The sequence below is a fragment of the Dendrobium catenatum genome, unplaced genomic scaffold (assembly GCF_001605985.2).
Source record: "Dendrobium catenatum unplaced genomic scaffold, ASM160598v2 original_scaffold_274930, whole genome shotgun sequence".
Classification (NCBI taxonomy): Eukaryota; Viridiplantae; Streptophyta; class Magnoliopsida; order Asparagales; family Orchidaceae; genus Dendrobium; species Dendrobium catenatum.
In genome coordinates, this window is record NW_021593325.1 from 298,347 (window position 1) to 368,276 (window position 69,930).

The following is a 69,930-nucleotide window of genomic DNA, read 5'->3' on the forward strand; positions in this document are numbered from 1 at the left end:
CCTTTAAACTAGGGGTGCAAACGAGTCAAGCCAACTCGCGAGCTTGTTTGAGCTCGACTCGATGATGAGATCATGAGCCGAGCTTAACGAGTTTCGAGGACGAGCTCGAGCAGATTTACTAGCTCATCGAGCAATCCAGCTTAATTTCGATTGAGTGGTTGCTCGACTTGTTGACTTGTCAAGCAGCTTGAGTGCAGAAGACAAAACCACAAAGGCACGGAAGGAAAAAGACAGGATCGCAAGCATGGAAGGCGGATAGCAGACATGAAAGCGAAAGCGAAGGTACAAAAGTGGAAGTGCATGAGCGGAAGCGTAAGGGGAAGTGCGGGTGCCGAAGCGAAAGCTCGAACACGGAAGCTGAAATCAAAATCAGAAGCGGAATGGAATGTCAGCCTTATGCCTAGCGAGCTCACATCCTTCACCACGACTTGTGTTCGAGCAGGCCATTTGAGCTCGAGTCAAGTTGGAGCTTGAGTTTGAGCCAACGATTTAGCCGACGTGCCATGCTCGAGTAGGCCATTTGAGCTATAGTCGGGATGAAGCTCGAGTTCGAGCCAATGTTTTGGTTAACGAGCCAAGCTCGAGTTAAGTATGACTCAAGCTCGACTCGACTCATTTACACACCTAAACGCCATTCTTATCCAAAAATACTCTTTTATATTGGCAGAATTTAATGTGGAACCATAGTTTAAAATTAGAAAGATATTGGTCCTTAAGTACTAATATATCATTAAAAAAATTGATCGATCACGAATCTCGAGGTAAATTCGCATTAGAAATTTGTAAGATTCAATTCAGAACCATCAAAACTCTGATTTCAACAAACTTATAGTCGAAGTAAATGTTCGACGACACCAAATTCAATCCAATCTAAGTCCAAATGTGACCAAATCGAGTACCCAAAGCGCGTTCTGAAGCTACAAAGCATAAATTGGACAACCAGATAAATTCCAACTATAGCATGCTTATAGCCGAATCGAGCAGCTCAACGAGAAGAATACAAAGAGCCTAAGAACACCGAATTATGACATCATAAAGGCACTCAAATGCTCGATAACAGTGTATGTTCAAGGGAATCAATATCGGTTGTCCATTCTAACCACTCCAAACATGCCCTTGATATTCTTCATATTTACTGGTCATTCCACTATCAGAAACTATAAATAGACCCCTCATTTTTTGATTGAGGGAGTGAGAAAGAGGGAGGAGGGGAAGAAGAGAGGATAGGAAGATAAAAATGAGATTTCTCTTACCACCAAGTTCCTCCTTGACCACCATCTGACTACCTACTGTCGTCAGACTTCCTACCAACCACCGACTATCATCGGACTTCGGCCCGGCCACCAACTATCATTGGACTCCGCCCGGCCACTAACTGTCACCAGACTTTCGCCGGACTTCCTCCCAATCACTAACTTTCATCGGACTTCTGCTCGGCTAGCAACTATTGCCAAATGTATGCCCTGCCACTGACCTTCGCCTGATTTTCACCTGACCACCAATTGTCGCCTGACTTTGCTGGACTCCTGCCCAGCCATCGATCATCACCAACTATAGCCTCTTAGACCAACATCACTGACTACGGTCCTTACAACCTCCATTGTCAGACAACGATCTTTCTAACCACCGTACATCTCCCTCCTACTACGGTCCTTCTGATCACTGCCATTAGATTGCGATCTTTTTGACCTACGTCGTCGTCCGACTATGGCCCTTTCAACCACCATTGTCAACTAAGTTCTTTCTAACCTACGTTACTCACCAACTATGGTCTTTCCAACCTTCTTCGTCACCCGATTATGATCTTTTTGACCTCCGTCGCCCGTTGACTATGGTCTTTCCGACCTCCATCGTCTGCAGACTATGATCCTTCTGACCACCGTCGCCCGACTACGATCATTTTTCAACCTCCTTCATTCGACTACTACGATCCTTCCAACCACTGTTGCCTGATTATGATCTTTATGACCTCCATCGTCCACCAACTACAATCCTTTCATGCTATGTCATTCACATATTATGATCTTGCCAACCAAACAAACATGTCAGCACTTATTCTTCTAACTCCCACCATGTAATGCATTATATATGATATATATTTACTACATTGAGCTTTCCCCCAATGAAGGGCCTCATTTGTAATCAACTGCAAATAGTAGTGGATTCATTTAAAGTTGGCAAGGGCCCATGGTTTTTTTCTTCTTTTTAGGGGTTTTTGCATAAAAACTCTGATATGTTTTGTTTGTATGCATGGCTAAGACGCTAAATTTTATATTTCTCTATCATCGCAAATTAGGGGTGTCAATTCGGGTCGACGGGTCTGGTTCAAGTTGAACCCGAGTTGACCCGGTTCTAAAAAGGTCAACCCGAACCTGACCCATTTTTGTAAATGGGTTGGCTATCTCAACCCGGACCCGAACCAGCCGTGCAATCGACGCATGCAGCCTGGCAAAGACCATTTCCGGGTCATTTTCGGGTTCCTGGGTCAACCTGAACCCGACCTAATTTTTGAAACGGGTCAGTTTATTGAACCCGAATCCAACCCGTTTCACAAACAGGTTAACCCGAACCCAGATTTTTCGGGGTCGGGTCAACAATTGACACCCCTACCGCGAATATTCCGGGATGCAGCAAATATAATTTGTTTAAAGTTTAATGTAATGGAATTTTACTATTATAAAGCGCCATGGGAAAAATATTTGGGGAAAAGTTAAATTTTTTTTTTAAATGGAAGCAAAATTTAATTTTTTTTAAATATATTATTCAACATATTTAATCGAACAATTATTCATCTAAGTGTCTCATATACAGTTGACACTTCATAATATTTATTACATAGAATGTCCACTTAACTATTATTGTAATAATGTTAGCATCAAAGTAAGCTTAACAAATACACCAAAGCATAAATATATCATTCTTTTTGGTCTCCTCTAATATTTATAAAATAAGTCTAATCGCCATAAACTTAACAAATACAATCCTAGATTTTATGTCAATAATAAATTTCTCATAGTGACTATCTAATATAATAAGATCTATATTTGAAAAATATGATGGACAAACTTTGGTCAAACATAATTATTGTTCTTTATCAAAAGCTAAAAATGAATCATATGGATTCAAACGTGCCACACATTGAAACAGCGTAATATTTATCTCATTAAATCTATTATTGAGTTTTTTGAAATTGCATATCAATCATGAAGTAAAATAACTCAACTTTGTAATTGATACATCATCAAAAATCAACTTGTTTGGCATAAATCTAGATGCACATTTATATTAAAAACATTCAAAATCATACTAAAAAATCATTCAAACTTTAATATCAACAATTTTATAATTAAACCAAAAGTCTCAACGAGATGAAGCCATCAGCACCAGAAGTGATATGATTCAAGTCCAAATGGTCCAAATGAAGCACTTAAAATATAAGTGAAATCATTAGGACATTAATTGGAGAATAAATTGAACTCCAAATCTTGCATGCTTATAGTCAAATTGAGTATCTCAAGAGATGAATCAATAACCCAAAATCATATTATTCTAACATTATTAAAGTATCTAAATGCAAAAAAATGGCACATAATCAATGGAATCATAACAAGCCATTTGATAAAGTGTTCTAAATTTTGGCTATGTTTATGGAATATGCCACTCTCAATAAAGGGAATAACTTCAGGGCTTGGATCTTAGCTGGAGACTTAAAAAGGCTCTGAGGTTTAAAGAATCTCAAAGCTCTACCTAAGCTATGTTTATGGGGCATGCCACTCTCAATGTTAACACTAAGGTTTATGTTGAACTTATTAGTTTCTACTCTACACTTATCAATGGAGAATGAGAAAAATAAACAACAAATGATCTCTAAAAAAATAGCTCCTATCATAAAGCTCTTTTAACTTTTACCACAAAATACATTCTAAATATTGTATGTCTATTATATTTTATCAATACCTTCCCCTATCATAAAAAAATAGCATCATATATAATTGATGACAAACATTAATAAATTCATTTCAATTAGATTAGGCCCATTATTTTTTTTTTATTTCATGAGATTTATATATATATAAACTCATATGTCTCTTATAACTTATTTATTATATGTGTGTGTGTTGAATCTTCATGCAATGTTAAGATGCTAAACTCACTCACTCTACCACCATAAATATTTTGATACTTCAACAAAAAGCGACTTGATCATGCATGAATCTCAAAGTATATTTGGATTGAAAACTTTCGTAATTAAATATAGGAACATCTAAACTTCAATTCCAGTAAGTACATAGTTAAACCAAATGTTTCGACCACCAATCAGCACTAAAAGTGATTTGATCTGAGTCCAAGTGAGCCTAAATCAACCATTTGAAGTATAATTGGAAATTTTAGGATGATAATTCGAGGACCAAATGATCTTCAAATTTTGCATGCTTATAGTAATTGAGCATCTCAATGAGTTGAATTCAATGAGCCTAAAATCATTTAATGTTGACAACATTAAGGCATCTAAATGTTAAAATAATAGTCTATAATTAGTAAAATTTATATGGGTCAATCCAATGGAGTGTTTTTAATTTTAGCTATATTTAACAGGTATGTCACTCTCAAATTTATAAATAGGCCCCTACTCTCTACATGAAGGGAGAAAGCTTAGGCTTAGACCTTGGCTAGAGAGTAAAGAGAGTTAAGATACTTAAATAATCTTACAGCTAGACTTGAGCGCCATTATTAGACCATCGTCGTTGGACCACCACTTGACTTATCTTAAGACCATCGATTGATCGTAGTTGTCAAGCCTTCATCCACTATCTCCAAATTTAGTCCTATGTATTATTGACTAAACATAGCACTTTAACCAATGTCACTCGCCTGTGGTCATCCAACCACCATTGCCTAAATATTCAAATCATTATCTTCAGCCTGTGAACCCTCAACCACCATCACTTCACTACAAATCTCTAATCACCATCACAAAACTATGGTCCTTTCATGACCATCGCTCGATTATGATCCATTAACCATTATTGCCTAACTACATCAATGCTAATTACCTTCATCACCTGTTGTCACTAATAACATCAACGCAACCATCATCATAAGATCGACGAACATCATAGATATCAACTTTAGCTCCTATAATTAGTGCCAAGATTTATGTTGGACTTCTTATTCCCTATTCCCCCCTCCTCCAAAGAGAATGACTAAAATAAATAACAAATAATCACTTGAAACTAGCTCTCATGCCATAGGGCTTCTCCAACTTCCACCATGAAATATGTTATATTATTATATATATAATATATTTTGTCAACATTTTCTCCAATAATAAGAAAGGACATCATTTACAATTGATGATAAACACTAATGGAATGAATCATTTCAACTAGGCTTGGCACCATTAATTTTTTTCTATTATGGGTTTTTCACGTAAAAAATTTATCTTTTGTGATCTTCTCTTATACGTTTGTGTGTTATATTTTCGTGCAATACTAAGATGGTTAACTCTCTTACTCTATAACCACAAATATTTTGGCACAAAATAAAAAAGAAATAAAATTGTTATTCATTAAGCATGCCACCTCAACTTCCCATGCATTATAAATATCTCAATCATATTCAAGGCAAATATATTATTTACATACAAATAATAAAACTTCTTTAATTAAAATATCATCTCCCATGTTTTAAAGCCATTTCTTAGAAAATTTAGATAAATTTATGCCATTTATGATATCATAATCATTCTTTTATATAATTTTAGATAATTTATTTGTATACCCTATTATAGAACTAATCAAATGTGAGTTAAAAACAAATTCAATATATTATGTAGAAGCAAGTAGGGTATATATTTCACCTCTTTGCTCCACGTTTGATCCATATTTTACTATTATCTCATTAATATTAACAAAAGATTTAAATAGGTGTTAAATTAATAAGTCGTTCTTAAAAGAGAATAAAATAGTTGCCGTAGTCATTTCATAACATTTTAAATTATTTTATATGTTTCTCTTGTTGGATTTGATCAATTATCATAGTCATATCTTGAGTGCCTTGATTTTAGTACCATTTATAACAATCTCTTTGAAGACCCAACCAAAACTATAAATGATTGTTAGCTTTAAGAGGAGTGCATTTATGTATCTCAAAGACCTCACTTAGAGATATTCTAATTTGGGAATTATATGAAAATAGTTTAGCTAGTCACTTTGATAGTGTCGCTAGAATTATCATTAGTTGTAGGACTTATGCTAAGCTAAGCAATGCACTTAGTATGCTGGCTTATACACCCCATTTCCTATATGTAATTACTCTAGGAGGATATCAGCATGGATTTTACTCTAAGATTTCCTAAAACTACAAATAAGCATAATTCTATTTTGGTAGTAGAAGTCTAGTTTACCTAAATGTTTTTGTTTACCCCTTATCTTAAAATGTTAATTCTTCTCACATAACTTATTTTAAATTTTTTTATGTAGTTAAATTACATGGTCTGTCAAAGAGTATTATTTAAGATCATGATATTTATAATTTTATACCATATCTTTTCAAAAATTCAATGGCACATAATGGGTACAAAATTAAAAAAAAAAATTGTCTTCCACATACAAATCGATGGGCAAACTGAAGTGATTAATTTGTCCTTGAGAAACTTGATTTGATTCATTATAAGAAAATATACAAAATGATGGGTTTGCTTCTGTTGATAATCGAGTATGCATATAATGATTCAATAAATAAGTCTATGAGCAAGTCCATTTAAAGTATATCATGTATATAAGTCTCATATGATATTAGATTTAATATCATGTTCTGTGCATATACATATTTCTAATTTTGCTCAAACATTTGCATAATATATCCATGACGATCCTGGAGCATATTTTGATATTACACTATGTCCCTTTCAACCACCATTGTCAACTACGTTCTTTCTGACCTACATTACTCACCAACTATGATCTTTCCAACCTTCTTCGTCAGCCGACTATGATCTTTTTGACCTCCGTCACCCGATGACTATGGTTTTTCCGACCTCCATCGCCTACCGGCTACAGTCCTTCTGACCACCGTCGCCCGACTACAGTCATTTTTCAACCACCTTCACTCTACTACTGCGATCCTTCCAACCACTGTCGCCCGATTATGATATTTATGACCTCCATCTCCCGTCAACTACAGTCATTTCATTCTATATCATTCACCTATTATGGTCTTGCCAGCTAAACGAACATGTCAGCACTGATTCTTCCAACTCCCACCATGTAATGCATTATATATGATATATATTTACTACATCGAGCTTCCCCCCAATGAAGGGCCTCATTTGTAATCAACTGCAAACAGTAGTGGATTCATTTAAACTGGGCAAGGCCCCATAATTTTTTCTCCTTTTTAGGGGTTTTCGCATAAAAACTCTGATCTCTTTTATTTGTATGCAAGGATAAGACACTAAATTTTATATTTCTCTATCACAGCGAATTAGGGGTGTCAATTCAGGTCGACGGGTCAGGTTCGGGTCAAACCCGAGTTGACCCGGTTCAAAACAGGTCAACCCGAACCCGACCTATTTTTGTAAACGGGTCAGCTATCTCAACCCAAACCCAACCCGCACAGGTTGCCGAGTTGACATGACCCGATTATTTAAAATGGAAGAGGTAGCCAGTAGCGGAAGCAGGCGCGACGGCAGCTGGAGCGCAGCGGTAAACCAGACGGCACCGTGGCCAGCGACCAATCCGCACGCGTTGCGATTGAACCCAAACCCAAAGCGGGCGCGGGGCGCTAGTACTTGAGCGACGAAGCTGAAGCGGGCTCTACCCCGCTGGCACGCGAACCGTGAAGCTGAAGCGGGCAACGGGACGCTGGCAGCCTAGCACGCATTGCGACTTGATGCGAACTGCGAAGCGATGCCGCCTGGTCCAAATAGCTCTGCCGCAACGGGTTGACCCGCGAACTGCAAAGCGACTCAACGGGACGCGACTTGACGCGTCGGGCAAACGGGCAGTCGACGCGTGCAACGGGGCAGAGACCATTTCTGGGTCATTTTTGGTTCCCGGGTTAACCTGAACCCTTGAAACAGGTCAGTTTATTGAACCCGAACCAGACCTGTTTCATAAACGGGTTGACCAAAACCCTGATTTTTCCACGTCGGGTTTCGGGTCGTGTCAAAAATTGACACCCCTACCGCGATTATTTTGAGACGCAACAAATATAATTTGATTAAAGTTTAACGTAATAAAATTTTACTAGTATTATAGAGCGCCGTGGGAAAAATTTTGGGGAAAAGTTAAGAATTTTTTTTTTAATGGAAGCAAAAATTATTATTTTTAAATATATTATTCAACATATTTAATGGAACAATTATTCATCTAAGTGTCTCATATACAGTTGACACTTCATAATATTTATTGCAGAGAATGTGCACTTAACTATTGTTATAATAATGTTTATGGGGCATGCCACTCTCAATGTTAACACTAAGGCTTATGTTCGACTTATTAGTCTCTAATCCACCCCTATCAATGGAGAATGAGAAAAATAAATAACAAATGATCTCTCAAAAAATAGCTCCTATTTGATCTGAGTTCAAGTGACCCTAAATCAACCATTTGAAGTATAATTGGAAATTTTAGGATGATAATTCGGGGACCAAATGATCTTCAAATTTTGCATACTTATAGTAATTGAGCATCTCAATGAGTTGAATTCAATGAGCCTAAAATCATTTAATATTGACAGCATAAAGGCATCTAATTGTTAAAATAATACTCTACAATTAGTAAAATTTATATGGGTCAATTTAATGGAGTGTTTTTAGTTTTAGCTATATTTAATAGGTATGTCACTCTCAAAATTTATAAATAGGCCCCTACTCTCTACATGAAGGGAGAAAGCTTAGGCTTAGACCTTGTCTATAGAGTAAAAAGAGTTAAGATACTTAAATAATCTTACAGCTAGACCTGAGCGCCATTATTAGACCATCGTCGTTGGACCACCACTTGACTTACCTTCAGACCATCGATTGATCGTAGTTGTCAAGCCTTCGTCCACTATCACCCAAATTTAGTCCTATGTATTATTGACTAAACATAGCACTTTGACCAATGTCACTCGCCTGTGGTCATCCAACCACCATTACCTAAATATTCAAATCATTATCTTTAGATTGTGAACCCTTAACCACCATCACTTCACTACAAATCTCTAATCACCATCACAAAACTTTGGTCCTTTCATCACCATCACTCGATTATGATCCATTGACCATTATTGCCTAACTACATCAATGCCAATTACCTTCATCACCTGTTGTCGCTAATAACATCAACGCAACCATCATCATAAGATCGACTCACATCAATGATATCAACTCTAGCTCCTATAATCAGTGCCAAGATTTATGTTGGACTTCTTATTCCCTATTCCCCCCTCCTCCAAAGAGGATGACTAAAATAAATAATAAATAATCACTTGAAACTAGCTCTCATGCCATAGGGCTTCTCCAACTTACACCATGAAATATGTTATATTGTTATATGTATAATATATTTTGTCAACATTTTCACCAATTATAAGAAAGGACATCATTTATAATTGATGATAAACACTGATGGAATGAATTATTTCAACTAGGTTTGACTCCATGATTTTTTTTTCTATTATGGGTTTTTCACTTAAAAATTTTATCTTTTGTGATATTCTCTTATACATTTGTGTGTTATATTTTCGTGCAATACTAAGATGGTTAACTCTCTTACTCTATGACCACAAATATTTTGGCACAAAATAAAAAAGAAATAAATTTGTTATTCATTAAGCATGCCATCTCAACTTCCCATGCATTATAAATATCTCAATCATATTCAAGGCAAATATATTATTTTACATACAAATAATAAAACTTCTTTAATTAAAATATCATCTCCCATGTTTTAAAGTCATTTCTTAGAAAATTTAGATAAATTTATGCCTTTATGATATCAAATGTGAGTTAAAAACAAATTCAATATATTATATAGAAGCAAGTAGGGTATACATTTCACCTCTTTGCTTCACATTTGATCCATATTTTACTATTATCTCATTAATATTAACAAAAGATTTAAATAGGTGTTAAATTAATAAAAGGTCCTTAAAAGAGAATAAAATTGTTGACACCCGTAATCATTTCATAACATTTTAAATTATTTTATATGTTTCTCTTGTTTGATTTGATCAATTTTCATAGCCATATCTTGAGTGCCTTGATTTTAGTACCATTTATAGCAATCTCTTTGAAGACCCGACCAAAACTATAAATGATTGTTACCTTTAAGAGGAGTGCATTTATGTATCCCAAAGACCTCACTTAGAGATACTCTAATTTGGGAATTATATGAAAATAGTTTTGCTAGTCACTTTGTTAGTGTCACTAGAATTATCATTAGTTGTAGGACTTATGCTAAGCTAAGCAATGCACTTAGTATACTGGCTTATACACCCCATTTCCTATGTGTAATTACTCTAGGGAGGATATCAGCATGGATTTTACTCTAAGATTGCATAAAACTACAAATAAGCATAATGCTATTTTGGTAGTAGAAGTCTAGTTTACCTAAATGTTTTTGTTTACCCCTTATCTTAAAATGTTAATTCTTCTCACATAACATTTTTAATTTTTTTATGTATTTAAATTACATGGTCTATCAAAGAGTATTATTTAAGATCATGATATTTATTTTATAACATATTTTTTCAAAAATCCAATGGCACATAATGGGTACAAAATTTTTTAAAAAAAAATTGTCTACCACATACAAATCGATGGGCAAACTGAAGTGATTAATTTGTCCTTGAGAAACTTGATTTGATTCATTATAAGAAAATATACAAAATGATGGGTTTGCTTCTGTTGATAATCGAGTATGCATATAATGATTCAATAAATAAGTCTATGAGCAAGTCCATTTAAAGTATATCATGTATATAAGTCTCATATGATATTAGATTTAATATCATGTTCTGTGCATATACATATTTCTAATTTTGCTCAAACATTTGCATAATATATCCATGACATACAAAAGAATATTAAGGAGAAAATAAACTAAAGCTACAAAAAATTTAAACGTTATCTAATGCTCATAGACTATATAAAAAAGTTTTAAAAGAGTTTATTTCATGATCCATGTGAGGTATGAAAGGTTTTCAACTAGAACCATTCAGAAGTTACATACTAGGGGTGCCAACCCATTTTGGACCTTGAAAAAGAATACACTAAATGTATATATAGTGGATTCACCTGGTGAATATAATATCAAAAATATTTTCAACATCATAGACTTACTACCATATAAGGAACAAATTATGATACCTAATGAGCCATTTGATCCTTTGTCCACACCCCTAAATAATGAGGCATCCCTTAAGCATCAATTAACCCAACATCATCAGTAGGGTGAGCATATTGACTAGATCTTATATAACCAAACAATAGTCACTATAGGTTGTAATTATCAATGGTACCATATATAGTGGAAAGATCAACTAGATACATAAGGCGCATGGATGATCAGAGAGAAACTTCAAAGAATCAATTCAGGGTTGCGCGAGTAATATCATGGTGGATCAAACTTATACACATTAGAGATGTGTTCTCTTGATATTGGGAGAGTTGTTACAAACATCTTTAAAGTTAAAGATTTTTATCTAATTAGCCTGATTTGTTCTCATAGTCATTCTCACTAAAATTTTACTCAACATAAGTGACAACTCATATTACTCCTATCTTAGGGAATAATTATTATATTATTTAATCTTTATGATTTAATGGCAACTCTTTAGTCTTCATAAAGACTCAATTCAATAGGTTTTCTAAGTTTATACTCATTTGGACAGCTTTAGTGTTTTGACCATATTGATTAGCTCAATAATTCATTTTATGTGATCTTAGAATTGTTAAAAAGATAAGAAAAAAGTTCTATAAATCTCTAGTTCACACATTAGGCCATATCAAATGTATCTTAATTACAAATTCTAATCTTTTGAGATGGACATACAGATCGATTTTGTACTTTTATAAGAAAACATTAGTCAAACATCATGCATTCTATTTCTTGTGAAAGTTCAAAATAAATTCTTTTTCATTGTCGTAATGAATTGGCCAGACTCCGGGAGGAGGGGTGGTAATGTCCAAGTAATGAGATTTAATCGCTAAATGTCTACTAACTTTTCAATATTTCATTGCTTTTCTTTGGTTGGCCTTTTTTTGTACACATCTTACTTCTAGTTTATGTGATGGATGATTATCTAATGTTTGATTTCTAGATCTAGTAATTTTATGCCAAGGTACACTTTGATTTGTTACTTTTTGAATCCTTATTATGTTTAAATATTTTCACGTACTTTTTTTTTCTATTTTGTTGAAATTTTTTGTGCCTAATCAAAGGAGATAGCTTATGTGCTATCTCAGTCCTTTTCATTGATAACCATTGCAAATAGACACACCTCTTGTATTTCTTGCAAAAATATTTTATATCCCTTATATCTATATAGTATTCTTGTGAACAAAGTTACCGATCAAATAATTCAACATCTTCATGAGTCATGTAATGTATCAAAGTTTCACAATCCTATGATCATACAAATCTCACAAGCCACACTCCATACTTCTTAGGATATTCTAAATATCATACAAAGTGCATATAATTGTCATAATATGATCACATACAAAATCTAAATATCTTACAATATTTTGTTTATGAACTCCATTATTTATTTAAAATAACATCAAACTAAAAGTGCTCATCCTACATCTGTGTTGACTATCTTTGACTGCTCACAATCCAATTGTGTTATGCATCTATATGTTGATGATACCCCCTTCACCATCACACATGTGTGAATCCTCTTATATTTCCTTCTCAACCAAACCCAACATAATGGAAGTCAACACTTCTACAACCCATTGATCGACCAAATCTACTAAATAGATCATTCATACTCAAATCCATTAACTCAACCTATTGACCACCACTCACCAACAGACAGAACCCCTCCATCAGTTTAAGGTTCATACCAACTTAGGCCTATTCACTCATGTTCTTTTATTAGTCATCACATTCATAATGTTCCGACTAGTTTGGCCCCTCACAATAGTTGCTTATACCATCAATCCTAAGTCTACCTTCTTCCACTCCCTCTAATAACTAAATGATATAAAAAATGAGCTTAAAATAAGATTTCAATTTCCTTAATAAAATATCTGATGTGATACATGCTTGGAGTTACACAAGATTGTCAAGAGAATTTAATAGAAGTTTAACCTTTATAAAATTAGGCGTCAATTCAAAGTAGGTTACAAGAATTATCAGTCTTCCACTTGCTTAGGCAAAGAATTGTGTGAAGATTAACCAAGACACTCTCAATCAAATACAAAGGTGAAGTAATGTAAAAGCTTATAACACAAATCCAAAAATTAATAATGAAATGTTCACCTTTGAGGATCTACTCTCTTCCCTACGAATCTAGGTTGAGCGGAGAAAGATCTTCCACACTAGAAATGAAGTAACCACTAGGACGGACGAGCAGAGGAACGTCGTTCTTGGGAAGGTAGTCGGAGGTGGAGGTGACACGTATCTTCTGGTGAGGGACCACGGGGTCCTTGGTCGTTGAAGCTCAATGGTGTGGGAAAGGCAATACATGATCCGGTTGACGTAGCATTCAACAGTGATGTCGTATTCCCAATCTGGTTCGTAGAAGGGGGAGAGAAAGATGTCGATCTCCCCTTGCTTGTTGTACGCGAAGCCATGATCAACTTCGGGATCCACCATGCATCCTTACCGGGAATTGAAGGAGAAACAAGGGAAGAAGGGGCGGCTTGGAGGGGGAGGGTTGGGTCAGCGTGAGAGCTAGAAAGGGGCAGCTAGAGTTGAAGGCCAGGAAATAAAATCAGGAAATCTGATATTATTTTAGGTTTAGGTGAGTAGGAGGGAATTATTTTGAAAATTTTAAATTAATTCCAAGTAGAGAAGGGGGGGGGGACAATGGGAAGTGAATGGGGGCTGATTTGGTGGGATTAGGGAGCTAATTTGGGAGAGGGAGAAATCCCATGAAGGGGGCCGGCCATATATAGAGAGGGAAGAGAATAATTGTCATTAGTGATGGGGGGGACTAAGGGAGAGGGTCATGGACCTTGGGAGGAGGGAAAGGAAATTCAAAACACAAAAACCTCAACTCTTCATTCACTATAACTCAAAAAGAGATCCACAATATCATTTCCTCAAGAACTCACAAAGAGATCTAGAGAAATGTAACGAACTCACAAAGAGATCAACAAGAGAAATTTTCATTCATTCATCAATAATCTCATACATAAGAAGATGGCCATATATATAGGCCTCAAAATGACAAAGAAAATAAAAGACTAGAATGCCCCTTGGGCTATAATAGCTACCAACTACCCATAAGGGCAAAAACGAAAAAACTGAAATAAAATGATTAATACATAAAATGCTAATACATAAAATGCATCAAAAGTAAAGACTCTCCATTATGGCCATCGATCTCTTATTTTGCCTCTGATAAACGCGTCGAAACCTCTTGTCGATGTCCCCATCAATATCTCTCCATGCTCATAATCAAACAGCAGGGGACCTTGATCCCACCTTGGTGACCAAAGCCATATAAGATTCGAACATCACACCATGTCCAAATAGTTTGATGTTGTTATTAGCAATAAAAAAATGAGACCTAATTCCAATGGACCCATAGCAAAATCTTGTTGGGTGCAAATGAATATTTTGTACTATATACCATTATGATGGCTTTATTCACATATGCAAATCATGCCTCTTTGCTAAGGGTTTCCATCAACACAGTAGTATAGACTACTATGACAAACTAATCACTATCATGAAACATGTTATAGTTAGACTTACTCTCAACATTATTGTTAGTCAAAACCAACCCATTCACCAACAAGATGTCACAATACTTTCCTCTAAGGCACATTCAACAATGAAGTCTTTATGGCCCAACCTCTCGAGTTTTTTGATAAAAACAACCCACATCTTGTCAAAAACTCAAGAAGGCTTTTTATGAACTTAAACAATCATCAAGGGTGTGGTACGATGAACTTCATCAATTTCTGCTTGCAACTAGCTTCACAAACTCTCTTGTCGGCACCTATGTCTGTATCCTCATCACCAATGATCACACTACCTACTTTTTTGTGCATGTTGACGATATTATTATCAAAGACGATAATCCATAATTTATCTAATAATTCATTAACATCTTATCAAAATGATTTACCCTCAAGGATCTTAGACAATTGTACTTCTTCCTTTGAGTCCAAGGTGATTCCTACTTTCAATATATTTTTTCCATACTTATAATGATACATCTTTGACCTACTTTCAAATTGTTGCTCGATTGTCTACTAAATCTGAGTACTACTTTGTTTCATTTGACACGTCTCTATTTTCCAAGCTGGCCTTAATGCTCATTATATACAGCAATAATTTATTAGCACATTGATTTCACCTGAACGCCAACATGATGAATGAAACATTTAACATTAAGACTTCGTTTGAGACGGCTTTCTTTCTGCTTAAAAGTAATTTTTTTAATACAAAATTTTAAAAAACTACTTTAAGAAGCAGAAAGAAAACCGTCCGAAGCAAAAAACTTAAGCTTCATCTGGAATAGCTTTCTTACTACTTTCTAAAACAGCTTTATAGTACAAAAAAATTTTGTACTAGAAAATTGCTTTATAAATCAATAAGAAGGTTGTTCCAAACGAAATCTTAATATTCATTTTATTCATAAGAAAATTTAATAATGATGATCTCTATATCACTCATATCCCTTCTATAAATCTACTTACAGATGCATTCACCAACTAATTCTCTTCTATTACAGTCTAAGAATAACATCTCCAAAGGTAAGCCAACTGACAAGCTCTCCCTCGCCATCTCCATCCCCTCTATGGGTGAAATGCACCAACACACCTACTGAAATACAATAACTTTAAAAAGAAATATAAGAAAAGATCTCTCTGTTAATCAATGAAGGGTCATAATTGTGTCCTTATTAAGAAAGCTACATTATCACTCCACCAAACAAATCAATCTTCCTTGTCATTTTCTGACCATGACAACAGTAGTTTTCATAACTAAGCAGAATTATTAGTTTCTGCACTTTCATTTTCAAACTGTTCACACTTCTTCACCAATTCCTTCTATGTGAAGGCATTCAATTGGTAGTTAAATATCCACAGTATACTAAATAACTAAATCATTTTAGAAATCGCTAAGAAATACAGAAAATCAAACACAGAAACTATTCACAAGTACTCAACTGAACTTTGCACCTATTTACAACAAATCAAACAGCTCTAACAGATCTCGAGTTTCAGTAAGTTCTCCTGAATGATTGATTCTATGCAAAAATATGCAGATTTTTCATCGAAAACTGCTTCCAGCATAACAATTCAGACTAAAAAAGCATAAATGATCATATAATACATCATGAACTAAGCTCCCCTGCTAATTTCTGAGTTCTAAACATGTTCAGAAGCTCCAAAATAAGCCAGCTGCAAGCTCTCAAGAAGTCTGAGACAAAGAAAACAAGAGTAAATAGCTATGAGTCCAACACCCAGACTCCTATTCAGCTTCATCTGTTTCCTCGACAAAAACACCAAAGCCCACACCAAGCCACCAATAAGAAATCCAATAATCACAAACTGAGAAGGGTCTTTGGGAATCTGAAAAGGTTTAGGAAGAGAAGCCCAAGAAGAGAAAAGAAGAGACGTTCCTAACCCAATCAATATGTTGAAGATTGGACCAGCATAGCAACCGGAAATAGCAATCTGAGCTCCATTCTCTCCTCCATTGACAGCCATGGCGACATTAGCTATAAGGTCTCCAAGTGAATTTCCCCAAGCTAAAACAGTCACTCCTAGCACTGAAGGACGTATTCCAAGTATATGACCTATGGATACCAGAATAGAAACAAGTTCTCCTGCTATTAAGTAAGTCCATACTACACTCATCAGAAAGCCAGCTGCAAGCCATGGGAGAATAAACTTTGGTGGTTGGGAGGATTCAGTGCGTTCGATGGCAATGATTCCAAGAGCTATTCCGATTAAGGCTGCAAAGAGGAAGACTGTGATGCTTTCTTGTGAGTCCATCTCTCCTTTGCGAGAGTTCCATAAGATTGCAAGAAGATTTGGTGATAGAATCATGGAAGCTACTGCAAATGGTTTTGACCAATTTTCTTCTGTCACGACTGGGATTGTTAATCTTCTTGGTAGATAGAGTGGAAGCTCCAATAAGAAAAGTACCCAATCTAATAAAGGAGAGAACTTTACAATTTGTTTGCTCTCTTGAGATTGAACAGCGGGTTGCTCCACCTCAATGGACTCCAACAATGGGGATCCCAGCTCTGCATGCTCCTTCCTGTAACAATGGCTAGTGGAGACGACGATGACATAGAGAATGTACAGCGAAACGAAGATCATCGATAACAAGATGTGAACTTTCCCGACAGAAAGAATTAGGAGAAGGAAGAAGAGGGTGAAGAGGAAGAAACAGAGGTCTCTGATGAATCCGACGCGGTCGATGGCGACCACACGGCAGTGCGAGGAGCAGCAGATGCTGATTACGCCAACAACAACGGTGGAGACGAAAAAGGCTCCGCCAAGAACGCTGCTAAGGCCCACGGAGGCCGCGCCGTCAAAGGAGACGATGGTGGAGAAGACATCTGGCGCGCCGTTGCCTAGGGAGAGCAGGGTGACGCCGGCGATGGTCGGGGAAAGTTTAAGCACACGGGATAGGCCCTCAAGGGAAGGGCAGAAGTACTGCGAGGCAGTGTTTCCAAGCAAGTAGAGGAGTATCAGAAGCCATAGAACAAGGACGATGTGGCCGAGAAGAGGGGAGAAGCCGAAGCCGCAGTAGAACAAATTGAGGTAATCGATGTAGCCGCTAGTGTCACATGGATGGTGTGTTTCGATGTAAAAGCATTTTGTTTTGGCGTCGTTGAGCGACTCTACTGATCTGCAACCGTCTGGGTTTGTAGAAAGCGGAGGGAAGGAAAGAAAACTGGATTGTTTCGGAGAGGAGAACGAGAGGAAGACGAAAAAGAACCCGAGCAAGAAGATGAAAGACAGGTTTATGAAGAAATAATGGGCTTTGTAAAGGAAAGCAAGAGCCATTCAAGGAAGATGGGTTTCCGAGCTAATGGAGAACAAGAGATTCCAATAAAAAGTAGGGATTTGGGGGCATGGGTTTTGTAGAAAAAAAGGAGAGGATTCGTTGATGGAAGAAAGGTAAAACCTTTGGTTTTGACGACGCGTTCTCCGCTGCTCTCGAGCTCGCTGTCCCCTTTCTCTGTCTTGGAGTGGTTTCTGCTTCTGGAAAAAGTAAATGGAGGAAGAGGACAGCGAGTGGATTTCGATTTATTGGAAGGATGTGGTGGAAGGGACAGATGTTGGCATAATATGGCCTAATTTTTAATTTTAATGAGAATTCCGATCAGGGCATCAGGCCATTTCCAAAGGAGGAATGGAATGCCAGCTGATCGCGCTTAATCCAAAATCAGTGGAAGAATCAGTGGAAGGCCAGATTCTTCAGCGTGAGATACAAGGTTTCCTCTGAATATAATATATAGAGGGATTACTATTTGAGTTAAGAAAAGTCAAATTAATTATATTTTTTCTTCAAATAAAGAAATAAAAGATTGCGAGATCCTACTAATCCAAAATAGATTAATTCAAATTTGGAGTAAATAATTGCAATAAAGAGGGGTGTGAAATGTGAAAATTAGCTGTCAACATGATGAGAGGAATTTTGATTTTTTGAGATTCAAAGGATTTGTAAGATGAGAAATGAATATATACGCAATATTTTGGATGAGGGTAGAGAGGTAGAGTGACATTAAACCTGAAAATGAGATAACATAAATAACATAAATATTAAAATAATTTGATCAGGAGACCTACGTTAGCTATAGAGTCGAGAGAAGAATAAGAGTGCATAAATTCTATCTCTCTTTTTTATTTCAAGAGTAGAATCTGGCAAGATTGACTAGTTAACGAGTATCTAGTATAATGATCTTATGAAAGCTCTAACATCATCTTCGAAAGTCCTGATTGATGTTCTTTATACTAATGTTCATTGTGAAAAATGGATGAAAGATTGATTAAAAATAGACATAGATCTAAAATGAATAATCATCCTACATGAATAATTGGATTTCAAGCAACATTTGTAGCATCTGTCATCTTCTTCTAAGTGTAATATCTTCCTTCAATGAATTTTCAATGTGCTTGTGTATTCAAATATGTTTATAACTGACATTTCATATTACCTTGAGAGAACTTATATTTATTGAGGTTTAAATATCATGATCATTAATGTTTGAATGATCGTCTTGTTCCATCATATATATTGTACACTCATATATACCTTTTCTAATATCTAGCAAGTAGCCAGCAAGCATAATAGGCAAACTCGTACCTTGTGAACATCAATAATGAAGATTTCTCTAACAATCATCGATCCCCATCATGGCAAAATATGCAGAGAGGAGTTATATCCCAAAAGAGCCAAGGGTACACATGGATCGCTTAGATCAGGAATCACACCAGCGAGAGAACCATTCAAAGCCACTAGCAGCTATCTAGGGTGGAATTTCATCATCTATGATCATCATCCAAGCTGTAAGAAAGGATCTTTCTAATAGGATTCTTGCTCGCCTCATCACAATCAGCTGATCATTGAGTCTACGATCATGGTGACTTGGACACACTCAATTCTCACATTGAAGCAATTCATGGCTCCATCAAAAGATTGCCAATGACTTTGAAGCACTCGTCAACCTTAGCCCTCTTAGTTCTACTATCACAATCAAACCTAATATGACCCACAAATAGAACATGTCATATCATATTGAATGGTGATAAAGCAAACCCAAGTTCTAGTTCTTGAGACTTCTCAAATTTTTCTTAAATTTAAAACAGACTACAAAGCTACTAATTAACTTCCAACTCGTTAAAAAGTAAACTCATCCATAAATTTCTTCTCCTTCATCATCAAAATAAATATACAACAAAATATATACACTAAAGTATATGGCTACAAACCAAAACATGGAAAAAAAATAAATAGTCATGATTGTATGAAATCTATAAACTAGAACATACCTATACCAACTCATACAGATCAAAACATGTAACTTCAACTACTCAACAAGCTCTTTACCTTTCCCCTAACCTAAAACAAAATGCAAAAAAGGAGAGAGAAAACACAGCCCAATAGTTCACATCTATCAATCTTAATTTTCAATAATTAATGCATGATATAATTAATTAAAATTAAAAGTAGTTATTAATGATTCACTATTCTAGGCAGAATAGTACTTGTATGTATCAAAAATTTAATAAACCATGCTGAGAAAATAAATAAACAAGAACACTAAATCATAGTAGAGAATAACATATTTTTCTTAGGCCCTTATATCTTTCATAAAAAATAGAAGTTAGAATTCATACCCTTATAACTCTCTATGCTATCATATTAGAAAATAGTTTCTTATAACTCTCAAATACTTAGCACATATCAAATATTTAGAATGGGCCCTTAAGACTCCTAATACATTCATCATAATAGAACTTCCTTTAATATCAGATCTCCACATAATTTCATAATTCAAGCATATAAACACATATATCATTGTATTGCAATCAAAGTAATATAAATAAACTAATTTTAGAAAATCACAAAATGCTTTATCTGTAGGAAATAAATTCAACAACAGAGTAAAATTTTATAATTTTATCAAATTCAACAATAGAGTAAAATTTCATAATTCAATATATAGAAAGTTACATGATAAAAGTTTAGCAGGTAAAAAGTTATCCTCATTTTTATGCTATAAATTTATAATTTTAATAAAAAATTCCCAAATTTTTTGAATTTTTGAAAACTTAGATATGCATATTGTAACCTAACTTGATCCGGATAACTTTCTGAACTAAGCTTATAGCAGAAAATAGATTGGAGTCCCCTAAAATTTTTTTCTCTCTAAGATTTCTCCTTTTCTCTCTCTAATTGGTTGCCAAAGTAGGGTTTTTGTTATAATTAAGTGAAAAATAATAGTTTTTATAAAAATTTTGATCTTGCATCAGAGTGCCACAGCTTTTAATTTATTTTTCCCAAAGACAGAGAGCTCAATGCCACAGAGCTCCAACCTAGTGTCGCAACGCTCCTAGATAATTTTTTTCATATTTTTCATTCATACATACAAATCCTTGGGACCTACTTCAAATTAGGTTTAAACACTCACATACACACAAAATACTCACAGACATACGCAAGAGATGATAATACAAAATTTTCATTACATTATATTTACTAGATTGGGTTTGAACAAGAGTTATTGTACATGGCTTAAGTGAGTATTACATCTACCCTCATCAACGAACTCACTCACACCTAATTTTCAATATGCACTTGATACAAGGGTTTTATTGTTATCTTATTTGTTGTTTTTCTTTCATATTAATTTGAATATGATCATATCAAGAAATTTTCAAGTTACGTCAATCCTTACGCAAAAAATAAATAAATATCATAATTTCTTTCTTGAGAGTATTGCCCATTACAAATTATCATCACCAAAGTTATTCAAAATCTTACAAAAACTTCATATCATAAAATCTTATCAATTCTTCATATTTTAGCGTACACAACTTAATGACTTTCACCCATTTAGAGAAATAATTCATCAAGTGCAAACATCTTTTGCTGAGAAATTATCAATATTTGAATTTTCACATTTTTAACCCCAAACCTTTGTCGCTTCTACCTCATTCATATTCTAAGACTCGTAATTACTAATTATCTTATAATTAATGATTAGTAATAGAGAATTACCCGCACGGCTTTAACGACAAATATTAGATATTATCTATCTTATCTACCATATATACTCTATCTTATATGTCATTTATCATCTATCTTATGTATTATCTATCACCTATTTTATTTGTCACATGTATATCTATCATCCATCTTATCAATCACATCATGTTTTTAATACATCAAAAAAAAAGTCATCACCCTCTACCCGACGATATTTTTTTCAATCAATTACATACCAACATCAAGGATTACATAAAAAAACCTTTTATTTTAAGGAAAGCATGTTGACCCACCTCCTATACTAGGTAACATGTCTTTAGCCCATCACTCAATCACTTATAACTAGTCTTTCTTACTATTACATACATTTCATATCATATTAATCATAATAACAAACATTATATTCACTTGATGCAATTATCAGTAAACTCATTGATATGCATGCAGTATGTCAAAAATATAGGTTATGTCAAATGAATAATAACCATATGCTTGTCATATTTCATATCCGAATTTAGTACATTTGCTCCTGATTATTTTACACTTGATATTTATCTACTTATTTCATTTAAGAGGTTATATAAGTCAAACAACCTAGTAAAATTTTAATATAAATCAATCAAAATGTTCATAATATATATATATATATATATTTATATTTATACACACACCAAAAGTTAAATAATGAAAGTTCACTAAAATGGGAGATATCATATTTTTATTAATTACAGGAGAGAGAAAATGAATTAAACTTAAAATAATTGAAAATAGAAGTCACTTACAATGATTAGAATAATTTTTGTAGTAGAAGCGGCGGACGAAAATGCCCTGAAAGATCTTCTACCTCTTCTTTCTCTCCTCTCCTGCCCTCTCTTTCTATCTTCTTCTCCTTTTGTTTCCTTCTTCGGCAAGGCAACAAATGATGGAGAGATGGCTAAGGTGATGAGTGATATTTATTTTAAATATATTAAAATTCATATTTTAATGCCCATCACTGCAGCACCATGAACTACATTATCGTTGTACCGCATGTTGAATACAGGGTTACTATATAATAGTGGCTTCAACGCCGCACCGGTGCTTTCCTAGCACCGCTACACTCATGAATACAGCGTTGCAGTGCTAATGCCCAGAATTTTCATATTTTCAAATAAATGTATTTCATGATATTTTAGATTATCACAACTTGGCACTATCGTAAATAGAGTTGAACCTAAGTTATACCATTTGGAATTAAGAGACCCTATCCTAATTAGGACGCATCTAAAGCCAACAAACCTTTGGAGTTAGTTTTAAACAAACCTATACATCCTAGTTCACATATCTAATCGACCTAGCCCATTTTAGTTAGCCTACTAAATCAATCAAGCCAACTCGTCCAAAAATATATGTTTGTTGAGCTGCCTATTGTCTCAATTAAGCTTGGTTGGATTTGACTTGAGCTTATTAAATGTGTCATGATCCATACATGACTTCTTACATCAACTAGTGAAAACCAATCATTTGCCTTTAAAATGCTCACAACCCTATATACATCTACCACAATTTCGGATTTGTTTGGGACGGCTTTCTTCTTGCTTCCTAAAACAGCTTTCTAATACAACAATTTTTTGACTTTAAATTTTTTTACAAAATAAACTGCTAAAAAAAGTACAAAAACTACCCAAAACAAAACCTTCATCACAAAGCTATTGCGGATTCTACTAAAGCAATCAATCGTCATAAATCCCTCACAAAATCTTCAGAAACAAACCGACAATAAAAAGTACTAAATATTAAAGTTTGCACACCTACAGCTAAAGCACATTGCAGCCTATCATTCACAACCGCTCAACAAACACAGTTAAAAAACAATAAATTACACTATTAGTACTGTCATAAAAACTTATCTCCACCGACTCCACAACCTCGCTTCACTTATGTAGTAGAAAAAAAAAACAAAAAATAAAATAATTGTAGGATGTTACGTATGGTACGGCCTGCATAAATATGTCAAATGAGAGTCTGGACATAGAGAACCGTTCAATTTTATGACTGTAAATAGTAAAAAATGCATGGGTAAAAAGTAAAAGTACAGTGATGAACGGTAATAGCGCTTTTACTATTCACAGTCACAGAACGGAACGGTTCTCTGTCTCCAGACTCTTCACGCGATTTGAACACCTTTTTTACTGTATAAAAAGCATAATCAAAGACAATATGGAAAAACTCTTTAAGAAAATAAGATAAATTCTTAAAACATTGAGAAGTTTTTTTTTAATATAATGGCTGAATTTTATTAGAAACTTTAAAGTTAATTGTGCTCGTATAAGAGCACTCTTAGCATATGTGACTTATTGAGAAGTTACACGAATGGGATAAAATTATGAGGCTATTAAGCTAAGCGGATAATAACTCGTTGGTTGAGAGTTTGAATTTTTACCATTAAGCTCGTAAAACTTTGTTCTACTAAGAAAGAAATTCTTTTTCAATTTCATATATTAGATCATGTATTTTATAATTTTATTTTGTTCATGCTCAAAAGAAAGTGGTTACGCCTGGGAGTCATTAATAGAGATTAAGGCTTCGTTTGGGACGGTTTTTTATTGTTTTTTAAAATAGAGTTTAAGTAAAAAATTAAAGTTTTTTAACTAAAACTCTGTTTTAATAAGCAATAAAAAAGCCACCTCAAATGAAGCCTAATTATGCTCATTTTTAGACGTGGAAGAACAATTGGGAAGAACTTCAGTAAAATTTAAAGGTAATTTACGGTATAATCATCTAAGTTAAAACTAGTTTTGAAATTGGATTAGGATTACTGGTTTTTTAATTACTTTCTGTCTTGTAGTAAGAATGATTAGTTTTTGTTTGACATTGTAACGGACATCTAAGCTTTTTCTTAGGTAAAAGGCTTCGATCAAAAGTGGATTATACAGGTAGAAATTTTGGTTCTGACTCTTGGGTAGGGTGTCAATTAATGGCACGATACGAAAATTAGAACCGAGCCCGACAGAAAAAATTCACGTTCGGGTTGACCCGTTTAAGTAATGGGGTCTTAATTCTAGCCCCCTTTGAGAAATCTAATCATGTTCGGGCTAACTTGCTAACCTAAAATGACCTGAATTTAACCTGCGCTCCGACTCGCCTGCCTTGCCCCGCCCAGCCCCACCCCTGCATCTGCATCCCTGTTCCGCAATCCTGCAATACAACCCGTGCTCGAGCTGGCATCCTCACAAGCTCGCACCCGTGCTCGTGTTGTGCTTGGAAGTCGCACATGTGCTCCCGCAGTCACACCGCTCGCTTCCTCATGCACATTACTTGTCCCGCACCGCATGGTCCTACCCTCACCCATAGTCTCATAGTCCCGCCTTCACTCAACGCTCACCTGTTACTCGCACCTGCAAATTAGCAGGTAGGATCAGGTCAACCCAATAATCTGGTGGGGGTTGACTTCGAGTCTGAGTTTCTAATCCATTTTTTTTTAATCGAGCCGTGTTAGAGTTGGATTAATAGAAAGCGGGTCAATTCAGGTTGGACTAGAATGTTTATTATAAAAAATTATGATTAGAAGAACTTGAAGTTCATGATTTCAAACTATATATTTTACTTAGGTTATCCAAGTTTGTTTGGACTCAATTTTTTAAAAAAAATATTTTAACATGATAATTATATTTTTATTTCACTATAATGTTTATTATAAAAAATTATGATTAGAAGAACTAGAAAATTATGATTAGAAGAACTTGAAGTTCATGATTTCAAACTATATATTTTACTATTTCTATTTAACTGTCACTTTATATTGTCTTAAATTTCATGCTGTGAAAAATATTTTTTTATAAAAAAATATATTAAATTATGATATAACAAATCAACAACAACATCAAATCTTAATCCCATTATATGGGATCAGCTACATAAATCTTTTTAAGAGTCAAAAACTCTTATAAATCTAATAAAAAAAAAAGAAATTTGCCACATAATAATCCCAAAATGTATTATTCAATATTAATAAATAAAGATACTGTATTGATTTTGATAAATTTATTTATTAATTGATGCGTTTTTTTATTTATTATGAAATTTAAAGATTTTCTGACTCGCATATTTTTTTTTTAACTGATAACTAATTTATCTATTTTCATTTATCAAATAAATATTTTTGTAAGTGTTTAATCTTTCAGCAAAATTAATCTAAAATTATAATAATAATTTCGTATAATTATTTGACAATGCTATTAGTAATGCATTCTGCATGATAAAGTTTTTTTTATTAACTGGTCAATTAAAAAATCTTTTTATTGCAAATTATAATATTTCAGCGTGGGGCTGTGGGCTATTCCATCTGAAGTTAATAGGATAAAAAGTATTTCAAATATAGAGATTTAAAAAAAAAAAAAATTAGTCAAAAGTTTAAAAAATAGAGTGTATTTGAAATTTGCTCTTTAGTTCATTTTTTATTTTTTGTGTATTTGAAAATCGTTTTATTTGATCAATTTTCAAATAAGCTGTAAATTCTCTATCATTGAAAACAATTCTGAGCAATATGAAACTTTAATTCTTGTATTATTATTTTATTTATTTATCTATTTTTGACTTAAAAAATAAGAAATCGAATTAGAGAAAACTATCATATTATACGATCCTAATCATATAGTATGAACAAATAAATACAACTATTGAATAGATTGTATTGTACGTTCTAGATATCGTATTGTATGATCAACCTCAGAAAATTATTTAATCAATTTTGTAGGATTTCTTTTAAATCCCTAAAATAAATACTCAACTAAACAACAAATAACAAATCTGAGAGTGTCTGAGAGATTCAAAGAGGGATTCTTGCCCAAAGAGAGACCATAGATTCTTGAAGAAAGTTCTAGAATGCTTCATGCAATAATATTTTGAGGGAGAGGGTGAGAGAGAGTAAAGAGAATATGAGGGATTTTTTGGAAGGGTGTCCAAGAGATCGTTGTGTGAGAGAAGTGCAGGAGGCTGTTCATCTTCATATATATCCTTATTCATTAGGCTGTTGTAAGTAAGAGCTCTTTGGTGAAAGAGAATTGGAGAGTCGCTTGGGAGATCCTTTGTCTAGTCATGAGGCTAGGAATCTTGGTCGTGCTAAGTGCAGGAGGGTGGCTTCTTAGGAAAGAAATGGTTTTAGTTCTTTAGTTTTTATTTATTACAAAATTATTTACATTACCTCAAGTTTCATTATTGTTGATCATTTAAAAAGAAAATAATTATTTTGAAAATCATTGATTATTTGTTTTTAGATTATATATATATATATATTTTACTATTCTTTTTTTTTTAGCTTTTCCATTGATTATTTGTCATAAAAAATTTATCTTGATAAGGCACGAATCTCAATGCAAAATCAAGTTGGAAACTTCCAAAATTAAAATTGGGACTATCTGAACTCCGATTTCAGCAAACTTATAGGCGAACCGAACGTTTCGGAAATACAAACCCAATGACACCAAATTTGACTCAATCCGAGCCCAAATGGTCCAAATCAAGGACCCGAAGCGCTGCTGGAAGGTTCAAACCACAAATTGGATTACCAAACGGTTTCCAAACATAACAAGCTTATGAATACTTTCACCAATCTCCTCTCCAACTTCCAAGAAAGCTCCAATAGTTGAAAGAAAATAATGAAGATGATTTACAATTAAGGGTCTCCTCCATTAAATAATTTCATTGTCATTTATTGAATCAAATCATGAAGCTTTTAATTTAGCATGATGTGCTAGCCCTCCTCTTCCCTCCATAGAATTATATAATTAATTATTAATGTAATATGCATTTGAATTCATTCTAAAATCATATTAGTGTTATTCAATATATTAGTGTTGTTAATGGCAATATATGGTGAAGCTTAGTGGCCTTGCTCCTTCATGGAGGTTTTGGTGAATCTTTTATATAAATAATATTAATATCTCATTTATCTTATTATTCTTCTTTAAATAAAAATATCTCTTTTATTATTATTATTTTTGTTGTTATAGGTAAGATCCATCATTTTTATTAATTGGTATTAAAGTGAGTTCATTAGGATATCAAAGAGGCAAGATCATATGGTCACTTTCCATATTAGAGGAGGGCATAATATGAACTATTTGATACCGAATTAGATTAAAAAAAAATTGTTTGAAATTCCTTTCTTAGAATCTATATATAAGCCATATTTCTTCACATTATGAATAGTTAACGCAAAGTCAAAATACCGCTTTGATCTCCATTTGAATATACCAATTCATCATATTTTATGTTCTTGAATTCATCATAAGCTTCTCATAGGTTGCTTAGCCCCCTACTCTGTTAAGAGGATTTTCCCTTGAACACCGTTAGCCATCAAAATATATTGGGTTACACAACTCCTCCAAAAAGGCGTCGGTTTCCTATAATGTTTTCGCCTGAATTGCACCGGAAACATCGCCATGGCGCAGGAAAATCACGTATTACTGGCCAGTAACATTTCCGGCGGAAAAATTTCACCAATTTAGAGTTTCCAAAGCGCGAATTACCATCGGATCATTTTTCGCCGGAATTTTGCCGGAAAGCTCATATCTCTGGCGGATTTTGATTGTTACCCGCGGATTTAGTCTGTTTGTAATAAGTCATTTTTCTGTAGTACTTGTATTAAAAGAATTACCTTGATTACGCATGTTGTCTATCAACCTTAAATCATATGGTTCATCTTCCGTACCTTGCCTCTAGCCTTCCATTGACTCCAAGTAGCCCCACTCCCCCTCCTAAGAGATAGACTACCAGGGATTCTTGGTTTACTTCAAACCCACTAACTCTGAAACATTTGGCCTTCTCCTTTATATTAAGTTAAGGGATCATCATGCATTAAATAAATAAAACATATTTAGCGTACAAATCCAACAAAAAATATTTTTAGCTTAAGGAAAATATTTTCCAAGTAATTTTGTATGTGTTGGTAAAAGTGTTGTTGAAGACGCTTTTCGAAAGCCCAAAATTCATCAATAAATTTTTCACGAGGTAATCCATTGATAATGGTTGCTGAAAAAATTAAAAATTTGACAAAATGGTTGTCAATATGAGAACTCCATATTAAATTGTTGAATTTTTTATGAACTTTCAATCACAAATCTAATCTCTAAAAAATATTATTGATGGATGTTTTATGAATAATCCATCGAAAACTCAATTAGCCACTCATAAAATATTTTTTATGACCTTATCACACTATACTAAATGAAATTTTACCAAAAACTTAAACGAAATTAAAATAAATAATAAAGCACCACCTTTAAATAATTATCATCTAAAGCATTTATATGTGTTAATACAAGTAGTTCTGGCATCACAAATAAATTATGAAAATAAATTGTTTTATCCCTCACTATAACTCCCCCTAAATCTCACTATTCTTCTTTTATTGTTTTTTTCTCTTATTCTTTTAATGCTTTTGTAGAATCCAATGTTTTGGTGTTGGCGATGCATTGTTTACATATTTATTTGCATTACCCTAATGCAAATATTCAAGTCTTGTGTCGTTGCAGCTACTCTGTCTCACTAACTCCTCTATCATATGTCCTATCTAGTGATGAAAAGATGTATGGGAGGATTGAACACAAGTCATAAATCCTTCATTTCTTCTTTCCTCCAATTTCCTATCTCCATATTCCAAAATTAGATTATTGGTATGACATGGAAGGGTTTGACCTGCACGGTCATGTCGCTGGGTCAAGGAGCCGTGCTAACTTGGCGGGGTTCAACCTGCCCGATCAGATCGTGGGGTCAAGGGACAGCGCCTTTACAGGATTTCTGGGAGCAATGCCCTCGGAACAAATTTTAAATGTACAAATAGTTATAAGCAATGTAAGGGGAAGCAACAAATTGTCAAGATCAAATAGTTGGATGAAGCGAACAAATTTTAATTGTAAGGGAGGAACTCATATTTGGTCGTGAATGTATTTTAAATGTATAGACTTATCAATATCAAAACAGGGGAAGCAACAAATTGAACAAGAAAATAAAGAGAACTACAATCAGACCAACGTCTCGATGAACTTCAATATCAGGGGCATCAATGTACAAAAAGTCAGTGTTCTAATAAATATGTGTCAAATTAGAATATGCCCTAATAAATATTTTTTAAGGCACTTAAATAAAAATGTTTTAAAATATGTGTCATTAAAAGTTAATTTTTTTGTTGTGCTATTAGACTGTGACGCCCTGGATCTAATGGAAGGATTGGATCACTTAAACCTAGAATTAATTTATTCATCCATTAACTAAACACAACTAGAGATACTAAAATCCAAAAAAAAAAAAAATTATATAATCCATTCCATCCAAAACATAAATTTAATAATCCAATCAACTTCCAATTGTCTATACATCAAAATAAATAAAATTGGATTACAAAAACTAATACTTCAAACCTAGAAGATCTTGCTCCTATGCTTTATCTATTCTATCAGACCTTTACCTTTTCTTGAAATATCTGGACTGAATGATCATCACAAGCTTAGTGGACTCCCTCCCTTACCCATCACAGATATTAATATCCAATAAAAAATATTAAATAACAAAAAAATATAAAGACTTACAAAGAAAAATTAAAAATATAAACAAAACATGAACAACCAGAGTTTCAATGTATACTTAATCCCATGGTTATCATTTTTACCTATATAGCCACTTTTAAAGAAGTTTCTCAAGTACAACACAAAGCACTTATTCTCATACATCACTTTCACTTCACTGTCACTTTTCATCAAAATTTGTATAGATTTTCAGAGTTTATTGATGCTTAGTTCAGAACATTTCTTAAACTTCAATTCATGAGAATATTAACATATGAAATGTAATTGTTATAATATGCATATCCTAATCCCTACTTAACTCTACTTTCACTTATATGTTACTTTACCTCCCACACTTGTATCTAGCAAGTGGAACCAAAATCAAAACTGAATTGTGCCACATAATCTCCTACATCTACTTTTAATAAGTGGGGCCAAAATAGAACATATAAGGCCCTTGTAACATATTAAAGAGTGCATTTATTCACATATCAAAATATCTTTAATGTCATGCTATGTATAATTCAAATGCAATGCAATAGAAATTAAAATAAAAATCTATTGCAGTAATCAGCTAATGTATGAATTACTGATAAAAACTACATTACTTATAAAATATAATACTCCTTAAAATTTGTACCCTTTCAATGTCTAATTTCAAAAGAAGATTCACATGAGTATTTTAAGACTTTTATAAAACTATTGCATTTGCCAGAAAATCCTCAATTCAATAATAAACTCAAAAATTCAAGTAGAAAAAACCAACCAATAAAATCTCAAATTTATATAACCAAAATGCTCATAATAAAGAGTATAATAATATACTAAAACTATACGGTGAAAATTTTGTAAGACTAAAGAATAACATATTTCTTTCATATTTTTTTATAAACTTAATGGAATTGAAATTAGCGACGGTGGTTTAGGATTCTACCTGGTGCTCTACAATATCCCAAATAGGCCCAACAAATAAATTCTGAGTTTTGGCCTCCAAATTCTTTATGCTTCCTTCTCTTTCCTCATTTCTCCTCCTTCTCACCCTTTCATCTCTGGCAAGGTTGGCTTGGGAATGAATTATGTAACTAATTTTTTAGATATTTTATTATTTAAAAATCACTAACTTGACCAAATGTTGTGGTGCCCCAACTTTAAACCATAGTTGCACTCCCAAAAATTTTTTTGACTCTCCGAAAATCACTTCACATGAGACCAGGTACCATGGCAGTGCCACCCAACACCATAGCTATCATAATCCTGGATCTATATTAGAAGAATTGCATGTATTTCATTTTAATTATTTAACTAGAGTTTACCAATGAACAATGAAAAGAAACATGATTGTATTTTTGTCTTGTATTGAGCCTCATATCATAAGATCCTTATACTTTTCTGAAAACATATAAAATTATATAATAAGCATATATCCCTGCAAGTAACTAAAATCTTACAACTGAAATCAATGCAAGTTAAAAGAGAGTAATATTTTATAAATCATATAAAAATATATGCATTAATGTCTATACTGATTATTTGTATCAAATTATCTTTTTATAGTTCATCGCATCTCAATCCATTACACCATCAATAACAATATCAGTATAGTGTTCGTAGTTGTGTCAGTATCAATATTCAAATATTCAATGAGTGTATATTAAGGGTATCTTGCTCCGGTACATATGACTCTGAATTAGTCGTCCCGACTCCTTATAACTCCCAATTAGCGAATTTACGTGGATTAAGCGAGTATCACGTGGAGTTATCATATCATGTATTTGATATCATTCAACACTTCATTTAAAATAAAATAAAATCATATCAAATTATTCAAAATGATCAAATCTATAATATATCCAAATTTACACGATGAAAGCTTATGAAATCAGAAGAAAATGTAATTTTTAGAGATTTAGGAGAGAACAATTTTTAGAAATCAAAATTGAGAATAGAAGTAAGAGATTAGTCGCTTACAATAAATGGAACAAAACATATAACATGAATGGATGACAAAATTGATCCAAATATCTTTCTCTCTCCTCTCTCATTTCCCTCTTTCAATTCTTCCTGCCAGAGCAACCATATGAGAGAGTCGGTGGTGTAAGGCATGAATATATATATTATTCATCGCCTAGCGCTACAACGCTCATCAAATCAGTGCCAAAGTACTCTACTTTATAATTTATGTTTTTCAAATAAATTTATTTCTCATATTTGTGTTATTACGCACAACCTTTTTTTTCTATTTTTTGTCTATTTTTCCGAGTGCTTAATGTCGCGACGATGCCAATCTTGTTACTTTTCTAACTTGGATTTTCACTTCTCTAACTCACTTCTTGACTTATTCAATACTTCTATTCAATACTTCCTTAAAAACTCTAAGACTTATACTTGTCAATCAAATTAAAATTAATGACCATTAATGAAATATTACTTAAATTTCTGACGATGAATATTACACAAACAATCCCATCCTATTAATGTCTGACTGTGGATATCCCTAAAGCACACATACTTATCTTGTAAAAGATAGATATTAGAAATACATTCGTCTTTAAAAAATAATCAATACAAAGATTGTTTTATTTTTATATTGATATAAATGTGCTATAATTAACTACGTACACATTATTGATTTTCTTGTATTTCTTAGGTGTGCCCATGAAATTCTTCCACAGTGGGTTCTCATTCCAACATATCTTTCTATAAAAAGTTACCATAAATATTAAGAGTATATGTTAGGAATATAATAAAAATATCAACTTATTCCTACAAATATTCCCATATGCTCAATATGTGGTATTGAGTTATTTGTGAACATATCCCTTAAGCATGTTGAGCACCTATGCTCGAAACTTTTTCCAATCTTTTGATGATTTTATGGCAACTAGTAAAACCAATCTACATATAAAAAAGAATTTGTTGTTGTTGCGGGCTAGAATATATGCGACGGTAGAGTTAGTAAGTATTCGCCTCAGCGTTGCACGGATATTCAGCACACAAACAGAAAGTGAAAGAACACTATGATTTTTATGTGGAAATCCTGGAAAGGGAAAAAACAACGGGGCCATGCCCAGTTGAAAAAGTTTCACTAGTGTTTGTTTGAAATACAAGAGGCTGACTCGTCTGTAAAAGTTAGGACGATCATATTACAATGAATCACTTCTGTATTGAAATCAAGATACAATGTTGGGCAGAGTTCCGGCGTTACTTGGAGATCGGGCGGAATTCTGGCGTCACTTGAGCGTCAGGTTGAATTTTGGCATCTCTTGGGCGTTGGGGAGAATTCTGGCATCACTTGGGCCTCTAGCAGGATTCCGACATCACTATGGCAACCGGCGGAATTTCGGCGTCACTCGGGCGTCGGGCGGATTTTCCGGCGGTGGTCGTGGAGGAGTCTTCCCTCCAATCCTTCTCTTCTTCTTCTTCTCTTCATCTTCTCTTCTTCCTCTCTTCTTCCTCTCTCTCTCTCTTGATTGGGTCCCCCCTCAAGAGAAATGAGGAGCCTATTTATAGATTTCCTGGAGTGGCATGTCTTGTAAATGGGCATGAGATCATGGGCAAATTGGGAGTGGTCGGATGGACGACTGATATCGAATCCCTTGATCGTGCACCGTTCATCAGATATTTGAAGGTCTTAATGATATCAGAAATGGGCTCGTTGGATTTGTCTCGTCGAGCTGCTAGATTCGACTATAAGCTCGTCAAATTCGAAAACCGTTTGGTAACTCAAATTGTGGTATGAACTTTCCAACAGCGCTTCGGGTCCTTGATTTGGACTCATTTGAGCTCGGATTGAGTCGAATTTGGTGTCGTTAGGTTTGTATTTCTGAGACACTTAGTTTGATAATAAGTTTGCAAGATCGGAGTTCAGGTGATCCCAGATTTAATTTTTGAAGCTTCTGAGTTGATTTTGCCTCGAGATTTTTGCCCAATAAAGATAATCGGAACTGCGCGACAGGCCCACTGGCCCGCGCAGTGGCTCGCCTGCGCAGCGGCTCACCTGCGGCTAGCCTGGGCCCATGCGCACCTTGCATGGGCCCGCCCGCACTGCATCTGGGGCCAGCCTGCTGGCCCGCCAGACCCGTGCTGTTTGGCGGTCGGACTCCGGTTCGAGACCACCACTGGTAGTTGCCCGAACCGCCAGCCCAATAAGATTTTTTTTTTTAATCCAAAAAAAATCCTGAAAAATTCCAAAAAAATCCAAAATAAAATTTCAAAATTTTTTAGAAAAATCCAAAATATTCTAGAAGCCTCTCCCCTCCCCCGTAGGGCATGAGAGAAACCTGCACCTTCTCTTATTCTCCCTCTGGCTTTCTGATAGTTTAGGCTTTCCGCCATCCAGTAGGTGACTCCTCTTGTATAGAAGTTGGAGATTTCCCCTCCACTTCTTTCTTTCTCCCCCATTTTTTCTTCCTATTCTAGAGACTTTTCGATAATTTTCGTAGGTGATTTTCCCTACTCAGATTAACGCCCCTCTTTAGTAAAGGAGTAAAAATGGGTGATCATACGTCCACCAGAAATCCTCCTGCCAAAGAAGATCGCCGCGTCGCCCAACCTGATGGTTCAAAGAAGGTTCACAAGGCGCCAAAGACTAACGATGTTATTTCCACCATCACTGAGGATTCTTTCATCTCGTTTAGGAAAAATTTTCATTTTCCTAACGATCTGGTGATGAAGGTGCCGACAAGATCTGATCGTGCCTGTTTTCCTCCTCCGGGATATATGACAGTGTACGAATTCAGTTTGCGAGCTGAAATGCAGTTTCCACCGTCTCCTGAATTGATTGACATTATGATGGTCTGTGGAGTGAGTTTATCTCAATTTTTCTACAGGGCCATGTCGATCGTAATGGTCATGATCGTACTTTTCATAGACCGTGGAGTGGTGCTATCTCCAGAATGCCTTTCTCAGATGGGGCGTCTCCTTAGTGATACGTATGGTCGTATCTCCTTCAGGTCCAAGTGGTTAGATATTCGCACTCGCGACCCTTCGAAAGGTTGGATTAGTGACTTCTTTTATGTACAAAATGATTTGAACCTTCAAGAAAAATGGGGGAAGTTAAGGGAGTTGCTCGTTCCCCTCCATATTGGAGCAGAATATTTATTGAAAATTCTGAAGCTTTGTGATTTAGAAGCCCTACATTATGAGGTGCATTATTTGAGTAGATATATAGATGAAAAATACTTGTTCAAGGTGGGACTATCTACTCAAGCAGGAAGATCACATGCACAAATGCTGAAGAGGTCTGTGAAAGTTCCAGAGATAGTTCCTCAAAAGAATCACTCCAAGCGACCAGGTAGTGAAGGAGATTTACAGGCACCGAAGAAGAAGGCAAATGAAATTTTGACAGTTGCCGGTAAAGGTCCTTGCATCTCTCCGTCCAAGTCATACATTCCAGAAGATGTTTTGAAACATAAGTGCATTGGTCGTCGACAGGCTGAGGAGATGGTGAGTTCACCTTTTCTTCTTTCCATTTGTATTATATTAAAGGATATACATCTTTTACATATTTTTGTTTTTTCATTTGGAACAGCATATTGATTTCTAGCTTCAGATGAATAAGATCTTAGATGATTGGAACAACGAGTTTGTGAAGGTTAAATACCTTCAAGAGGAATACAAGAAAAAAATATGACGGCAAAATGAAGGAGTTTCAAGCGGTGGAGGAGCAGTTAGGATAGTGTAGAGCAGAGCTGGAAAACAGAATAAGTTCAGCCTCCTCATAGAACGAGTGAATGGATCGCCTGCATATAGAGTTGGTAGATGCTCAGGCGGCGATCAACCAGCAGGCGAAAAATCAGCAAATCCTTGAAGCTGAGAATAAGAGGCTCCAAAGTATGCTGTCAGAGAAGGAAGCCCAGTAGTTTTCGTCTACAGTCATAGAAGAGTTCAAGAAATTTTATGCCTTTAAGATTATTATTGAGGACCACGTTCAGGAAGCTCACAATCATATTTATGATGTGGAGGTGAAGGCTTTGAAGGCAGAGTGCTTAGAGGATGGCTTCATCAAAGGATTTATGATGGGCGTTCATGTAGTGCATCGTAAGACAGGAGCGGAGATCGAGGGGTTGACTCCCAGCCAGGCTTCTAGTGATCCTTCTTCTAACTATAGTGGTGAAGAGTTAGAGAGTGAGTTGCAGCAGGCTTTTTCCCTGGAGGAGGATGAGGATGATATTGAGATCTTGTAGGATGACTTCGATTGTACCACTTTGTTTTCTTTCTAGTGATTATATATGTGTCTGGTGTTGTTGTTTTCATATGATGTACTTGATGTTTCAGTGATATATATAAAAAGATATTTCACTTTTTTACATGCATATGAAATTGACTCAAATATTTTGATAGCCTTTTTTGGAATTAAGTGAATACGAGAGATATCCTCCTTGGATATCTTGACCTATCCGAGGTTGTTAATCAAAGCATTTGCTTGATGATTTTAACCTGTATGGAAGAGGTTGGATCAAATCCCCCTGGGATTGATCGTCCAGTGATTGAGATACAATATAGATTGTATATTTGTCGAATCACATAAAAAGAGTTTGAGGAGAAGAAATAGTATTACATCAAAGTGAATATCACATTACTATATTATATAAGACAGTACAATAATTCCCTAGTAAAACTTAGGGATATGAAAAAGTGTTCTTCTACAACCAACACATAAGGGGTATACGAAAAACTTGAAAGATACAAAGCATAACCACTTGAGGGAATACAATACAAGACAAATACTACCAATAACATAACACCGGATAAATAATATTATCAACGTCTACTGATAGTACTTGCAAAGGTTACTGACATTCCAAGTCCGAGGGAGCATTTTTTCACTAGTATCCTTTAGTTTGAAGGTTTCAGGCTTGACCATAGCCCCCACCAAATAAGGACCCTCCCAGAGGGGGGAGAGCTTGTTACGCTGAGGGCCTTTTCCAGCAGCTTCAATGCTTCGCAAAACTAAGCCCCCAATGGAGATAGGTCGAGGTTTCACTCTTCAATTGTAGTGATGAGCGATCCTTTGGTGGTATGCAGCGGTCCTGAGTGAGACTTCATCCCTTATTTTAGGGAGGATATCTAAATTTGTTTTGAGCGTCTCCTCATTATTACTAAGGTTGAAAGTTTAAACCATATTGCTTGGGAATCCAATATCCACCGGTATGACTGCTTCTATACCAAAATAAAGGTTATACAGGGTTTCTCCTGTAGGAGTTCTGGCTGTGGTCCGATAAGCCCAGAGGACATTTGGGAGTTCTTCAGCCCATTGCTCCCCAGCTTTTCCTAGGCATGTCTTTAGCCCTTTCAGAATTTGTTCGGTCTGTAACTTCTGTTTGCCCATTTTCTTGAGGATGGGCGACAGCTGTGTGAATGAGATGAATATGAAAATCCTTACAAAAAGATGTGAAGATCTTCCCAATAAACTGTATCCCGTTGTCAGTGATGACTCTCGCAGGAATGCCAAAGCGACAGACTATATTTTTCCACAAGAATTGCTTAGATTTGCTTCAATAATTTTCGCCAAAGGTTCTGCTTCCACCTATTTGGTGAAGTAATCTACAGCCAGGATAATAAATTTTCGTTCTCCATTGGCTATAGGGAAGGGTCCCATTATATCGATTCCCCATTGGGTGAAAGGCTAGGGACTCTACAGTGATGCAAGCTCCAGAGCAGGTGTATGAGTGAGATTGGAATGTAACTGGCAGTTTTTGCACTTTGGAGTAAACTGAAATGTGTCTTGTTTCATTGTAGGCCAATAGAATCCCTATCTCATGAACTTGTAAGCCAACGCTCTTCCTCCTAGATGTTCTCCACACACTCTTGAATGAACTTCTCGGAATGCGTAATCAACTTCTGAAGGTGGAAGACATTTGAGATACAGTCCGGTGAGTGCACGCTTATATAACTCATCACCAATAATGATGAAATTTGCTGCTTATCTTCGAAGTCGCGTTGCAGCCATGAGGACTTCAGGTAGTACCCCATTCTGTAGAAAAGACAAGATGGGATCGATCCAAGATGCCTCTTTTGGTTCATCGATTGACTATATAACCCACGGACCTTGAATACTTGGAAAGTCGATCTCCTCGATACACTTTCTTTTATAAACATCTCTCGTTGTTGATGTAGCAAATTTGGAAAGAGCGTCTATTCTCTCATTGTGCTCTCGGAGAACATGTATAATCTGATGCTCTTTTATATAGGCGAAAAGTAACTTCACAATGCTACAATACTAGGCCAGTTGTGGATTGTGTATATCAAACTCCCCTTCCACCTGAGAGATGAGTAATTATGAATCAGTGTGGATTACTAAGTTCTGCACCTCACAGTCAATTTCTAGTCTCAATCTAGCAATAAGGGCCTCATATTCTGCTATATTGTTTGTTCGTTGGGAACTTGTGTCGGAGCCAATACTCAAGGGTAACTTTCTTCGACAAGATAAACAGAATTCCAGCTCTAGCGCCAGAACTCCTAGATGCTCCATCGACATACAACGTCCAGCTTGGAGGAGAAGGCGAAGCGCTTGGTTAAACATCTGATACTAGGATGGTGCATTCAACTACAAAATTTGCAAGTGCTTGAGATTTAATATAGGGTCTAGGCAAGTAGTGGATTTCAAATTCTCCCAGCTCTATAGACCACTTAACGAGCAGTCTACCCAAAGCTTCTGGCTTTTGCAGGATACTTTTCAGCATCAGATTTGTGTAAACCCCAATTACATGGGCTTGAAAGTAAGGGCGTAGTTTTATGACAAAATAAACTAACGCCAATGCTGTCTTATCTACTAAAGGATAACGTCCCTCTATTTCAGATAAAATCTTACCGACATAATATATGGGACACTGTACATCATTTTCTTCTCGTACCAAGATCAAACTAACAGCTTGGGCAGAAATAGCCATAAACAAATACAACTTTTCTCCTGGTGTCGGCTTAGAAAGTAGTGGCGGGGATGCCAAATACTTTTGTAGCTGTTCAAAGGCTTCTTGGCATTCATCAGTCCATTAGAATCCAAAGCTACGAGCACCTCTAAGTACCTTGAAGAAGGGCAAAGATTTATCTCCTGAGTGTGCCAGGAAATAAGATAGTACTGCAATTCTCCCATTTGGCTTTTGAACCTCCGTGATATTCTTCGGTGGCACCATATCCCTTAGTACTTTGATCTTTTCGGGATTAGCTTCAATCCCTCTATGGGTTACCATAAACCCCAAAAACTTTCCAGAAGTGACTCAAAATGCGCATTTAGTTGGGTTAAGTCACATATTATAATGTCTCAATAAATGGAAATACTATTTCAGGTCAGAGATATGTTGAGAATTTTTAAGACTATTTACCAACATATCATCCACATACACCTCCATAGTACGTCCAATAAGATTTTTGAAAATCTTATTCATGAGGCGTTGATAAGTTGCTCAAGTATTTTTGAGCCCGAACGGCATCACTCGATAGCAGTATAACCCTTTATCCATTTGAAAGGCTGTCGCTTCTTCATCAGTAGGATTCATCTTTATTTGATTATAACTAGAATAAACATCCATAAAGCTCAACATCTGATGTCCTGAAGTGATATCAACTAGCTGATCAATATGAGGAAGCGAAAAGCTATCTTTTGGGCAGGCTTTGTTGAGATCCGTATAATTTATACACATTCTCCAAGCTCCACTCCCCTTCCGAACTATGACAACATTTGCTAACCAAGTTGGATAGTGCACCTCTTGTATAAACCCGGCGTCCAAAAGTTTATCTACTTCCTACTCGATCGCTTGTTGACGATATGGAGAAAAGTTTTGTTTATTTTGGATAATCAATTTGCACGTCTGATTGATTTTGATGGAGTGCACTATCACTTCGGAGTCGATTCCGGGCATATCTGTCGGACTCAATGCAAAAAACATCCTAATTTTCACGCATAAATTTTGTGAATTCTTTCTTCTCGTTGTCTGAGAGAAGTGATCCAATCTGCACCGTCTTTGAAGAATGTTCTTCAGATACAGATACAGTAGTAAGGTCTTCTACAAGGGAAGCTCTCTGAGGGATATCTTTGCTCCGGAGATCAACGTCCTCAATGCTCAAGGTAACCATTGGTCATGTCTTGACTTGCCTAAGATAACAGGTTTGTGCTACCTGTTGATCTCCACATACTACACTGACTCCTGCCATGGTAAGGAACTTCAACTTGAGGTAAGGGATAGAGGCGGTGATTCCAAAAATTGATTGGAGCTGCCTCCCAAAGATAGCGTTGTAAGCCGATTCTGACTTTACAATGATAAACTGAATGGAGTGTGTAGTCTGTCGAGGAAATTCTCCAAGTATAATTAGAATACTTATTATCCCTTCTGCTCGTACCGGTCGATTATAAAATCCATATAAAGGACCTACAGTAGGCTGAAGCTTTTCTCTTGAAAGACCCATATTGAGAAAAGTTGAGTAGAACAGGTCATCTACGGAGCTTCCATTGTCCAGAAGAATTCTTTTAACGTTGTAACACGAGTCCCTATCCCTGTATTAATCAAAAACGAGTCTTTATGAGGGGTTTTTACTCCCTCTAGATCAGAGTCATCAAATGTGATGGAATAATCGATACAAGCCTTCTTTGGAGTTGGGTTCTCATCTACAGCTAAAAAGACTTGATCAGATAGAAATGGGCCTCCAGCGAATGTTTCAATTTTAATAATTGTTATTTGGTTATTCACTTATTATTTCTGTTGTTGATTTTGCCCCCCAGCAGGACGAGCTTCCTCTCGGGTAGGTGAATCCTGAATAAACTCTCGAAGATAACCTTGGCAAATAAGTCTTTCAATCTTCTCCTTGAGTATCCTATAGGCCTCGGTAGTGTGGCCATGAATACGATGAAAATAACAGTACTGATCTTGATTTCTTGTGTTTTGCTTCAAAGGATGTGGCAATTTCAATGTATCTTGATCTCGAACATCCATTAATACATTTGCTCGAGATGTATTGAGTGGAGTGTACTCCTTTTCTTGTTAAGGTTCTCATCGTGGCAATGGAGGCCTAGGAGGCATATTGTTCTTCCCTTGCTTCTTTCGTTGTGAGGATTAATTATCTATTCCAGGTGCACCCTTGCGCTTCCCGCTAGTCTGCTCAAACTACTTTCTATGAGCATTTATGGCCTCATCTGTAGAGATTTGTGCCTTCACATGATGGATCAGATCAGTATATGAACCCACAGTGTCGCGTATGAGTGCCGAATAGAAGGGCCAGCATGAAGGCCACCAAGAAAGACCCCTCCGAGCAATTCAGGGTCTACTCCTAGAATCTATCGAGCCTTAGTGGAAAATCGCTAAAAATACTCCTTTAACGATTCTCCTTCATTTTGACGGATCTCGGAGAGATGGGAAAAAATCTTTAGCAATTTTTCAATTAGCTACAAACTGTTAGACAAATATTTTGGCCAATTTGACGAATAAAGAGATCGTTCCAGACGAAAGCGAATAAAATCATATTCGAGCCTGTCCTTTAAGGGTGGCAGGAAAAACCTGACACAGAAGTGAATCTGAGGTTCGCTGAATATGCATGATGGTTCTATAGTGGCCGATATACTCGTACGGGTCGGATGTCCCATCGTAAGACTTGATGATAGGTAGTTTGAAGCCAACTGGAATAGGGTGCTGAAGAATGGCTTTAGTTAAAGGTGATGGCTCGTGGAAGTCCCGCTGTCGAAGGATTTGCCTCATATCTCATCTGGGGAACTCTTCTCATACTAATCTCCGTAGTTCATGACGTAGAGCATTGTGAGGGAGCTCAACAATGTGTGGTTAGGTTGAGTTTTCAAGGAGATCTGGGAGAATACGAGGCTGTCGAGTTGTAGGTGACGGATGTGTAGAACTTGCTGTATCGGCAAGCTCATTATCCTGACGTAACTGCGAATGCCTCCTTGGTGGAGGAGGAGTAATCTCTACTTAAAGATGTTCGAGTTGAACATCTTCAACCAGTGGTGGAGCTCGAGGGAGAACTTCCTCCCGCTGTGGTAATACTGGAAGCCGAGTTTCTCGTAGGAGTTGAAGGATCTCATTCTGAGACTCTTCCATTTTTCGGATTCTCTCTTCTAGAGAGGGTCCCGAGGTTCCTTCACCAGCGACATTTTGCCCCCAAGGATAGAAAGAGGCAGATATAGGGCGTCTATGATTTATAGACTGATTTTTGGACTGGTGGGAGTTGGAGTGAGAAGCTCCAACGATGCAGCTGATGCGCCTGTGGACCATCGTAGCAATAATTGAAGTTGTGGAATAAGATTCCCACAGACGGAGCCAAACTGTTCTGGGCTAGAATATACGCGGCGGTAGAGTTAGTAAGTATTCGCCTCAGCGTTGCACGGATATTCAGCACACATACATAAAGTGAAAGAACACTAGGATTTTTACGTGGAAAATCCTGGAAAGGGAAAAAACCACAGGGCCACGCCCAGTTGAAAAAGTTTCACTAGTGTTTGTTTGAAATACAATAGGCTGACTCGTCTGTAAAAGTTAGGACGATCAGATTACAATGAATCACTTCTGGATTGAAATCAATATACAATGTCGGGAAGAGTTCTGGCGTAACTTAGAGATTGGGCGGAATTATGGCGTCACTTGAGTGTTAGGTTGAATTTTGGCGACTCTTGGGAGTTGGGGAGAATTCTGGCATCACTTGGGCCTCTGGCAGGATTCCGACGTCACTCTGGCATCCGGCGGAATTCCAGCGTCACTCGGGCGTCGGGCGGAATTCCGGCGGTGGTCGTGGAGGAGTTCTTCCCTCCAATCCTCTTCTCTTCTTCTTCTCTTCTTCCTATCTTCTTCCTCTCTCTCTCTCGCTTGGGTCCCCCCTCATGAGATATGAGGGGCCTATTTATATATTTTATGGAGTGGCATATCTTGTAAATAGACGTGAGATCATGAGCAAATAGGGAGTGGTCGGATGGACGGCTGATATCGAATCCCTTGATTGTGCACCATTCATTAGACATTTGAAGGTTTTAATGAAGTTAGAATTTGGCGAACTTGGGCTCGTTGGATTCGTCTCGTCGAGCCGCTCGATTCGACTATAAGCTCGTCAAATTCGAAAACCGTTTGGTAACTCAAATTGTGGTACGAACTTTCCAACAACGGTTCGGGTCCTTGATTTGGACTCATTTGAGCTCGGATTGAGTCAAATTTGGTGTCGTTAGGTTCGTATTTCTGAGACGCTCAGTTTGATTATAAGTTTACTAAAATTGGAGTTCAGGTGATCCCATATTTATTTTTTGAAGCTTCCGGGTTGATTTTGCCTCGAGATTCATGCCCGATCAAGATAATTTTTTGAGGATATATCAGTTGTAATGACTCAAAAGTAATATAAATTTAATTTAATTTTATTAAAATCTATTTCTTAAAATTTGTGAAACCATATATGGCAATTTTTTTTTTAGAATTTAATTCCATAACATACAAGGAGCATCAAATTTACTCATTATATCTCTAATTGTATGGGTAGTGTACTTAGAGAAGTTAGAGCTATATAAAAAGCATATTAGTAGAACAAAAGTGTAAGCTAGAATTTCAAAATAAAAAGAATATCAATTACTTACTTTTCCCTTTCAGTCTCAATGTATACATGACACTCATAATGAGGCGTTTGTTGATTAGGATAGTGGCATATGTTTAAATTTGATGTGTATTCATCAAGCATTATTAAGGATTACTCCCATTCACACATCCTTCTTCTCTGATTTAGGCATCATTTGGGACAGTTTTCTTTCTACTTCTTAAAGCAACTTCCTATTAATTTTGGTATTAAGACTTCATTTGGGAAGGCTTTTTACTGCTTCTTGAAGCAGCTTTTTAGTACAAAATTTTTTAACAAAAAAACTACTTCAAAAAGTAGTAAAAAAGGAGTCCCGAACGAAGCCTTAATGTGAGTTAAAATTGAGTTGTTGTTTCTAAATTATTTTCATTGGCTGATTTTACTAGCTGCAAAACTCTTCTTCTACAATACTCCTTCCATATTCATTCTTATTTATAAGTTATAATTTTCTTTTCTTTTTGTGTCTATTAAAGTGTTGAAAATATTATCAAAAAAGTTCTCAATTTGCATCGCGTTTAAGTTATGTCAAATTAAATTTAACCTCTAGCATGGTAGATCCTAACTCCTCTTAGTCCTATTATGATTAACACCATTATTTAGGAGCCTTCTATCTACTAATATAGGTAAAACGTGCTAATTCATTGTAATATTTGTCCTTCACTCAATTTTATTGATGGGTTTGATTTTCCAATTATACTCTTTAATAATTCAACTCTGTTTCTTCTAAACAAATTATCAACATGTAAGAATGTCTAATGACAATCAAATTATATATTTTTGCCATCACATTTCAACGAGAATATTTTTTATAACTCTATTTAACAAGTGCTGATTACTGGCCATCATGAAACTTTAAACATATAAGTCAAGTTCAATATTTTATGATTCTGAAATAAATAATTGATATGTGATCAAAATGCTTCGATGTTTCAACATTTAATGGTTGACTCAATATATGTCACTTACACAATTTCTTGTGATGTCATCTCATATGTCCAATATAACTTAAAGATGTAAATAAACTTTTTAGCTATGAAATAAGACGCAAATAATGTAATAGCCTGTATTTTGATCCAGATAAATAAATTTTTTCAAGAGTTATTATAATTCAAACTTGAATACCATCTTTAACTTAAAGATATATTTTATTGTGTTTTAATTACAAGATTTTTTTTTTTTTTTTTGCATTGGTGAAATCCTTAAAAAATTGACACCTGTTGATATAAGTGAGGATTTTGGGACAATCAAATGTCCATTTTGTAAACTAACTTCACCAACGTTTTCTAAATAAAATAATTTATTTTATGAATAAAATATTTTAATTTCTAAGACCATTTTTTTCTTCATTCGGCCCAAACAGAGATTTGGTTTGAGAAAAATAAGAGAGAAAATGAAACTTGAGATTTGGAGGCCATAGAGATTTTAAAAATACAACAATTTTTGTTTGCTTAGAAATTTATTTTGAGGTATAAAAATAGTGATTTAGTTCAACTAAAATTTCATGATATTATTTTATGCAATATCTGATAATTTGGTTAAATTCTAAAAATATGAATTTTTGCTTAGTATGATTTTGTTGTTTACAATTATATAATTTTGACATTTTTTGAAATTAAGCTTAATTATACTTTATTTGATATAATGTATTGAAAATAAATGTGGATATCTGATTGAGATTACTATTTATAGTGTTATAATAAGACTGTAGATATGTGATTGAGATTACTATTAATAGGACTATGATAATAATGTGTGTGAAAGGCAAGTAAAAATTTGATGACCCATTGGTTGGAGACTGATTGACCTATATAGGATGACGAGCCAATGGAGAATTAATGGTGAGCCAACGAGTTTTTCTTTAAATGTTGTGATTTAGTATTATTCTTTATTGATTCACGTGATACTGATTAGGAGTTATAAGGATATGATTACTGTGTCAACATGCAAATAGTGACGACTTTATTTACCTAGCCAATAATTTACTAACACTAATATGATATTGAAAAATATCGTGATAAACATAATTTTTACTTATTTAGTGTGACTATCAAAATGAACGTTATTGAGATATTATTTTTATTATTGTATAGATTTATTATTATCACTATTACTCATTTATTGATACCAAAAAATATAATATATATATTGAACATTGGATATACATGGTATATTAAGCATGTGAGCATTTAATTAAGTAACTGATTTAATATTGATATAGAATAACTGGATAGTATATATATATTCATACATGTATTTTACTATATTGATTTAATTTTGACAGTTTTTATTAATAATTTGATTTTATGGCTTTATATCATTTCTCTACTAATTATAGAATTGATATGACAATTGCTTTAGTGATTTGACACTCATACTAATTTACTATCTTTTGTATGATATAGTTTTATTTTTTATAAACAAATTAAATAATCATGTGAATGTTATTATTATGATTTGATTACTAACATACATATTACTCATTTATCTTATATTGAGTTCAGTTGTAAGTTTTGGTTACTTGTTAGGCTTTTAAGCTCATTATATTTGGTTAAATGATTTTATATCAGGATAACAAAATATGAGTGTGAGACTAATCAGGATTCTTCAGGTTTTATTCTTTTTTTTATTTTAGTTATACTTTTGTACTCATGATAGAGTAATTATAACGTGATTTTATAGATCCTAAGTAATGTATATGATTTTTTGGAATTAAATACAGATGTATATATTGATATTTTGATCGATAATTTATTTCTGTTGTTATTAAGATTGATAATATAAATTAGGTAACACTTATTATTATTTATTAAAAGATAAAAGAAAAATTCTTCCAAATTAGATTCTAGGGCGTTACTCCAGCATCACGATGCTTTTGACCCGACATAATAGCGCTGCATATTTAATCTAGAGTTACCATAGAATAGAGAGCTCAACACTGTAATGTCAAATTCTAGCACCCCAACGTTGCTCCCCTTGCATCGTTATGCTCAAAAGCACATTGCCTAGCATCGTTATGCTCAAAAGCACGGTGCTACAATACTCTAATTTAGAAATTTGAGATGTTTTAAATAAATCCATTTTAAGAAGTTTTGGTCATTATAATCAACAACAACATTATCATCAAGCCTTTGTCTCACCACGTGGGGTCGGCTATATGAATCCTTTTTCTCCATTGTGTCATATTAAAAGTCAAATTTTTGTTTAAATCTAATAAAGCAAGATCATTTCTAATATTTTCTAACAAAGTCTTTTTTGGTTTACCTCTACCCTTCTTAACATAAGTCAATTCTAATACCTCTACTTTCATAATCGGGTCATCAGAAGGCTGCTATTTTATGTGACCAAACCATTTAAGGCGACTCTCTCTAATCTTATCTTTCAGTGGAGCTACTCCAACCTTTTCACATATATTCTCATTTTGTATCCTATCTCTAAGGGTAAAACCACTCATCCACCTAAGCATCCTCATCTCTGCAACACTTGACTTAGTATTATGTTTCTCTTTTAATGATAAATATTCAGCACCGTAAAGCATTGCAGGTCTCACCACCATCTTATATGATTTTCCCTTAAAGTTTGTGAGGGACTTTTCTATCGCACAATAAGCCCGATTCCTCTACTTAAACCATCCAACTTAAATTCTGCTGATAATATCCCTATATATTTCACCATCACTCTGGACAAAAGATTCAATATATCTAAAACATGCACTCTTATTAATGACTTAAACGCTCAAAGTCACAATCTCCTCACTATGTCTATTACTACTAAAATTATACTCCATATATTCAGTTTTAGATATACTCAAGCGAAAACCTTTAGATTCTAAGGTTGACCTCCATAATTCAAGTTTACCTTTAACTCCCTCTCTAGTCTTATTAATAAGAAGAATATCATCAGCAAAAAAGCATACACCAAGGTATATCCTTTTAGAAATGTCTATTGAGAACATCCATTACTAAAGAAAAAAGATATGAGCTTAAGGTTGAACCTTGATTTAACCCAATCGAAATAAGAAAATACTTGGTCAAACCACATTGTTTTTGAACACAAGTACTAACTCGTGCTTATATATCTTTAATGATTTGAATATATGCATTCTTAGCTCTTTTCTTTTCAAGAACTCTCCATAGCACTTATCTTAGAACTTTATCATATGCTTTATCTAAATTAATAAATATCATATGCAGATCATTCTTATTCTCTCTATGTTTCTCCATCAAGTCTCTCAATAAATGTATGACTTTCATAGTAGACCTACCTGACATGAATCCAAATTGATTTTGAGAAACATTATTATCATGCCTCAACCTACGCTTCATAACTCGCTCACATAGTTTTAAAGTACGACACATTAACTTAATTCCTCTATAATTCACACAATCTTGCGCATCACCTTTATTCTTAAAAATAGGAATTAACACAATCATTCTCCACTCATCTGACATCTTTTTAGTCTTCAAAATAGTACTAAAAAGTTTAATAAGCCAAAAAATTCTTTCATCTCTTAAGTGTTCCCACACCTTTATTGGAATATCATCATGTCCAACAGCTTTTCCACACTTCATTTTCTTTAAACCCTCTCTAACTTCGATTTTACTAATACATCGATAAAACATAAATCTTTCTTTTTCATTTAGGGATCTAAGGTCACTAAAGTCAATCATATTTTCACATTCTACATTAAAAAGTTTAGCAAAATATCCCATCCATCTTTGTTGAATATCATTTTATATAAAAAATTATTTTTGATATTTATCCTTAATACACTTCACTTGAATTAAATCCTTATTACTCCTTTCTATTTGTGTGACTAACTTATACATATATCTTTCTCTCTCATTTGTATCTAATATATTATATAAATCATTAAAATTTAAAACTTTTCATCACATATTACTTTATTAGATTTCTTACGTGACTCTTTATATATTTTTTAATTATAAGCATTTTTATAACATTTTTTTTATTTTTTATTTATTCTTACACATTTGGATTACACCACTAATTATTTTTTTTATTAGGAAGTTTTCCCTTTAATACTCCAAGCATATCTTTTGCAATATTCTTAATATCACTAGTCACTTTTTTTCACATAACATTAGCATACTCATGCATATATAAAATCTTTAGATCTAAAATGTTACTCTTAAAAATATTTTTGTAAATATTCTTTAAATGCTCCATCTAATCCTAGAATGTTGTTTTATTTTATTTTATTTATTTTCTATCTTTTTTATCTTAAAGTCCAAAACTAATAATCGATATTGGGTACATAAATTTTCACTTGGGATAACCTTACAATCTTTGTAATCTAAATGATCTAATTTTCTTATAAGAATATAATCAATCTAGATTTTATTCTATCCATTTTTATAAGTGATGAATTGTTCATCTTTTTTCTTAAATAAAATATTAGCAATTAAAAAATTATAATCTGACGAAAAATCTAATATGGACTTATCACTTCATTTGTCGTTCCAAACACATGACCATCATGAATATTTTTAAAATCATCTATCTCTCAACCAACATGTCCAATTAAATCTCTTCTAATAAAAATTATTTCTTCAAAATGTATCTTTTATATTAATTCTTCTAAGTTATTTCAAAATTTTAATTTTGAACACATATCCAAATTTACTTGAGGAGCATAAACACTTATCTTATTAATAATCTTAACATCAACAACAATCTTTAAAACTATAATTCTATCTCCAATTTTATTTATTTTTATATCAATATTCTTCAAACTCTTATCTATAATCACCCATATACTATTTCTAGTATGACTCCTACCCGCATACCATAATTTACATCATAAACTATTAATCTTCTTAGCCTTCTCTTCGACTCATTTAGTTTTCTAAATGCATAGAATATTTATCTTCATATGAATTATAATATATATTAATTTTATTAATTTTTCTGTAAAGGAACATATAGGAGCACTTCATCATATGGTCTATATTGATTCTCTTGATCAAATTTCATTCTTTCAACATTTAGGTGTCTTAAAGATGTCAAAATTAAGTAATATTGAGCTTGTTGGATTCATTTTGTGGAGTATCTCAATTTGATTATAAGCATACAAGATTTATAGAACGCTTGATAGTGGATAATAGTTTTATAGCAAAACTTTATTGCTCTATGATTTATTGGTCATGGAAAAGCAGAAATCTGATTAAGCATGGTGACCGTGAGCTAAGCTTGAATACTTTAGCTGCTAATTCTATTAGCTTTGCTTCTAATGCCGACACTAATCTATTCGTGGATCACTGGGGTGTTAACCAGCTGAATCAGCTGTCCTCATTTTGGCACCCTCCTTCCCCAGGATGGATTAAAGTCAACATTGATGCATCTTTAACAAAGTCTTATGTTGGTGGAATTGGAGGAGTTTTTAGAGATTCTAAAGGAAGATTTTTGCTTGCTTTTGGAGTATCTTGCACCCATTGGGATAATGGTACTTTGGAGTTGATGGCTTTTCGGTCCTTGAAGATGATCATCATGGAGTGGATGTTGGATGCTAAAGGAATCTTGGTAGAAAGTGACAACATCAATGTTATTAAGCATCTGCAAAAGGTAGTGGATCAAAAGAGTCGAAATGATCCAAATGAAGGAATGGAAGATATTTCATTCTTGGATGGATTTGGTAAGTTTCTTTTTCATTTTGCAAATAGAAAATGCAATAAATTAGCTAATTTTTGTGCTAATCATGCTTTAGAAGGTGATTTTTGTTGGGAAGAGTTGGGTTACAATAATATTCCTCCTATGTTTCTTCAATTGTTAAAGGAGGATTGTGATAAGTTTTTTATCACTTAGTAGTTTGTAATAACTTCTTTGTTTTTTGGTTTTAATGCAATTTGGCATTTCCTTCAAAAAAAAAAAAAAATTTAATAATAGAGAATTGAAATGATGGAACGTACAAAATTACAAAAAATTTCTTAAGTTGTGCACACAAAGGAGACATGCATACAGATATCTACAAGAGCGCACTCAGAAATTAGAATATGAAATTACAAAAAAAATAATAATCCTTCTAACCTAACATCATCATTATTAAACTTATCCCACATTCTTCTAATATGTTAGATTCATTCATTCTTCTTGAGTGTAAAAGACTTATTGACAATGGTTGATAAGTTTATACAAGTTCCTAACCATGTTATTTATTTGACATATCTTCTAACGACCGTATTCTGCCCTAAAGACATACTAACAAAACCTTCCACATTCAGACCTTCAAAAAGCAATTCAAACTAATATATTCCCTATTATTTAGTGCCACCAAATAGTTCATGAATTAAATCATTCTTTTTTAAATCTATGAAAATCGTTGCAATTCTCTCTATATCATACCATTGATTTCCATGGCATTAAGGCCACTTTAGATTATAAATCACATGAATATGAGAAGCGGTAAGGATCAACAGAGAGAAAGAATGTCAGGAGCAAGGCATTTCATATTCATCTTCAACTGACCTCAATTACAAAACTTTGAAATTAGTGTCATTAGTGGGGTTGCAAAAACTTTATTCAAAAGCATATCTATATATAAAATTAAATCCTCAGCAATAATATTCTGATCAATAATATGATTTAAGCTTTCTAATATTTTTTATAGGTACATGAGCCCAGATTCTTAAATTTGTTATGCATTAGATGTTTTAGGGGGAAGGTGAACTAACATATAATAAACTTTAGTATACTCTTGTGATTTCCTTTGGACATCCACCATAGTTACATATTTCATTTGTGAATTAATTTATGTTTTTATATTGGAAAGTATATTATGCACACATCAACAAATGAAGAAAAAAATCATAAAATGTATTCACGGGTAATGATATGAGATCTATAGGTATCCTGGGTTCTACCCTACACTTCAAAGGACGATTTTCCATTGGTAGGTCTACCAAAATATTAAAAGCACACCCAATCATAGGAAATAATAAATGCCAGCTTTCTAAACTATTGTTAGGAAAACAACATAGCAGATTTCCCACACTTGTATTTAAGCTTCAATTTGTCCATCAATCATTGGGTGAAGGCAGATGAAAGCTTTAGTTGGATACCAAAAAAACTTTAATAATTTTTTTTTCAAAATTAATTGACAAACCTAGCATCCCTATCAAATACAATGGAAATGACAGATAAACTCTCAATAAATAACCTTTCAATTGCAAAAAAAAATAATAATAATCTAGTAGTGATTGAATAGCACCATTTTTAAAAGTAAGCACCATCCTCATTTCTTAAAGCACGTTTTCAAATATGCTGCACCAAATGCCACTATGAAATTACGTACAGCTCCATCTTTCCAAAACTTATGAACATAATCATAAGTGAATGAAAAACAACCCATTAATAGTTAGTTCTACACTTGCAGACATACATATTTAATAAAACAAACAAACAACAAACACGTTGCAAGAATTTGAAGTGACAAATAACACAATATTTCAGCAGTTTTGAAAAGAAATATAATAGCATGGAAAGATACAAAATTAACAATTATTCATGGAACTGAGCACCGAGAAAAAGAGATGTAAATATAAACATAGACAGATGCATATAAACACAAACTGACAAACATATTTAAGAATTAGAATACACGCACAAAATGACTTCTTTTTAACTATCTTTCAATAGTAAGATGGTATTAATATTGAGCAATTTCCTGTAAATAAAAAACTAATATATATATATATATATACCGTCTCCAAGAAAGCATCAACAGGAAAACATGAAAAAAAATTAAGCAAATAGTTAATATTGAGAAAAGCAAAAAAATTTTACAAAAGAATTAGGAGCCTTTTATCCATAATCTCTAGGTAAAATCAACAGATTTCGTTATAAGGAATAGCGAGGAAAAATAATAGACAAGTTATTGGCAGCTATAGACTTTCACTTACTGTAGGACCAGCAATCAAAGAAGTTCCAGAATCAGCTATAGCTGCACAACCACCAGAACAGAATCCTGGAAATCACAATTTCAAGCAGAATCAAGTCAGAAGTAAGAATGCATTAATTTACAAGAAAAATAGACGATTTGAAACGCTACCAGTTGTTTGATCACCAATAAGGACATCACCCATATCAAACTGTAGCAAGAAAAAATCATATTTAAAAAACAATAATTAGTAATATAAACCATGCAACTGAATATGAAAACGAATTATATATATCCAGTCAATCTGATAGGTGGATTAGAAACCCACCTGCCAGTAGCCCTTTCGTGTCACAGGGACATACGTGTGCTCACCCTCATAATGATTAGGGTCAGATCCTCCAAACACTACTTCACCCCCATCGCTATCCTCCGAATTTCTATTAAACCAAAAAGAGAAAACAGGATCCTTGACAAGACCTTGATCAACCATGTTGTACCTGAATGAAAATGAAAGTTAGAAAATGGTTTGCAATTTCCATTCAACATAAAATTCCGGCCCAAACATTCTACTCGAAAAGGTATTCTGAAACAACACATATATGAACATTTTTGTAAAGTTCAGTGAGCCCTGTAATACTGAAAAAGAAAGTAGGATCTCAATATTGCATGCTACAGCTTAACAGGACATTTCACGTAATCATCATCAACATCATAAATCTTATCTCAAATATGGGCTCTACATGCATTAGGTCTATACATTTGGTAAGTTATTTATGCGGTTATGACAATATTTTAGAGCTGGTGACCTGAGAACACCTAAACATTTACAATTGAAATTCAAAACAAGAAATTGACAATCAACATTGTTAGCCTAGTCCCAAGAATTTGAGGACAGTTTCATAAATCACTTTTTTTCAATTTGTTCCTGCTGAGCTCACCTGAGGTGTTAAACCAATCTTTCCCAGAATTTTGAACAATTCCTATCCATACCAACTTAATTCCATCCTTCTTCATACTGCTCCACATACATTTTGTCAACTCATCTAATGGGTGCATTTTTCACTATTAATTCATTAGTTGTACACGTCCAAACCAACTAAGAGCTCGTGTGGTTGCTTGAATTTAGATACACGCTTTGAAACACTAAGTTTGCTAGATTCCTTCATTTGGTAGGATTTAGTTAGAAATCAATATTAATTTTAAACATCACATACTTCAAAACTCCCCAAAGTGAAGATTTCAACTTCACTTTGAAAATGAATGAGAACAAAAATCATCACTTTCCGAAGCATGTTCCTCTAAAAGAACCAAGTGAGCCATAAGTTTGTTTTCAATTTCCCTTCAAAACATATTGCGCCAACAGTTCATCTGATATAAACATTTCATAATCTATCCATCCTGGTTTTATCATGCATCAATCTTCATGGTATCATTACTATCACAAATAACTTAAATCTTGGCAACTATTTTAACAACCCAATAATCAAATCAATACATCCTTGGTGTAATTATAATTTATAATAAGGAAAATGACCAAAATGGTCCCTTAACTCTTTACGAAATATTTTCCCCATGACGCACATTCGCATAAGTGGGATCGAAGTGAGGAAGACACAATGCATGAGTTTATAAAAAATCAAAAGTAATTTAGGGGAGAGCAAGGTTGAGATACAAACATGAAGAGGAGAGCAATGTTGTGGAATCACGAGCAAAAGCAATGTGGGTCAAGATGTAAAGCAAGTTCTAATACCAATTTGTATGGATTTAGGCATTTGAAGATAAAGATAGATGAATCTAATGTTAGAAGAAAACCGAACGGGCAATGAGAAGAAGGGGATTGGGTAAAAGAAGAATTACATGCCAAAGATAGGGAAACCAGAAGTAGAGATAAAGTAGCCAGGAGAAACCCTAGAAGTGTGAGATAACCAAAGGTAAGGCCACAACAAAATTTTAATATCAGATCATTCTAACAGCCAATTTCACCAAATCATTACAAGGCCTAACCCCTCTATTGATACAACCATCGATATAAATAAGATCGACATCAAACCTATATTAAAATTATCCAAAAGGACAATTGACTAATTTCTAATTTAAATCAAATTACAAAAATAAACCTTAAACTTGTTTTCATGTGTGGCATCATCAAGTATAGCATGTATGATTTTAAAAAGAATAAAAGACGGAAGAGAAGCAAGTAATCAGCTGCTGGGCTTTAGCAAGTAAAAGGAATCGCATGCAAAATTTGTCAACATTAGTTTCCAGTCACGTGATATTTCATGCTTGCAAGCAAGCAGCAAGAACAAAATTAAAGTGAGATATAATTAAGCACTAATGCAATAACAAGAGCATGCAAGCAGGCGTGCATGTAGGTGTAGGCAGCAAAACAAGCAAGAATGTGTGTCAAACTTAAATGGGAATGGATTTTTGCAGGATGAGAAGGATGAATGTGGTGCAACATGCAAGCAAGAGGGTGAAGGTACAAGGCAAACACAGATGTGCACAGCCTTATGCAAGCACATGCAAGTGAGGTCCTGGTAAATGCAAAGCAAGCATACAAGGGTTTGCACAAGATCAATGGGGTCAAGAAGCATGCAGGAATCAAACCAAAGCTATAATACCAATTGCTTTGGAGTTGGACAATAGGAGAAAGAAAAAATCCATCAAGACACAGGAGAATAGAAAAGGCTTCATTTTCAAGTCATCAAATTAATGCCACAATACAAGCCATGAATCCATATATATACAAAAAGAACGCATGACAAGATGACATCAAAATAGTAATTGAGAGCAAATCTAATCAAATCTAGCATATAACCATAAATAATTCAAATTCAAATCTAAAATTATGAAAATAATAATAATAATAATTAATACTAATTTCAGTTTAAATTAATCTAGAATTCCTAATTTAAATGAAATAACTGAAACAAATAATTAAATAATCTAAGCCTAATTTCATAAAGCCATCATCAAAACAAAAGCATTTCTTCAAAACCGCTGTCAACATGAATCCAACCATGCTAACTCAAAACACTCAAAGCATTTCATGGTGAAAAAAAAAGTCAGTAAAAAATAAAATAAAATAAATTGGCATGCTTACCATAAAGGAACAACATTACCAACCGATATTTCTTTAAATCCAAGTCCAAGAATGCCATCAAATTTTGCCACCAAGAAAGTAACACTTGGTTCCCTAGTTGCTTCAATAAAAACCTGCCAAGTATTATATATGAAAATCTAATCCACAAAGTAAATATAATTATAACAATTTACCGCAATTGCAAAGCTTTTGCAATACAGACCTGCTCTTTCACAACAATGGAACCAACTGTGACATGGTCTTCACTAAAGAAACCAGAAACTGATCCGGTTCCATAATGAATAGCGGCAGATTTCCCTGCTCAGAAAATAGAAAATCATATTAGTTACTTGTCAAGAGGATCAATTAATAAATTCAATGATAGAACGGTCATTGAAAAAAAAAAGGGTAGGGCACGCAACTTCACAAAAACCATCCTTTACCACAGTATAAATTGTGCTGTCTGCTAAAATCATAGGTGAATATGTATAAATAAATACAATAAGAGTACTTTAGAAAGGGTGCATTGAATCTGCAAAAAAAAATGGTACACAATCATCATTACAACATCCTTAAATTATTCTCACCGAATATGAATGTTTATAATTAGCAAGGATTAATTAAAAAACAAAAAGATAAAGCATGGGACAAGACTCAAATAATCAGCTATGTTGCCTACTGATAAACAAGCAGCATGCATGCAACAAACAGGATATTACTAAGAAGTTAACAAACAATTCATATAGGATGACTAGTAAAATTAATCAACTCTATTTTGATTACAAACCCATAATTTTGCATTTTTTTAACAACCTTTAAAAGAAATAAAATTATGTCCCTTCAAAATTAAAAAATATTCAAAGAAATCTATATCATGTCAAGATTATAAAACTCAGGTCATGCAGTTTGTGATACAAAAACCTTGATTATACAAGAAATAAAGAAAATAAATCAGATAGATTTAAACAAGAATAAATCAGCTCTATTTGTCAAGGATTTATCGTCATCAAAACTGGTGGTATCAACTTAGCAATTTGATATAGATTTTTAGGATTCTATTTAACCGTCCATTCCATTTAAACAACAATTAAAGTTGCTCAATCACAACAAAATGGTTTCCAACAAATTCTTGAAACATAAGTTTGGCTTGAACATTGTCCATCTCCAATCATATTAAATCAATAATGCCACCTCTTCATTTTATTCCACATACCCAAGACAATTCAACCTACTATATTCACTAATTGCATGCTCAATAAACTTTACTCGACAATTTCCCTTGAATAACCATTTCAAAGTTCAAACTTCATCTAACCAAAATTCTCTCTATATATCTCTAGGAAACATGTTAGTGCATCTTCATTGTTCAACATAGAGACAACAAATGACAAAGAACAACGGGCGGGCGCAGGCAAAAATATGTAAAGTCCACGTAGTCAAAAAGGTGCCGTAGGTTTATATGACTACTGGAAGCACCCCATGTGAGCCTACCAAATTGAAGTCACCCATTCCGCTATACAACTGTAAAGATATAAAATTTAACTAAGGAGGGTGATTCAAAAAGGCATTTCAAGGATCTAGCTGATTCCATATCTGATTGTTCTATTTGAAGAAAGGAAGGATTCTAAAGAATTAAACTCTCTCTTTTAAATTGTTGTATTTCTGCTTAATCAATTAATATGTGATTTTGCTAGTTCTCATTTCTGAAGCAAAAAAAAAAATTCTATAATTCTATATATTGATTGGAATATGCTTTCCATTGGATAAAGTTTTGTTAATTGAACAAAATAGATCCAACGGAATCTTATCAAATATTTTACAACACATTATGTTTCAATTTAACAACCACACATAGTCTTTCTATACAATAGACGTTTTAGTGTCATGAAAATATTCAGCGCCATCAATATCCATATCCTAGAAACTTGCCGATTTCTTTATGAACACTTCTTCTACTTCCATACTTATTGAGAGTTGCAACTTCAAAATTGTAAACATACTAAGCAGTGGCAAAATCAAGACTTCAAATCAAATACAAGCTCTGCTAAAACTACATAAAAAGAAATTCATAAGGAATAGACAAACCATTCTTCTTGTAGCTACTTGATCTGCTTGACCTGTATTTTGAATGAAGATAGCAAGCAATCTGCACATAATATAAAGTTAACAAATTCGGATGCTAGCTCAATCACAAATACTTACCATAATAAAACATATCAACGAAATCAAATCAACAACTAAATTAAATGCTCAGATAAAACAGATACTACTCCTCAAGAAATTTTGCAAGTTCCATTAATCATGACCTTATAAAGCTCCCAACTCATTTTACATGCTATTTTTAATTAGAAAACAAAAGCAGGGAACCATTAAACATCGAGAAAAGCGATTAGATGCTTCGTTTAAACTTTAAACAATGTAAAAGTACCCCAAGATTACTCACAGAAAAGTAACACTTTCCCGATGGAACCCAAAGGTTCGAGCTACCAGTGTCAAATATCACTGTGAACTTCTGCGCGGGCGAGCCGATGCCAATCTCTCCATAGTACTGCGCGTTCATATAGTTTTTCAGCGCTATGATGTCCTCCTCCGATCCGTCCCGAACCTCCTTGAGCCCAAATTTTCGAGATTCCCGCGACAGCGCTTCCTCTTTGGCCAGTCTAGCCGCAAGCCTGCTGTTCTCATCCAGCGGCCTCTTTTTCAGCGCGATCTTCACCAATCCATCCGATGTGGCTGGAAGGAGCAAAGAAAGCAATAGCACTGGTACCAGAAGACATAACGAAGGAATCCTGCATGCAGTCCCCATGGAAACCTAGAGTCCAAAAGCAGAATCGTCAGACAAAACTTCGAAAACCCCTTGTGTAAATTAAGAACGATATCGGAAAGTGGATTAACAAAAACCCTCACCGGTTTGAAATATCGGTAGTTGTGGAGATAAAAGAGGACTTGCGGTGTTAGCGTTCACAATTAACAAGTTACCTTACAATTTATGTGAAGTGTATCGGTACCACCGTCTGCTGCTCCGAGTCGCGCGATTGTAAAGAGAAAAAAATCCAGGCCGTTGCTGTCTTCGTTGATCTCTCAGTCAGCTTACCTCCGGTGATGATATTAGGGTGTGTCAGTGCGATCGTCGACTAGGCGAGCACAACAAGACCAAAAGACGAAGTTTCGCAGAAGTAAAGAGAGAGATAAAGATAGACAGGACTTTGGCCAAATTTTCGGAACAAGGGTATTTGTTTCCTATTTTAGCTGAAGAAGCGTGGTTAGAAATTAATTTAAAAACAAGCAAATATGCTGAATATTCTGACGCATTTTAGAATGCGTACAAAAGTTAAGCGCATTAAGAATACGCTATTAAATTAAGCGCATTTTCTGGACATAGAAAATCAGATGAAAGAGGTAGAGTGTGGGCGAGGAGAGAGAGAGTGTGCGCAGGAAGAGAGAGAATGTGTGGGCGGGGAGATAGATGAGGAATGCAGAGAGAGCGGAGAAAAAGCTGGAGAGAGATAAAAGACTAAAAGTTATGTTGTCTCTATTTTTTAATAAACTTATTATTTATATAAATATATATTTATAATTGTTTCGAGCTAGAACATACGAGTCAATAGAGTTAAAAAAAAAATTCATCTTAGTATTGTACTGATATCCAACAAATAAACATAAGATGAAAGAACATAAGTATTTTTACGTGGAAAACCCTGAAAAGGGAAAAACCACGGGGTCACGCCCAGTTGAAATAATTTCACTAGTGTTTGCTTACGTTACAAGAGACTGACTCGTCCTTAAAATTTAGGACGATCGGATTACGATAATCTAACTCTCGGATTGAAATTCAGTTACAACCTGATATCAGAATTATGACGTTAGTTTGCGATCAGGCAGAAACTGGTGTCATTCGATTGTCAGACAGAGCTCCGGCATCACTTGGAGGTCGGGCGGAACTCCGGCATCACTTGGAGGTCGGGATGAACTCTGGCATCACTTGGAGGTCCAGCGGAACTCCGGCGCCACTTGTAGTTCGGGCGGAACTCCGGTGGTGGTCGAGGAGGAGTCTCTTCCTTCTCTTCTTCTTTCTCTTCTTCCTTCTCTACTTGCCTCCTTGCTTAATTCCAGTGTTAGTCGCCTGCCGGGTGAAAGTTTATTGGTGGTCGATGAGAAGTTCTTCCTTTTGTTCTTCCTTCTCTTCTTGCTTGGGGTCCCCTCTTAAGAGAAATGGGGTGTTATTTATAGTTTTCTGAGAGTTGCATGACCAAAATATAGAAGGAATACCAGGGGTAAGTTGGGAGTGATTTGAATGGACGACTAATATTGAATTCCTTGATTGTGTACTGTTTATCAGCATTTAAAGGCTCTAATGATATCAAAATTCGACAATCTTGGGCTCGTTGGATTCGTCTCGTCGAGCCGCTCGATTCGACTATAAGCACGTCATATTTGGAAACTATTTGTTAATCCAAATTATGGATTGAACCTTCCAAATGTGCTTTGGGTCTTTGATTTAGACTCATTTGGGCTTGGATTAAGTCGAATATTCATCTTCCTCTTTCATATTTAAATAACCCCCTTGGAGCAGGGGGAATTGCGTCATTTATTCTACTCCTTTCATCCTTCATTCTTCTTACAATAAAGGTATTCCACTATCTTGAATATGTAGCACCCTCTATCAAGTCACGATGAGAGCTTATTCTCTTAATAAACAATCCTTGATAGAAGAAGATCAACTACTCTTATATGCAACAGCGATTTGAAAAGATTATGCGATAATAGCACCAAGGAGGGGGAATAGTGATATCAACAAACGGGTGGAATTTTGATGATGTTTGAGCGAAAGTGCGACGACAATTGGCAGCTGGGTGAAAGTTTGATGGCGATCAGAATCCAGGTGAAAGTTTGGAGGTGATCAACTATTAGGTAAAATTCAGATGTCAATTGGTGGATGAGTGGTGAGTTGAATGAGATAATTGGAGGGTGTGATGCTAATAGTAGCCGAGCAAGAGGTTAATGATGGTTGATAAGTGGTGAATGATCAATGGTGGACATCAAGCGAAGCGTCGATAATGGTGATGATTGAGTTGTACTCTGTTAAGAGTAGTAAGAAATAATGATAACTATAGCATAATAATGAATGACCTGACGTAGGTGGTCAGGTGGTGTGCCGATGGAAGTAGTTTAGCATCATATAAAAAGTTTCAAATAATTGAAGGCTTGTTAGGGTTTCGCTCTTTTCTTGATGAAAGAGATGCTTCATTTTGTTGGAGGTAGTATGCTGATGGAGGTAGAAGACGGATATCCAAACTAAAGGGATCAAACATTGTGTTGATCGCAATAATCTAACAACACGCTCAAGTTGTCAAGTAAGTGGAGGCTAATGTTTGAAATGAGTTTTTTTGTTCATCTCTATTTATTAAAGTGCACAAATGATGTTGATGTAATTTTAATTTTAACTTTTGGTGAAAATGAATGTACACTCGAACCTGATATATAATTTTGTTATGTAAATCCAATGATGTTGCATATGGATTTGAAATATTTTTATGAGCTCAAAGCTTATTTTTCATTTTAAATGAAATTGTCCCCTAAAGAAAACAAAGTCGTTTATGCATCTTTGATATATACTTTAATATATTGTCACGCGGTTAGAGCAACTAGATTAGAAGAATTTATCCATTTGGTAACTTTTAATCTTCTAAGATTTTAAATAATCAAAGAATTGTTTATCTTCTTAGGCTTTAAGCCTTATGAGTTTTTGATGTACATATGCCTTTTGAGGCTCTTTAGCGCGCTAAGGTTGTTGTATACATGTACCTTTTGAGGCTTTTTAGCCTGCTAATGTATTTGTATACTTGTGCCTTTTGAGGCTTTTTAACATTATAAGGTCTTTGAATAAATGATGACATTGTCAATCACTTGCTTTCATAGAGTTTTTCTAGTGAGGACCTTGCCCATTACTAGCATTTTTTTTAGGCTACCTTATATGTGAGCCTTCTTGGAGTTGTTTGTTAAAGCATTGCTTTGTATTAAAAAGAATGAGAAAATTTATAATGATGTTTAGTTTTTAAGAGATATTTTTTATGAGCATTGCTCGATGACCTTAACATTTATAGAAGAGGCCAAGAGAATTCATCAAAGATGTATGACATATCCGATGTTATTAGAGCATTGCTCGATGATGTTAACCTGGGTAAAAGAGGCTAAAATAATCCACCATGTGTGTATGACATATCTGAGCTTATTTATCAGAGATTTGCTCAGTGACGTTAACCTGTGTAAAAGAGATCGAGAGAATCCACCATGGAAGTATGACATATCCACGATTATTTATCAGAGCATTACTCGGTGACGTTTAACTTGTGTGGAATAGACCAGATCGAATCCTCCTATGATTTATCATCTAGTGATTGAGGCACAATAAATATTATATATTTCTCGAATAAAAGATTTTAAGATTTGTTTGACATCCTCTTAAGATATTTGACATATCCGATGTTACTAATCAAAGCATTGCTTGATGACATTAACATATGTGAAAGAGCTCGGATCGAATCCCCCTTTGATCAATTATGTCTTTATTGGGAGAGGGCGAATGCACATATATCTCTAATCAAATGTGAAAAAAGATATATCTTTTGATCATTATAGTATTTTTTAGGTCGATTAAGACCTTGCCCAATAAGTAGAAGTCCATCTAGAGACTGCACAATTTTTTTAATTTATTGAAAGCATCCTTACATTTATTTGAAGCTTTATTAAAAATAGTATTCCAATATATTTTCTTGGATTTGGAAGCATTAGAGAAACCGTCTTGACCACTGTTGCAATCAAGGTTGCCTCCCAGTCCACCTTTAATTCCTATGAAGTTGATGTTAAGATGTTGACATTAATGAACTTTTGAGATTGGAGCAAAAGTTGTCCCTAGTTAGGAATGAAGTTCTCATAAATGGCCCCAAACTGTTTGCATCCTGAAATATTCACGGCGGTAGAGAAATATAAATTTTAACATCTTAGCTTTATACGAAGATTTCGTACACAAACAAATGAAAGATTGGGTATATAACATTCATATGAGATACTAGAGTTTTTACATGTAAACTATTGAAGGGAAAACCACGGGGCCACGTTCAGTTGAAACGATTCCAATAGTCTTTGAATAAATTACAAATGACTGGGTTGTTCTGTAAATTGAGGATGATTATATTACAACAATCAATCGTTGGGTTGAAATATAGTGACGAACGAAGATCATCCAGATATTCGGCGACGTTCGATGGTCGGATAAAATTAGGTGCTAGTTGGCGGTCGAGGGGTAGTCTGGAGATAGCTGGTGGTCGAGTGGAAGTACGGTGTCAGTCAGTGGCTGAGCATATGCCGACAATAATCGATAGTCGAGGAGTATGGTGGTAAGAGAATTCTGTTTTCTTTTTCTTCCTTCTCTCCCTTCTCCTCCTTGCTTTGGGTCCCCTCAATGAAGAATGAGGGGCCTATTTATATATTTTTTTTTTGAGTGACATAATCAACAAATAGAGAGAAGATCAAGGGCTTGTTGTCAGTGTTTTGAATGGATGATCGATATCGACTCCCTTTACCATAGATTATTTATCAAGTATTTAAGTGTCTTAATGATATTAGAATTTGGCGATCTTGGACTTGTTGGATTTTTTTCGTTGAGTTGCTCGATTCTACTATAAGCATGTTACATTTAGAAATCGTTTAGTCATCCAATTTATGGGTTGAACCTTCCAAATGCACTTCGGGTCTTTTATTTGGACCCATTCAAGCTCGTATTGGGACGAATTTGGTGTTGTTGGGTTCGTCTTTTTGAGACATTTTGGTTTGACTAAAAGTTTGCTAAAATCAGAGTTCAAATGATCTTGAATTTAACTTCAAAAGTTTTCAACTTAAATTTGTCTCTGAATTCGTGCCTGATCAAGGTTAATTTTTGATGATATATCACTAGCCATTTTCTTGAAAAAAAATCCAACCCTAAGGCTTCGTTTAGGACCTTTAGGACCTTTTTTTCATTGTTTTCAAAAACAACATTCTAGTAAAAAGTTACAGTAAGAAAGCCGTCCAAAATGAAGCCTAAGAGTTTTCTTGTTGCACTAAAAGCGATATTGAAAGTATGATTTAGCATTCATTTAAATCTTACCTTATGGTGTTTTATTAATGTTTTTATATGCAATATAAATTCTTAAATTGCATAAACTTTTAAATCAATATATATTGTATGCTTATTATTGCCAGAACGGGGTAGAGTTATGTTGTTGATAATAAAAAATAGTTCAAAGCAAATATCTCAATTACAAATAGGGGTCACCAAAGCAATTGAGCCTTTAATAATCAACAATTATTATGCATGAAGAGTTAATCTACATTACTTAATCAAATTAATAACATGTCACCAACTAGCTTATGATTCACGTCTATTATCCTATCAAGTATTGCAGGATGATTTAGTATGCATCATCACATACTAAAATGAAGAACTTGAAGACATGAAAATACTTTAAAAGTGTTGGAAACCAAGCAATCAAACAAACTCCCAAGTTAATTCTTAAAGTTCGCATATCATAACTATGATATGCAAATGGCCACTTTCATCTGCCAAATTGATGCAGCTCATCTTGATCTGCTAGTTAGAAGTTTTGATCACCAATCAAAGGGCTTTGGATTAAAATCTTAAGTATATAATGCGTGTATGATATTGTTGAAGAAGAACAACTTAAGAGCAAATGAATGCCATCTCTTGAATAATTATTGACTAATTAGTACTAAGATGATATTTCTCTTTACATATGAATTGTGTCCCCTAGTTATTCAATTGAAAAAAAAAAATAGTTTTTTCACAATATATGCAACTCGTCTTGATCTCTTAGTTGGGAGCTTTGACTATCAACTAAGAGATTATGAATTCCAAGTTTACCTATGTTATAGGTACGCATTTGATTATTTTTCTCAAAAGTTTACAAAAATCGCAATCGGTGAAAAATCTTTATTTACGTAACTCTTTTTAGTCTATTGATCGTGATTTTTTTACTACCAACTAAAAAATTTATGCTTAAATATGTCTTTTAAAAAAAAATATCTCTACTAAACAATGAATTGCGTTAGAGGGCAATTGCCTTCAAAGGTTCTGATGTCCACACCTGCAGCAATAGTCCCTGCTACTTCTCTGCACCCTCCATCCTCAAGGCCTGCTCTGCGATATCTGCTTCCTTCGATGCACGGTAGATCCACAGCCAAATCATCAAGCGCGACCTTCAAACCGATCGATACACCCAAAACGCATTGATCCATGTCTATATTTGAATCGGCTCCCTTTTAGTTTCCTTGCTTGTATTCGACAGAATGTCCCAGCGAGATGTTGTTTCGTGGAACACCATCCTTGCTAGAATGGTGGTGCGGGGTTTGTGGGAGAAGCGCGGGAGATATTTGATAAAATGCCTGAGAGAGATGTGGTTTCTTGGAGCTGTTTGATTGATGGGTACGCGAAACATGGTTTGTTGGAGATTGCGAGGCAATTATTTGATATATGTCCTTTGAAGAACGGAATCACTTGGAATATAGTGATCGGCGGCTATGCTGTTGCTTCTCGGATTGACGAAGCTCGTTATTTATTCAACCAGATGCCACCTGATGTGAAGGATCTCACCACCTCAATTTGATTATTGATCTTTGCATGAAAAGCTCCAGATTTGAAGAGGTTCTGAATATCTTCAACGACATTCTCCGATTAAAAATCAAACCCAGTAATTTCACTCTAGTCGCTGCTCTCACCTCTTGTTCGCGGATCGCTGCATTAAAGCAAGGAGAATGGATCCATGATTATATTAAAAAAACACTTGGAGGTCGAAGAGAACTCCGGCGTCACTTGAAGGTGGGCGGAACTTCGACGCCACTTGGAGTTCGGGCAGAACTCTGGCGGTGGTCGAGGAGGAGTCTCTTCCTTCTCTTCTTCCTTCTCTACTTGCCTCCTTGCTTAATTCCAACGTTAGTCGGCTGCCGGGTGAAAGTCTATCGGTGGTCGAAGAGGAGTTTCTTCCTTCTCTTCATTTTCTTCCTTCTATTCTTCCTTCTCTTCTTGATTCTTGATTCTTGATTCTTGCTTCTTGCTTGGGGTCCCCTTTTAAGAGAAATTAGGTATTATTTATAGTTTTATGAGAGTTGCATGACCAAAATATATAAGGAATATCAGGGGTAAGTTGGGAGTGATTTGAGTGGACGCCCGATGTTGAATCCCTTGATTATGTACCTTTTATCAGGCATTTGAAGGCACTAATGATATTAAAATTCAACAATCTTGGGCTCGTTGGATTCATCTTGTCGAGCCGCTCGATTTGATTATAAGTGCGTCATATTTGAAAACTGTTTAGTAATCCAAATTATGGATTGAACCTTCCAAATGTGCTTTGGGTCTTTGATTTAAACTCATTTGGGCTTGGATTGAGTCGAATATTCATTTTCCTCTTTCATATTTAAATAACCCCATTGGAGCAGGGGGAAATTGCGTCATTTATTCTACTCCTTTCTTCCTTCATCCTTTTTACAATAAAGGTATTCCACAATCTTGAATATGTAGCACACCCTATCAAGTCACGATGAGAGTTTATTCTCTTAATAAACAATCCTTGATAGAAGAAGATCAACTACTCTTACATGCAATAGCGATTTGAAAAGATTCTACGATAATAACACCAAGGAGGGAAAATATTGATATCAACAAACGGGTGGAATTTTGATGATGTTTGAGCAAAAGTGCGACGACAGTAGGCAGTTGGGTGAAAGTTTGGTGGCAATCAGAATCCAGGTGAAAGTTTGGAAGTGATCGACTATTAGGTGGAATTCAGATATCAGTTGGTGGCTGAGTGGTGAGTTGAATGAGATAATTGGAGGGTGTGATGCTAATAGTAGCCGAGCAAGAGGTTGATGATGGCGTATAAGAGGTGAATGATCAATGGTGGATATCAAGCGAAGGGTCGATAATTGTGATGATTGAGTTGTACTCTGTTAATAGTAGTAAGAAACAATGATAACTAGAGAAGAATAATGAATGACCTGACGTATGTGGTCAGGTGGTGTGCCGATGGAAGCAGTTTAGCATCATATAAAAAGTTTCAAATAATCAAAGGCTTGTCAGGGTTTCGCTCTTTTCTTGATGAAAGAGATGTTTCATTTTGTTGGAGGAAGTATGCTGATGGAGGTAGAAGACAGATATCCAGACTAAAGGGATAAAAAATTGTGTTGATCACAATAATCTAACAACACACTCAAGTTTTCAAGTAAGTGGAGGCTAATGGTTTGAAATGAGTTTTTTTGTTCATCTTGATTTATTAAAGTGCACAAATGACGTTGTTGTAATTTTAATTTTAACTTTTGGTGAAAATGAATACACACTCGAATCTAATATATAATTTTGTTATGTAAATCCAATGACGTTGCATATGAATTTGAAATATTTGTATGAACTCAAAGCTTATTTTTCATTTTAAATGAAATTGTCCCCTAAAGAAAACAAAGTCGTTTATGCATCTTTGATATATACTTTAATATATTGCCACACGGTTAAAGCAACTAGATTAGAGGAATTTATCCATTTGGTAACTTTTATTCTTCTAAGATTTTTAAATAATCAAAGAAGTGTTTATCTTCTTAGGCTTTAAGCCTTATGAGTTTTTTATGTACATTTGCCTTTTGAGGCTCTTTAGCCCGCTAAGGTTGTTGTATACATGTACCTTTTGAGGCTTTTTAGCCTGCTAAGGTATTTGTATACTTGTGCCTTTTAAAGCTTTTTAACATTATAAGGTCTTTGAATAAATGATGATCTTGTCAATCACTTGCTCTCAAGGAGTTTTTCTAGTGAGAACCTTGCTCATTACTAGCATTTCATTTAGGCTACCTTATATGTGAGCCTTCTTGGAGTTTTTTGTTAAAGCATTGCTTTGTATTAAAAAGGATGAGAAAATTTATAACGATGTTTAAATTTTAAGAGATATTTTTCTGAGCATTGCTCAAAGATCTTAACGCTTATAGAAGAGGTAGAGAGAATTCATCAAAGATGTATGGCCTATTCGATGTTATTTTTCAGAGCATTGCTCGATGATGTTAACCTGAATAAAAGAGGCTAAAATAATCCACAATATGTGTATGACATATCTGAGCTTATTTATCAGAGATTTGCTCACTGACGTTAACCTGCGTAAAAGAGATCGAGAGAATCTACCAAGGATGTATGACCTATCAACAATTATTTGTCAAAGCATTACTCGGTGACATTAACTTAATAGACCAGATCGAATCCCCCTGTGATTGATCATCTAGTGATTGAGTCACAATAAATATTATATATTTCTCAAATCAAATATTTTAAGATTTAATTGACATCCTCTTAAGATATTTGACATATCTGATGTTACTAATCAAAGTATTGTTTGATGATATTAACCTATATGAAAGAGCTCGGATCAAATCCCCCTTTGATCAATTATGTCTTTATTGGGAGAGGGCGAATGCCACATGTATCTCTAATCAAATGTGAAAAAAGATCTATCTTTAGATCGTTACAGTATTTTTTAGGTTGATTAAGACCTTGCCCAATAAGTAGAAGTCGAGTTAGAGACTGCACAATTTTTTCAATTTACTGAAAGCATCATTTCATTTATTTGAAGCTTTATTAAAAATAGTATTCCAATATATTGTCTTGGATTTGGAAGCATTAGAGAAACCGTCTTGACCACTGTTTCAATCAAGGTTGCCTCCCAATCCACATCTAATTCCTATGAAATTGATGTTAAGATGTTGACATTAATGACCTTTTGAGATTGGTGCAAAAGTTGTCCCTAGTTAGGAATGAAGTTCTCATAGATGGCCCCAAATTGTTTGCGTCCTGAAATACTCACGTCGGTAGAGAAATATAAAGTTTAACATTTTAGCTTTATAAGAAGATCTAGCACACAAACAAATGAAAGATGGGTATATAACATTCATATGAGACACTAGAGTTTTTACATGTAAAATGTTTAAGGGAAAACCATGGGGCCATGTCCACTTGAAATGATTCCAATAGTGTTTGAATAGATTACAAATGACTGGGTTATTCTATAAATTGAGGATGATCATATTACAACAATCAATCGTCAGGTTGAAATATAGTGACGAACGAAGATCAGCCAGATATTCGACGACGTTTGATGGTCGGATAATATTCGGTGCTAGTTGGCGGTCGAGGGGTAGTTTGGAGATAGCTGGTGGTCGAGCGGAAGTCCAGTGTCAATCATCGATCAAGCATATGTCTGACAATAATCGGTAGTCGAGGAGTATGGTGGCAAGATAATTATGGTTTCTCTTTATTCCTTCTCTCCCTTCTCCTCCTTGCTTCGGGTCCCCCTCACTGAAGAATGAGGGGCTTATTTATAATTTTTTTGGGAGTGACATAATCAATAAATAGAGAGAAGATCAAGGGCTTGTTGTGAGTGTTTTGAATGGATGGTAGATATCGACTCCCTTGATCATAGATTATTTATCAAGTGTTTAAGTGTCTTAATGATATTAAAATTTGGCGATCTTCGACTCGTTGGATTTGTTTCGTTGATTTGCTTGATTCAACTATAAGTACTTTACATTTAGAAATCATTTAGTCATCCAATTTATGGGTTGAACCTTCCAAATGCACTTCGGGTCTTTTATTTGGACCCATTCAGGCTCGTATTGGGTTGAATTTGGTGTTGTTGGGTTCGTCTTTTTGAGGCATTTTGGTTTGACTAAAAGTGTCACGACCCAACCCGACTGGGACGGATCCTGCTCCATCGGGCCGCGACGGAGCCAACAAATCCAGGATTTGGCTTTGAAATTTGCTTTAGAACTTTCTTCTAAATATAACACAGACAGAAAAACACAGAGCTACTATAAACATCCAAACGCAGCGCAGTTCATCTATCTTTTCTTTCATCAAAATAATCA

At 34.7% G+C, this 69,930-nt stretch overlaps 2 protein-coding genes across 3 annotated transcripts; both read right to left on the minus strand.

Annotated features, from left to right (window-relative positions):
* Nucleotides 1-16,426: 16,426 nt before the first annotated feature.
* Nucleotides 16,427-18,594, minus strand: LOC110098698 (cation/calcium exchanger 1-like). Its single transcript, XM_020825599.2, has one exon. It carries the CDS (start codon nt 18,197-18,199, stop codon nt 16,547-16,549), a length of 1,653 nt encoding a protein of 550 aa, XP_020681258.1. The 5' UTR covers nt 18,200-18,594; the 3' UTR covers nt 16,427-16,546.
* A 34,250-nt stretch (nt 18,595-52,844) lies between these two features.
* On the minus strand, nt 52,845-59,117 carry LOC110098713 (aspartic proteinase oryzasin-1-like). Of its 2 annotated transcripts, none has more exons than XM_020825626.2 (8): nt 58,957-59,117; nt 58,421-58,789; nt 58,063-58,123; nt 56,201-56,295; nt 55,999-56,111; nt 53,224-53,392; nt 53,067-53,106; nt 52,845-52,982 (listed from the first exon to the last, which is right to left on the minus strand). In XM_020825626.2, exons 2-8 carry the CDS (start codon nt 58,781-58,783, stop codon nt 52,900-52,902), a joined length of 924 nt encoding a protein of 307 aa, XP_020681285.1. In that variant the 5' UTR covers nt 58,784-58,789; nt 58,957-59,117; the 3' UTR covers nt 52,845-52,899. The 2 variants fall into 2 exon arrangements, with proteins under 2 accessions (XP_020681285.1, XP_020681284.1); XM_020825625.2 differs by having other exon boundaries at nt 58,885-59,115.
* Nucleotides 59,118-69,930: the final 10,813 nt, after the last annotated feature.

Excerpts from the sequence above, each read along its gene's own strand:
- LOC110098698 (XM_020825599.2), bottom strand. The coding sequence starts at position 18,199 with ATGGCTCTTGCTTTCCTTTACAAAGCCCATTATTTCTTCATAAACCTG.
- LOC110098713 (XM_020825626.2), bottom strand. The coding sequence starts at position 58,783 with ATGGGGACTGCATGCAGGATTCCTTCGTTATGTCTTCTGGTACCAGTG. Across the intron at positions 58,124-58,420 it reads CGGGAAAGTGTTACTTTTCT|ATTGCTTGCTATCTTCATTC; the intron begins GTGAGTAATCTT and ends TATTATGTGCAG. Across the intron at positions 56,112-56,200 it reads CCATTGTTGTGAAAGAGCAG|GTTTTTATTGAAGCAACTAG; the intron begins GTCTGTATTGCA and ends AATACTTGGCAG.